This window comes from Gossypium arboreum, chromosome 2 (assembly GCF_025698485.1).
Source record: "Gossypium arboreum isolate Shixiya-1 chromosome 2, ASM2569848v2, whole genome shotgun sequence".
In the NCBI taxonomy this organism is placed as follows: domain Eukaryota; kingdom Viridiplantae; phylum Streptophyta; class Magnoliopsida; order Malvales; family Malvaceae; genus Gossypium; species Gossypium arboreum.
The window spans coordinates 1,568,586-1,637,776 of record NC_069071.1 but is presented as its reverse complement, the minus strand read 5'-3'; the positions used below and the strand labels follow the sequence as shown (position 1 = coordinate 1,637,776).

At 33.1% G+C, this 69,191-nt stretch overlaps 10 protein-coding genes, 1 long non-coding RNA gene and 2 other non-coding genes across 16 annotated transcripts; 9 read left to right on the top strand and 4 right to left on the bottom strand.

Annotated features, from left to right (window-relative positions):
* The first annotated feature begins 2,988 nt into the window (after window positions 1–2,988).
* Window positions 2,989–4,335, top strand: LOC128286735 (uncharacterized). The gene is made up of 3 exons (XR_008277392.1): window positions 2,989–3,053; window positions 3,532–3,614; window positions 4,314–4,335. It is a non-coding gene; the product is annotated as an uncharacterized LOC128286735 (long non-coding RNA).
* An 8,563-nt stretch (window positions 4,336–12,898) lies between these two features.
* On the top strand, window positions 12,899–14,754 carry LOC108479864 (putative B3 domain-containing protein Os03g0621600). The gene is made up of 6 exons (XM_017782693.2): window positions 12,899–13,004; window positions 13,105–13,471; window positions 13,564–13,664; window positions 13,741–14,131; window positions 14,217–14,311; window positions 14,396–14,754. Exons 1-6 carry the CDS (start codon window positions 12,936–12,938, stop codon window positions 14,669–14,671), a joined length of 1,299 nt encoding a protein of 432 aa, XP_017638182.2. The 5' UTR covers window positions 12,899–12,935; the 3' UTR covers window positions 14,672–14,754.
* Window positions 14,755–19,256: 4,502 nt separating this feature from the next.
* LOC108485549 (B3 domain-containing transcription factor VRN1-like) lies at window positions 19,257–20,377 on the top strand. The gene is made up of 2 exons (XM_017789406.2): window positions 19,257–19,463; window positions 19,610–20,377. The coding sequence occupies exons 1-2, from the start codon at window positions 19,356–19,358 to the stop codon at window positions 20,300–20,302; spliced, it is 801 nt and encodes a 266-aa protein (XP_017644895.2). The 5' UTR covers window positions 19,257–19,355; the 3' UTR covers window positions 20,303–20,377.
* A 1,986-nt stretch (window positions 20,378–22,363) lies between these two features.
* On the top strand, window positions 22,364–26,107 carry LOC108452895 (protein root UVB sensitive 4). 2 transcript variants are annotated; one of them, XM_017750685.2, is made up of 10 exons: window positions 22,364–22,996; window positions 23,231–23,377; window positions 23,509–23,655; window positions 23,773–23,835; window positions 23,917–23,993; window positions 24,251–24,356; window positions 24,933–25,035; window positions 25,119–25,270; window positions 25,382–25,447; window positions 25,523–26,107. In XM_017750685.2, exons 1-10 carry the CDS (start codon window positions 22,526–22,528, stop codon window positions 25,754–25,756), a joined length of 1,566 nt encoding a protein of 521 aa, XP_017606174.1. In that variant the 5' UTR covers window positions 22,364–22,525; the 3' UTR covers window positions 25,757–26,107. The 2 variants fall into 2 exon arrangements, with proteins under 2 accessions (XP_017606174.1, XP_017606180.1); XM_017750691.2 differs by having other exon boundaries at window positions 22,864–22,996; window positions 23,215–23,377.
* On the bottom strand, window positions 26,008–31,717 carry LOC108452883 (extra-large guanine nucleotide-binding protein 1). Of its 2 annotated transcripts, none has more exons than XM_017750674.2 (8): window positions 29,983–31,717; window positions 29,748–29,885; window positions 29,559–29,663; window positions 29,264–29,449; window positions 28,541–28,721; window positions 27,929–28,170; window positions 27,198–27,361; window positions 26,008–26,843 (listed from the first exon to the last, which is right to left on the bottom strand). In XM_017750674.2, exons 1-8 carry the CDS (start codon window positions 31,150–31,152, stop codon window positions 26,264–26,266), a joined length of 2,766 nt encoding a protein of 921 aa, XP_017606163.1. In that variant the 5' UTR covers window positions 31,153–31,717; the 3' UTR covers window positions 26,008–26,263. The 2 variants fall into 2 exon arrangements, with proteins under 2 accessions (XP_017606163.1, XP_017606154.1); XM_017750665.2 differs by having other exon boundaries at window positions 27,929–28,173; window positions 29,983–31,372.
* A 1,297-nt stretch (window positions 31,718–33,014) lies between these two features.
* LOC108484931 (protein JINGUBANG-like) lies at window positions 33,015–34,871 on the bottom strand. Its single transcript, XM_017788815.2, has one exon. It carries the CDS (start codon window positions 34,793–34,795, stop codon window positions 33,266–33,268), a length of 1,530 nt encoding a protein of 509 aa, XP_017644304.2. The 5' UTR covers window positions 34,796–34,871; the 3' UTR covers window positions 33,015–33,265.
* Window positions 34,872–36,578: 1,707 nt separating this feature from the next.
* Window positions 36,579–38,819, bottom strand: LOC108470296 (uncharacterized). The gene is made up of 5 exons (XM_017771598.2): window positions 38,569–38,819; window positions 38,404–38,456; window positions 37,349–37,525; window positions 37,191–37,271; window positions 36,579–37,082 (listed from the first exon to the last, which is right to left on the bottom strand). The coding sequence occupies exons 1-5, from the start codon at window positions 38,626–38,628 to the stop codon at window positions 36,896–36,898; spliced, it is 558 nt and encodes a 185-aa protein (XP_017627087.1). The 5' UTR covers window positions 38,629–38,819; the 3' UTR covers window positions 36,579–36,895.
* A 9,091-nt stretch (window positions 38,820–47,910) lies between these two features.
* Window positions 47,911–51,537, top strand: LOC108487707 (wall-associated receptor kinase-like 14). 2 transcript variants are annotated; one of them, XM_017792102.2, is made up of 4 exons: window positions 47,911–48,154; window positions 48,273–49,059; window positions 50,000–50,074; window positions 50,195–51,537. In XM_017792102.2, the coding sequence occupies exons 2-4, from the start codon at window positions 48,315–48,317 to the stop codon at window positions 51,475–51,477; spliced, it is 2,103 nt and encodes a 700-aa protein (XP_017647591.1). In that variant the 5' UTR covers window positions 47,911–48,154; window positions 48,273–48,314; the 3' UTR covers window positions 51,478–51,537. The 2 variants fall into 2 exon arrangements, with proteins under 2 accessions (XP_017647591.1, XP_017647642.1); XM_017792153.2 differs by lacking the exon at window positions 47,911–48,154 and having other exon boundaries at window positions 48,163–49,059.
* Window positions 51,538–53,172: 1,635 nt separating this feature from the next.
* LOC108485460 (uncharacterized) lies at window positions 53,173–53,817 on the bottom strand. The gene has a single exon (XM_017789303.2). It carries the CDS (start codon window positions 53,708–53,710, stop codon window positions 53,246–53,248), a length of 465 nt encoding a protein of 154 aa, XP_017644792.1. The 5' UTR covers window positions 53,711–53,817; the 3' UTR covers window positions 53,173–53,245.
* Window positions 53,818–54,356: 539 nt separating this feature from the next.
* LOC108467938 (uncharacterized) lies at window positions 54,357–57,072 on the top strand. The gene is made up of 6 exons (XM_017768805.2): window positions 54,357–54,873; window positions 55,128–55,351; window positions 55,567–55,773; window positions 55,926–56,016; window positions 56,186–56,459; window positions 56,551–57,072. The coding sequence occupies exons 1-6, from the start codon at window positions 54,557–54,559 to the stop codon at window positions 56,878–56,880; spliced, it is 1,443 nt and encodes a 480-aa protein (XP_017624294.1). The 5' UTR covers window positions 54,357–54,556; the 3' UTR covers window positions 56,881–57,072.
* Window positions 57,073–60,644: 3,572 nt separating this feature from the next.
* On the top strand, window positions 60,645–63,590 carry LOC108458940 (BTB/POZ domain-containing protein At5g66560). The gene is made up of 4 exons (XM_017758331.2): window positions 60,645–61,082; window positions 61,162–61,231; window positions 61,334–62,671; window positions 62,765–63,590. Exons 1-4 carry the CDS (start codon window positions 61,045–61,047, stop codon window positions 63,341–63,343), a joined length of 2,025 nt encoding a protein of 674 aa, XP_017613820.1. The 5' UTR covers window positions 60,645–61,044; the 3' UTR covers window positions 63,344–63,590.
* A 4,271-nt stretch (window positions 63,591–67,861) lies between these two features.
* Window positions 67,862–67,950, top strand: LOC128289572 (small nucleolar RNA SNOR75). The gene has a single exon (XR_008279218.1). It is a non-coding gene; the product is annotated as a small nucleolar RNA SNOR75 (small nucleolar RNA).
* Window positions 67,951–68,040: 90 nt separating this feature from the next.
* On the top strand, window positions 68,041–68,111 carry LOC128289564 (small nucleolar RNA Z105). Its single transcript, XR_008279210.1, has one exon. It is a non-coding gene; the product is annotated as a small nucleolar RNA Z105 (small nucleolar RNA).
* The last annotated feature ends 1,080 nt before the right edge of the window (window positions 68,112–69,191 follow it).

The window sequence follows — 69,191 nt, the reverse complement described above, 5'->3', positions numbered from 1 at the left end:
CCTATTGGTAGCTTTAATCATACTCCAAACAAATGTCAATTAATATTAGTGATTTTTTCCAACAACTAATATTAATGAATTTAAATATATTTTTTATTTTATAACATTATATTTAAGATAAATATTTTATTTTCTCAGACGTACTTCTTATTGTGTTGAACTTTAAAACTTTAAATACTAATTTGAACTTTAAATACTAATTTGAACTTTAAAACTTTAAATACTAATTTGAATTTTACATTAAATATATTTAAAACATATAAATATCAAATGTGTTGAAAAACTATTCTCATTATTTTTAATAAAATAGTTTTTTTATAATACTTAGATACAAAATTATATATAAAACAAGTACTTAAAATTAATTTAAAATCTTTACCATATTTTTAGAATGTCAGATTTAATAAACATTTTAAATTTAAAATATTCATATTAAATGAGTAATATCTTATTGAAAAATTTTGGGGTTGCTTGATATATCATTGAAAATTTTATTGGTTAAAAATTAAAATTTTATATTTTAATTTTTTAAAATTCATTTGATAATACAATATAAAAGCTACTTGATATTGAAAAGGTGATGAAAATGATGGATAAGTAAGAGATATTTATCATTTAACAAATTATTACTAAATTTATATTTTGATTATTTAATTTTAAAATTATAAATGATCATTAAATTATTTAAATTTTTTCATTCAAGTCACTTGACTTTTTTAATAAAATAGTTTTCAAAGTCACAAATTTGAGAATTAAGATTTTCTAGACACCAATTGTCAACTGGATCTAAAATATATTTTTTTACTTGTCGATTAGTGCTGATCATCTAATTATCGTTTGAAGCTTGTTGGTTGAATATTTTTAGGATAAATTACATCAATAATCACTCAATTTTGAGTAGCTGGTAAAACAGTAACTCAAGTTTTAATTCAGTCACCATTAATCATTTTTTGTTACAGAAGTAACGGAAATATCATTTTCCATTATAGAGTTTCAAATCACTTACTCAACTATCGAAAAATAACAAAACAACCATAACTAACTATTTTCTGTTTTGTCAGTTTCTTAAATAGTTTTGTAATTTAAAAAAAAAGTGACTAAATTTTTAAAATTAAGCAATAACTTACTAATAATTTGGTAGTTTATGGATGGTAAATGTTAAGATTATAGAAGAATGATGGAAAATACTGATATTACTTCAAGCGAATACAGAAAAAATTACATTCTTGAGGAGAAGCTGTGCATGCTTATATAGAACAACATGCGATCGATCGCTAACTTGATATGAAACTACTAACTAACTGTTGTTAATAACTGATATCAACAGACTTAACAGCAATAACAGAAGCCAACTATTACTCTAACATTCTCTCGGTTTCTTTGTTGTTTGCACAATTGAGAGCATCAGTCAGTGTGAGAACTCGAAGAGCTTGTCGAAACGAGCTGAACTGCTTAGGTGTAATGGGCTTGGTAAGAACATCTGCGACTTGTTCTGATGAAGGGACAAAATTCACTTGAAATGTGCCATCGAGAACCTTTTCCCAAACAAAGTGATGATCTATTTCTACATGCTTTATGCGGGCATGATGTGTGGGATTTGCAGCTATGGACACCGTAGAAGTATTGTCACACCAGATCACAGGTGGTGAACAAGTTGACAGGCCTATTTCATCTATCAGTTGTTTAACCCAAAAAAGTTCTGACACACAATTGGCGAGACTACAATACTCTGCTTCATAGGACGATCTGGACACAACATTTTGTTTCTTGGAATACCATGCAACAGGGTTTGGTCCTAGGTATACAAATACCCAGTGGTGGAACGTCGATCTTCAACAGATGAGGCCCAGTCAGTATCTGAGTAACAAACAACCTCAACTCGCCCTTTTGAGAAATACAAACCATGATCAACAGTCCCAATAAGATATCTTAGCACCCGTTTTACTACTCGCCAATGAATTTCACTCGGAAGATTCATATACTGACTTAGCTTGTTAACATAAAACGAAAACTCTGGTCATGTGATGCACAAATACTGAAGTATCCTGTAACACCCCTCGCCCGCATCCGACGCCGGGACGGGGTTCGAGGTACTACCTGACTTTTACTAACACTTCTATACTAAACAGGGCCATGAAATCTCAAATAATTAAAAACTTTTCTTTTCACATACAATTTGTCTCATATACGGGCTTACGAGGCCCAAAACATACATCTGGAGTGGTTCGGGACCCAACCGAGAACTCATGAAAAACTTAGAAAATCTCTTGCATCAAGGCTTCATACGCCCGTGTGGGTATAGAGCACACGCCCGTGTGCTAGGGACACGCCCGTGTCCCGAACCCGTGTCCAAAAACCTAGACTAATACAAGGCTATTTTCCAAGCCATTTTGTCACACTCACAACAGATGCACGCATACCTATACAATAACATACAACATGGCAAAATTAGGTACTTAAACTGTAACGACCTAATTTTCAGTGGTGTCAGAAATGGTGATTTGAGATCACTAAATACGAAAAATAAGATTGAACAAGATAGTAATTTAATATTTATGAGTCAAGTAAGAATTTAGAAGAATTTGTGAAATGGTGAAATTAGTGAATTAAAAGAATTTATTAGGTCAAACGGGTCAAAAACGAGGTATCGAGACCTCGAATTTGAAAATCAAGCTATAAAATATTTTTATAAATATTTATGAAGTTTCATTCAGCTAGTATTAAAGTTTGGTTGAGAAATTTTAACGATTAGGTAGTCAATTAAACAAAAGGACTAAATTGTAATAAAAATAAATTTTGCTAAAAGGATTAAATAGCTCAAGTGTTAAAAGAAGGAAGATTTAAAGGAAATTAAGCCTAAAAGTGAATAGGCTGGACGGCAAAGGCAAGAAAATCAGCAGAAAAATAAGGAAATAAGGGTAAAATTGGAAATTTTACAACTTTAACATATAAAATAAGAATAAAATTGAAGAATCTAGAGATCTCTTCATATTTTATCAGCAAAAACGCCATAGAAGGTCTGGAGAAAGCTGGTTTTTCATATTTTACATCATGTAAGTTTAATTCTTGCTTTTTCTTGATAATTTTTATGTTTTGTGACTTTTACAACTAGGTCCATATGTTTAATTCATTAGTTTTTGATTATATGGATAATTTTGAAAGTTTCCATGAATAAGTGCTGAAATTTTATGATGATTTATCATGTAATTGAGGTTTTAATTCTATTATATAATGATTTTATGAAGAGGTTTTCATAGAAATCATTATTTAGGACCTAATTGTAAAAGTTATAAAATTAGGGTTTTGTGATGAAACTTTGAATGTCAAAGGCTGTGAAATAGTTTATAATGTTTAAATAAAGTGTTATTTGAGAATAATTAGTTCAATTGATGAATAAATTGAGCAGGGACTAAATTGTAAAAATTGAAAAGTTTAGGGTAATTGTGTAATTTCGAAAATTTAAGGGCATAAATTGTGAAATAGAATAGAATTGAAATGGATGCTAATGAAGGAATGATTTTATAATTATAGATCAAGAAAACGAACTGAATCGTGGAAAGGAGAAAATTCAAGAATAGTCCCTGAATTTCTACGACTTTTGCAAATTAGTCCAGGTAAGTTCATGTGGCAAAGTTCAATGTTTTGATATGAAAATCTTATGATTGTTAAAGTATTTTATTGTTGATGAATACTATCAATTTGCATTAACTAATAAATAATGGGTAACTAAAAGTACAAATTAGTAGGAACAATGGATTTGACTGCTTCTATTCTGTGACCCTTATGAATTGACGAAAAATATGTGATAAGTGCGCCCGTTTAAGACCATAGCTGGGCTATGGCATTGGTGCAATGTGATAATGTGACTCCGTATAAGACCATAGTTGGGCTATGGCATCGGTATAATGTGATAATGTGATTCCGTATAAGACCATGTCTGGGATATGGCTTCGGTATGATATGTGAACCGTGTAAGGCCATGGCAAGGCTATGGCTTCGGTGTGTGATGCGTAACAATGTGAAAGTCCATAGTTTACTATGGCAATGTGATAATGAAGCACTCAATTCCCTTATTGTTCCCTAATTTGACAATGAAGTAAATGAGAAATGGGCCTAAGGGAGTTAAATTGTGAGTAGCCATATGGAAATTATTCCAATGAGTTATTAATGAAATTGTGATTTGGAGGATGAAATAGTTAAACTAATAGATATATGATTGTGTACAATACATGATATGATTTGTGTTTTTATGCCTATAAGCTTACTAAGCTTCAATAAGCTTATTTGTGTGTGTTTGATAATTTCTTTTGTAGATTGAATTAAAGAGAAGTTGGTAGATCGGATCAACACAACAAGGCACACTATTCAGATCAATCCCGGTAGTTTTTGTTTTATGTTTAAAGATTTATATGGCATGTATAGAGTTTGAATGAATTGAAGTAAAGATGTTATAAACTAGTTAACAATATTTGTACTAAAATAGTTTTTGGTAAGTAGCAGTAGTTTGACTTTGAAAATTCACCATAAATTGTGGAAATTGAGTTAAGGGCTGAGAAAAAAATGAGATTAAAGCCTAATGAGTCTAGTTTCATATAGAGGAAACGGTGCATGCAATTGGATTTTATGTTATGAGATATTTAAATTGTGGTGAGACAGAGTCTGAATGACTTCGAGTTCCCCTGTTCTGATTTGAGAAAATCATTAAAAATTGCACAAAAATAATTATGAGTCATACTGTATATGTATGGATTCCTCATTGGGTATATTTTTAATATAAACAAATGGCATGGTTATTTGAATTTTATACAGAGAGAAATTTGGTTTGTAGTGCACAGGGGTCAAAGTAGCCAAACCCTGAAACAGGGGAGGATTTAACTAATAAACTGTACTAATTGGACCAACCAAAAATTATATAAAAAAATTGGTAAGTAGATATATGAGTATAAATTCGAGGAAAATTTACGGATTTGGATTTCGAGTTTTATAACTCGAGATATGAATTATTTAGCAACTATGACGCAGTTGGACAGCTTGTCTGAAAAGTATGATATAAATTATTTGAATTTAGTTAAGTGCTCAAATAAGTTTAGTAGTGCCTTGTGCTCGACTCCGGCAACGGTCTCGGGTAAGGGGCGTTACATAAACATTCCTAACATGTCATGATTATGGCAATTTCACATGCAATAGATATTATAGATTTTACACACATCTTTACCACATTCATGCTATAATCATTATAAACTCATCACATAATACCATAGCACATGCATGCATAATTAAAATGGATTTACAACCCCATAATCAAAATAGGCCAACACATATGGCTAAAGCCATGTCACATACTCTAATATTTAAACTCCTATACATGCCATAGGCTCAAAGTACTAGAAATCACTACACCAATAACGTTAGCTTGACAGTGTGATAATATCTCCGACGAACTCTAACCCGAGCTAACCTAGAAACCCTAGGAAACATGGGAAAGAAGGGGGGGTAAGCTTTCGCTTAGTAAGTTCATATGAAAACAATAAGCAACTCATTAACTTGTTTTATCAATGTTTACAACATATTCTCAAGTTCACTACAAGTTGTCTTTCTGAGCAATAGTTACTAAATTATTTATATCTGGAGCTACAAAACTCCGAATTAAGTTCCGTTAATTTTCCATGAACCTAGACTTATTTTCCTTTCTTCCATAAAATTTCCAGAATTTTTGGTTAAGCCAAATAGTACAGTTTATTCCTCAAAGTTACCCCTGATTCACTGTCTGATAGCTCCGACCCTTCTGTACTAAAGTTCAATTATATCATAGTACAAGACTCGAATAATGTTCTCATCTATTTCTCTTGAAACTAGACTCATATTTCTACTTACTAATTTTTTTCTAGAATTTTTGGTTGGGCCAATTAGTACAGTTTATTAGTTAAAATCTCCCCTGTTTCAGGGTATGACCACTCTGACCCCTGTGCACTACGAACCGAATTTCTCCCTGTACAGAATTCCAAAGACCATGCCGTTTATTTTCCCTAAAAATAGACTCAATAAGGAATCCATGCATGTAAGGTATGACTCTTAATAATTTTTGTAAAATTTTTGGTGAATTTCTAAAGTCAGAATAGGGGATCTCGAATTTATTCAGACCCTGTTTCACAAGAATTCAAATATCACACAATATGAAATTTTTTTTCTTCCCCTGTTTCTTTCTATGTGAAAATAGACTCATTAAGCTTTAATCCCATATTTTATTCTGCCTCTAACTCATTTTCCACTATTTTTAGTGTATTTTCAAAGTTACACTACTGCAGTAACTCAAATCTGTCAAGGCTAAATTACTCATTCATGATCATTGTTCACAAAATTAATACAACATCATTTGTATAATCATCACCGAGACATTCATATCATATTTTCATTTACCATCTTACCATTTTGTTGTTATGTCGAGTTTTCAACCCAAGGGTTAAGTACATACCTGTTCAAAGTATCCATTTCACAACATTTATCAATACGTCCCTTTCATCTCGAGTATTCCTCCATTTGAGTAGAATTTTACCCATTGAACACATCGGAATATAATTCGGATACATGGAAAGTTTGCACATAAGTGCCACATATGTAGCCAAGCTACCATGTAACCCGCCCATAAGTGAACTCGGACTCAACTCAATGAGCTCGGGCGTTCGCATCCATAAGTGAACTAGGACTCAACTTAATGAGCTCGGATGCCTAGTTACATCTCACGAACTCGGACTCAACTCAACCTGTTCGAACATTCACATAAATAAGTGAACTCGGACTCAACTCAACGAGTTCGGATGCCCAAATATTCCAGTGACATGTCACTTGTATCCTAATCTATTCCTAAGGTTCAACGGGACCTTTTTTCCAATCATGTGTCTCAACCATCTTCTACGGAATGCCGATACCAATACTCGGTAGTATTTCACATTTTCCAAGTATATCATATAATTTGACATATTATCAAACAATTATCACAAGTATAATATCTCATAATAGCTATCATATCATTTAAATAACATCAAAACATTTAAAATAATAACTATGTTACCAACATTTACATATGAACTTACCTCGATACCACAAAGGTAAAAAAAAACGTAATTATCCCTTAATCGATTTCTTTCCGTTCTAGGTCCAAATCTCGATTTTCATCATCTAAAATATCACATTCAACTTATTAAAACAATGTACTGATCAAATTAGTCCATTGACACACTTGAGCAATTTTTACAATTTTGCCCCTATATTTTGCCAAAATTACCAAATTACCCCTAGGCTCGTAAAATAATTTTTATCACATTTCTTTACTCCTTGAGTCTAGATGAACCATTTTCATAACTATAGCAACTCATAATTTCAACTATTTCACACATTTACAACTCATTTTACAACTTAGCAATCTAGCCATTTTTAAGGTGTTTTCATACAATTTCTTTCACAAAAGTTGTTTATTAGACAACTAGGACTCATAATCTTCCATAAAAACACAGCAAACAACACATTTACTCTCATGGAAAAACCCTAGACTCTTCATCATTTTGCAAAATAGACCCTTCATATGAAAGCTCATGCTTTAGGGGTTCCAAAAATGTAAAAATCATCAAGAAAGACATTAAAAATCACTTACTAGCAAGGGATGTAAGTGGCTGATATTTCAAAGCTTCAAAACCCCTTTCTTTTCTACCATTTTCGGTGGAGGAGAAGAGAAAAATGATAGCTTTTTCTTTTTAATTTGTTAATAATAAAACTAGTCAAAATTGGTGACCAACTTCACCTAATTTTGACTTTTCAACAATTTTTTTTGTCTCCCATGGCCGACCATCATAATTTCAATGGCCTAATTTCACTTTAAAGACCCCCAATTTAAGATACAAGGCAATTTAACACCTTTAGGTATTAAAACACAACTTTTACCTTTTACGCGATTTAGTCCTTTTTCGAAATTGGACTAGAAATTGCTAAAATTAACTTACCAAAATTTACATACACTTATAAAATTATATTATAACACATAAAATAATACTAAAATAATTTTATCTGGCCTCGGAATAGTGATCCTGAAACCATTGTTCCGACTAGGCTCAAAAACGAGCTGTTACATATCCCCACTGTACTGCGATATAAATGAACATCAGGAAAAGGAGGGTCGCCATCAGAAGCAGACAATTTTGGAGTGTTTACCATAGGTGTAGGAGTAGCTGCTGCCCCTTCCATGCCAGTCTTGGCAAGTATCTCTAAAACATATTTTTTCTGACTAAGGAACACTCCTTGCGACATGTGCTGCACATCAATGCCTAAGAAGAAACCCAGCTGCCCCATATCCTTGAGAGCAAATTTGTGGTGAAGTTGTCAAACCACACTGTCCACCTCAGTAGGTGAACTGCCTGTTATTACGATATCATCAACATACACCATAAGGAGCAACACATTGTCAAATAAAGTACGGATAAACAAGGAGGTATCGGCCTTGGAAGCATTAAAATGGAGCTGAGTAACCAAGTATTGCTTGAGAGTAGTAAACCATGCTCGAGGTGCTTAGCGCAGACCATAAAGTGCTTTGTTCAGCTTACACACGAGCTGCTGGTCATTGACACCTGGTACCTCAAAACCAGGTGGCTATTGCATGTAGATTTCTTCTGTCAGATCGCCATTGAGAAAGGCGTTATTGACATCAACCTGTCGCAAAGACCATCATTTCATAACAGCAATAGCAAGCACAATTCGGATGGTTACTGCTCGAACCACTGGGCTAAATGTGTCGCAAAAATCAATGCCAGCATGTTGAGAAAAGCCTTTGGCCACTAATCGGGCTTTATACCGTTCGACAGTCTCATCAACCTTTTTCTTCACTTTAAACAGCCATTTGCAGCCAACAGCTCTTTGATTAGCAGGAAGAGGATAGAGACTCTATGTGTTATTTCGAAGAATAGCTTGTAGTTCATTGTGCACTGCTGCTCGCCAACACTCACTCTGCATTGCTTCATGAATGTCAACAGGAGGATCACCTGATAAACAGGCTGCCCGAGTTAGGTATACCTTAGGCTTAAATATTCCGGCTTTATTACGGGTGACCATGGCATGAGAGTTGAGTTGAGTAGTAGGTTGAGGGACAGTAGGTTGAGGAGCAGCAGATTGAGGGGATGAGGCTGGTGAACTGTTATTAGGAGTAGGTTGATGAAAAGGTTGAGCTGTACTAGACGAGCGGACTAAAGGAGTAGTAGGAGTAGAGTTTGGTGAAGGTCTAGGAACCGCATTAGATACTGACGTATTGGCAGATTGAGAATTAGGGTCTAGAACAAGTAACTTAGAACTTGACTGTAAAGAGACCACAGCGGGACCAGACTTGGATTTAACAGCTTTGTAAGGAAATGATGACTCATGGAACGTAGCATGACGAGAAATGTATATTTTGCCATTATCAGCTTGGCAACGATAACCTTTATGTAAAAGTGAATAGCCTAAAAACGTGTAAGGTGTGGAACGAAACTGAAGCTTGTGGGTGTTATATGGCCTAAGGTTTGGAAAACATAAACAACCAAAGACTCGAAGGAAAGAATAGTTTGGTTGGACCTGAAATAATTTCTCATATGGTGACACTTTGCCTATAGGTGAAGAGGGCAACCTGTTGATCAGATATACAGCACTGCTGAAGGCATCGTTCCAGTAGGACAACGGCATAGATGCATGAGCTAGCATGGACAGACCTGCTTCCACGTTCTGCTGATGTTTTCTTTCAACTAAGTCGTTTTGTTTAGAACTATATGGACATGTAACCCTCTACTGAATACCTTGCTGAGACAAATAACCCTTTAATGCTTGGAACTCTCCACCTCCATCGGTTTGTAGAGCAAGCAACTTGTAACCGAGAACTCGTTTTACTTGTTTATGAAAGAGTGGAAAAATATGAAACACATCGAATTTTTTCTTCAAAAAATAGAGCCACGTATATCTGGTACAAGCATCAGTAAAAGCAACATACTAACGAAAACCATTAGAAGAAATCGGATTAGGGCCCCAAACATCTGCAACTACAAGTTGTAATGGTTTAGTATATTCAGATACAGACTTAGAAAAAGGTAATTTGTGTTCTGTTCCTAAGTGACAAGCAACACATGGAAGAGGCTCTGTAGAATCACCAAAACTTATATTACAATGACGTAATGCCGTTTGAAGTGTAGCAGTACAAGGATGTCTGAGTCTGGAATGCCATAGACTTAGAGGAAGAGAAGTAGCAGCAGCAAAACACTGAGCTGAAGTCGTAGAGGCAGAATAGAAGACGAGTCAGGTAAGTCAAGTTTATACAGGCCATTATGTACGGAACCCCGGAGCAGAACGTCATTGGTTTGTAGATCGCAAAACTAACACTGTTTGGGAAAGAACTCAAACATTACATTGTTGTCCTTAGTGAACTTAGAGACAGACAATAAATTTTTGGTTATCCCAGGTACAAATAGTAGAGACTTCATCAATAAAGGACGAGAGCGAGTAAGAAGAGAAGATTGACCAGTTGACCGGATAGAGAGAGCATTACCATTGCCCATATACACCATACCTGAACTATTGTATGGAGTACTGTCACATAGGGAAGCAGAGGAGTTAGTGAGATGGTGTTAGGTGGCGGAGTCTGGATACCATGCATTATCACCCACAGTTTCAAGAGTAGCAATAAGAGCCTGAGGTTGAGAAGGCGATGGTCCTGGAATAGGTGCACTAACATGCTGTAGAAGATTGACAGCAAACGGACTAGTCCATGCATGAAGATGAACTGGGGGAGCAAACCAATTATGTTGTGAGTAGGGAGGCACAACGGGCATAGAAGACGATACCCAGGGATTAAGAGATGAACCATTGCCAACCATGCAGACATTGGCCTGAGAAGTGGGAGGAGGCCGATAGGCAGTACTCTTATAGGTGGAGTCGAATCGATAATAGCAACAATCAACAAGATGACCAGCCTTTCCACATAACTGACACTGAAATCGAGAGCCTGAGGAACGACCACGACTTCCTGAAGGTCGATAAGCTGGAGGGGAGACAGTATTGACTTCAGGAGCAGTAGGCTGGTGAGAGACCATGTTCGCAAACTGGGAGCATCAAGCATAGTGAGTTGTTGACGAGCTTCAGCATTAAGCAACATAATAGTAACCCTCTGGACACTATAAGGCACCGGACTTGCAGTAATGATTGTGAGTACAGACTCATAATCAGATGATAAGCCATTAAGAATGGCTGTAACATGTTCACGCTCACTGATAACCTCTCCACAACTAGCAAGACTGTCATAATAGCCCTTGATTTTCATCTAAAATTCTTTTATAGAAAGATCAGCCTTTCGCTGAGAATGTAACGCCCTTCTATAAAACATTAATTGAGAAATAGTTTTGCTGCCAAACAAACTAACTAGAGCATTCCAAATTTGAAGACTTGTATCTAGACCAATAAGATGATGAAGAACAGAAGGACTCACCGATGACAGTAACCATGATGCAAGCGCACTATCTTGCTGTTCAAATCGAGCAAACTCAGGATTTTCATGCGAGATGCCAGCATCATCAAAAATGAATTGAGAAGGAGGAACAAAGCACGAATTAATGAAGTTCTGAAGCTTATATGTCTTGATTGCAAGAAGAACCTGTTGACGCCACAATAGGTAATTATTATCATCAAGAATCACATTGATTTTCTTGGTAGAGAAAAACTGACTGTCAACAACTTCATTTGAAAGAGAGGACATTGCTAGAGTAGCCGAGTGAATATCAAAAGAATTGGGAGGAGAAGTCATGAGAGATTACGCCAAGAAAGGATGGACCTCTGATACCATGTTAAGATTATAGAAGAATGATGGAAAATATTGATATTACTTCAAGAGAATACAGAAAAAATTACATTCTTGAGGAGAAGCTGTGCATCTTATATAGAACAGCATGCAGTCAGTAACTGCTAACAGTAAGGGAAACTACTAACTAACTGTTGTTAATAACCGATATCAACCGAATTAACAGCAATAACCAACTATTACTCTAACAGTAAGCGCCAGGTATCTCCAGCTTTATGGATTTTAACCTCCCATTAACTAATCCCCAGCCCCTAAACAACGTTGATATTTGGAGGGAAAACCGGTAGAGAACCCTAAATTTAACTGTCCCCAATTTCTCATGCAATCCACGATTTATGACAAAAATTTAAGATATCATGGTTTCCAACTCCCATGGAAATTCTCAAAGCCTCCAACTTATGGTAAAAGATCCTGACTTTGACCAATTCACTAAGAACCCAAATCATGTACGAGCTTGAAGGAGGTATGATCAAACCCGGGCAAGCTCCCGGTATTGATACGGAGGTACGGAGAAGTTTCAAGGTACTTTCAGGATAGAATTCGTGTCAGGTTGCTTGCTGTTGACGGCGGAGCCGGCTGTGGGGCGTCATTTTGTTTCAATTTGGATAAGGTGGTTGAAGCTTCTAGCTTGGATGTTAGGAACCTTTTTATTGTCAAGCAAGTCAGTGAAAATATATGAGCTGTGTAAACTGTAAAGTGGAAGTTTTTAGCTCTGGTCTTCAAGTTCTTGCACTCAGGTAAATGGGATTAATGGTTACTTTTTCTTGGAGCAGTTGTCTCTAAGCTTACATCAAATCAATTGATTTTTTTAGAAAATGGAAAACAATTCAATAGTATAATAAATGAAAAAGAAAATCTTGGGGCTGATTGTATAGCATTTACGTGTGAGATCATCATCTGCATTCTGATTTGCTGACATATACATGATCTTTCCTGCTCTGGCGGCGTAAAAAAGTTAATGTGATGGAAATCATTTGACTGCTAATCTACAACTTCACGTCAAACAACTGTATAAATGGAGAGAATCCAAAGTTGCAAAGCAAATGAGAATTGTAGCAGTTAATGTAAAACTTTGAATATGACTAGGAAACCAAAACGAAGTCCTTCTTTCTTCAAGGTTTTGATAGGAGACTTTGATAACAAGCTGGTAAGTTCATATCCTATTAACAGCCATTTATGCTTCTTAATGGCTCTAGTTTATGTATATAATTATTAAATGCTGTCTTCTTTTTTTCATTTTCTTTCAGAGAATTCCACCAGCTTTTGTGAAGTACGTTTTGAAAGGAAATGTGCCCACCATGTTCACCTTGTATTCTGACTCAGGGAATTCATGGCGAGTTAGAGTCATGGTTGAAGAAGGAAGCTACTTTTTCAACAGTGGATGGTCAAAATTTGTGAAACATCATGACCTGGAAATAGGGGATTTTCTGGTTTTCTTTTTGGTTGATACTTCAACGTTTGATGTTCTCATTTATAATGGAACTGCATGTCCAAAGAACATCATTTTGGCTGCTAAGAAACGAAAGTGCCTACCACCTTTAGCTAATAGACAAATTGAAGATACCCCAAGCCAAAAATGTGCTTCAGTTTCCAAGAAACCAAAAGCAGTTTACCGTGGGATAGCCTTTTCATTTCATTTCATGTGAAGCCCTTCATACCCATCCCCTTTTTTCACTAATCATTTCAATGTTTCATGCATGGTTTAGGTGCGAGAAGTGTTAACCAAGAGGTTGAGTCTATAACAGAAGTAACCCGTAAGCATGTTTCATTTGTAATGGTGGTGAAGAAATACCATAAATACTTTGCTGTAAGAATAACTACTTTATTCAACGCAGTTCATTACTTTCTACTTTATAAATATTTAAATGTTTCTTAAATTTCAGTGTGTCCCGAGGTGTTTTGCCAAAGAAACAGGCTTGTTAAAGGAATCCATAACGTTGATTAAGGGGCCAAGAGGTGGGATGTGGCCAATGAACACCACCGAGTGTGGAAAACAGGTTCGTTTGGGTGGCGGATGGTCCCAGTTTCTGCATGAAAACGAAATAGTTGTTGGAGATACCCTTTTGTTTGAGCACATTCCAAGTACAGGCAATTTAGTCCACGTACAGATTGTTAACAAGGATAGATATAGAAACCGTGGGAGACGAAACAAACAAGCAGATGCCAGTGTGAAGAACACCAGCCCTGCTGCTAAGCGACCAAGAGTTAGGCCTTGCAAGCAAATTGAAGAACCACCAAGCACAGAACATGCTCCAAGTTCCAAAAGAACCAAAGGTCTTTTAACCTATATATATATATATATATATATATATATATTTACCTTTTCATCGTTTCATTTCAATCATCCACGGTTGTTTAGGTGTAAGCATTGGAAATGATGAGATTGTATCAGAGTTGACCCCAAAGAAGGCTTCATTTGTAATGGTTTTGAAGGAATACCAGAAGTACTCTGCTGTAAGAACAACCACTTGATTTTAATTCTCAATTCAATGATGTTTTCTTTTTCAACTTCATTAGATATGTTCTCTTAAATTTCAGGTTGTTCCAACCAGTTTTGCCAAAGAAATGGGCTTGGCAGAGAAACCGAGCACCATGATAGAGAACTCAAAGGGTAAGAAGTGGCTGTTAAACACCATAGTTGATGCAAAATCACAAGTTCGTCTAGGTGCAGGATGGTCACAGCTTGTGCAAGAAAACAAGCTAGAACTTGGAGATACTCTCTTGTTTCAGCACATTCCCAATACTGGTAATGTCATTAACTTAAAGATTATTTGCAAGGTTGGAGATGGAAATAATAGGAAAAGAAACAAGTGAGCAAATGTAAGTTAAAAAGTAGTAGCATACCATCATTTGTAATTTCTCTACCACTCTTTTGTATCAAATTGTTGAAATGGCAACCATGGCTTGTATGTATGATCATGTTTTTACCAGTCTCTCTTTTGCTTGGATGGTAAGAAAAAAAAATAGTTTGATCATGGAAGTGCAGGAACTCCTTTTTGTAAATGATCTAATCTTTCTGTTGAAATTGGAAACGATTTAAGAAAGCTTCATCATTATGTTTTTGTCTACACCTTACTTCCTGCTTTAGACTAAAGATTTGATTGCATGTCACATTGACAATAATGAAGATTCGATATTTTTAATTCAACTCTTTCCTTCTTTTTGTTTTAATCAGTACAATATTTAGCTTAATTAATAGTGCTGGACAGATAGATAAGTTGTCTATGATTGGAGACCCTAGCCTTGTTTTGAATGGCTAAAGACGAAGATGAAAGACAAATACTAACTTTGGTCATTAAATGAATCAGCCCTACAGTTTTCTCGAGCCCGTAAACAATGAATTTAACAGGGCAATGGCTAATAATGATTACATTTGTATTAATTACTCTTGAAATATAGGTTTACGAGCAGTTTATTATGAAGGTAGATATTTGAAAGGATGATGGATGAAGTACTCAGCAATCTCCTTAAGTTTATGTTTATGTTAGTCTATTATTTGTAGAAACGCTCATCGTATTGGAAACTACATCAACCTATTTTTCCAGATATTACTTCTTTTTGAGCTTGTTTTGTGTTAGTTCTAAAAGGCTCATTCTGGAGTTATTCAAGCATGGCTTCTTCTTCTCACCAGCAAGGCAATAGCCATTTAAAGTTTATAAGCAGTTCACCTTATTTCTTCAAAATAATTCTCCAAGACACTATACAGAATGGAAAACTTGTAAGCATTCTCCTAACACCTGTCTTTATCTGATATTTTGATAATCTCTGAAGTAATTAGGTCATAGCTGAAAAACAACAGTTTGTTCTTGGACATTGTATTTTGCTATATACATAAGTATTTGCATATATTGCTGAAAATTGTTCTACAGGGAATTCCCAGAAAGTTTGTGAAAAACCATGGAAATAGCATGCCAAGCCTAGCAATGCTCATTGTCCCGTCTGGTGCAGTATGGAAAGTAGAGCTAACAAAATCTGATGGTAAAATATGGCTTGAAAATGGCTGGCTAGAATTTTTAAACCATTACTCTTTGGACATTGGACACCTTTTAGTTTTTAGATATGATGGGACTAGCAATTTCCATGTAATCATCTTTGATAAGAGTGCTTCAGGGATACAATATCCCTTCACCAGAAATAATCATAGCCGGTCCAGTGAAATTCTGAAGCTGAATGTCAATGAATCCAAAGATGATGGCTCTATACAGATCCTAGAGAACACCTCTCCAAGCAGGAAAACAAGAGAGAAATACAAATCGCCATGTCCGCAGTCAATTAGGATGACGAGAAGTACTGATTCAGCTATGAAAACCGAATGTAATTTGAAGTCAGCTCAACAATTTGGACATAATGGAAAAGGTGATAAAAGCACAAGTCATCGTAGGATTCAACGATTGAAGGCTCATGCAGAGGTTAAGGCTCTTGAGAGAGCTAGTATTACTTTTAAGTCTGAAACCCCATTTTTCCTGGTTGCCATGTACCCATGTCATGATAAAAGGTGTAGACTGGTAGGCAATCAACTTAGTTCCCACTGGATCCTATGTATGACAGAAATGAGCAAAATGTTTTAAGTATTTTCTCTTCTATTACTTGCAAAGTTGAAGTTTGTTCTTTAATTTTTTTATTGCAGACCATACCAACTGAATTTGTCAGGGAACACTTGATGAAAGAGCATCGTTCTGTAACTCTTTGCAACTCTAGTGGGAAAACTTGGATTGCTAACTTCAAGCAAAGTCAAATAGGGAAAAACTAATATTCATATCTACAAACTGGTCGGGGTACTTTTGTACGGAATAACAATATCCAAGTCAATGATGTTTGCGCCTTTGAGCTAATAAATAGCACTGAAATATCCTTCAAGGTAGTCATTTACAAAGGCCAGCATGCAAATTGTCATCAAATATTAGCTTCAGAGATGCAATATCCATACACCAGGGATAACCATAGTCAATCAGACGAAATTCTGGAGCAGAATATCGAGGAATCTGAAGATGATGACACTACAGAGATCCTAGAGGTCATCTCTCCAAGCAGGAAAATAAGAGAGGAACTGCAGTCGCCATGTCCTCGGTCTCATAAGATGATGATAAGTACTAACTCAGCTATCAAAACCAAAACTGTGTGCAATGGGATAAAAGGTGATAAAAGAACAAGTCATCATACAATTCGACAGTTGAAAACACAAGAAAGTTTAAGGCTCTTGAGAGAGTTCGTAATACTTTTAAATCTGAGGACCCTTTTTTCCTTCTGGTCATTCAACCATCATATGTTGCTCTTGGTCACACCACAAACTTTAAACTGGTAAGCAATCAATTGAATTCCCACTAGATCCCATGTGTTTTCATTTCTATTGCTTGTAAATTGAAGTTTGTTTTTCAATGTTCTTTTGTGCAGGCCATACCATGCAACTTTGTCAAGGAACATCTGATGAAAGAGCATTTTTCTGTAATTCTTTGCAACTCAAGTGGGAAAACTTGGATTGCTACGTTCAAGCAAAGAAAAATAGGGAAAAAGCTAACTTCATATCTAGTAGCTGGTTGGGGTACTTTTGCAAGGGAAAACAATAACCAAGTAGGTGATGTTTGTGCCTTTGAGCTGATTAATAGCATCGATATATCCTTTAAAGTGGTCATTTACCAAGGTCAGCATGCAAACGGTCATCAGTCATTAGCTGCAACTGATGTGTTTCATCTGGTGAAACTGAAGGCTCCGACATGTGCAAGTCGAAGCTCCTCAGAACCACCTGTGAAACACAAGGCTCCATCATATGCAAGTCAGGGCTGCCCAGAACCATTGACTGCTCTCAAAAAAGCTAAAGCTTTTCAAATGGCTGGTGCTTTCAAATCCGAAAATCCATTCTTTGTTGTTGTCCTACAGCCATCGTATGTTCATGGAAATAAATTGGTGAGTTTTTCATTTGAAGCCTGCTAGCCATCCCATGTTCTTTTAACTCATGCAGATGACACAATGCAACTTGAAAAGGCTTAAAATGTTGAAGTAATTATTTAAAAACATTTTGTTTTGCTTCATCTCCTTTGAATAAATGACTGAACTGACGTGTTTGTATGAACAGAGTGTACAAATGAATTTTGCTAGGAAATATCTCACAATGATGCACAAAAAAGTCATACATCTCCTTTCAGATGGAAACTCATGGCCAGTAATATATGACCCGCGTTTTGAATGGTCCTATGTATTCCTCTGTAATGGATGGCATAGGTTTGCTGTGGATAATAATTTAGAAGTTGGTGATATTTGTGTCTTTGAACTGACTGGGGGCATTGAAACCTCAATGAAGGTAACCATTTATAAGAAGCAGGCTATTGAAGATGAAAATTTGGGCTCATCCTTGGGTAAGTAGTATCCATTCCAGTACTATATACAGTCATTGTCCATGTGATTTGTTTATATATATATATATATATATCTCATCTTTGTATTCTTATTTTCAAATGTTTTCCTTAGAAGTGTTTATTTCAGGGGGTCATCATCTGTTATATACCAGATGATTTTTAATATCACCTACAATTTACCTTGAAAGTTTTGTGTCTGATGGGTTTTTTTCCAATGTTTATGTTTCTCAGGTATTATGCAACACTGACTCATTTTTGCCATTCCTGAGACACAAAACATAAAAAATACCGATTGATGATGGGACCTGGCTTGTCATTAATGGGACCTAATTGGTAAATTAGACCTACTGGATAAAAGCTGGTGAATGTGCAAGCAAGTTAAAACCCAAGGCTCTGCATGAAACATGAAGCTGAAGGATGAGTCTCTTTTACTCTTTGACCAGCAATGAAATGCTAAAAAGCAGCATTGGAAAAAGGAAAAAAGAAGACAGTTTTGCTCCTTTTTAGAAATGGCTATGGCAATTGACAAAGCACATCATGCCTTAAACTTTTGTAATTTATCTCACACTCTTTTGTTTACTAGTTGTTGAAGATGGCCATGATAGGTTGTCTGATTGTGTTTTACCAGTCTCTCTTGTAAGGTAAGAGAAAAAATGGTGTGACCATGTAACTCCAGTAACCTCATTTTGTAAATGATGTAATCTTTCAGTTGATACTGGAAAGTCCTTTAAGAAAGCTTCGTATTAGTGCTTGACAGATATGTTATCTGCTTTTAGTTGGAGATCCTAGCCTTGTTTTCAATGACTGAAAGAGGAAGAAGACAAAACAAAACATAAGCTGTGAAAGCAAATACAAACGTTGGTCATTAATGAACCTGCTCTATAGTTTCCCAATAGCCTAGAAACACTGAATATAACAGCCTATAGCTGATAGTCATCAGTAAAATTGTATTAATTACTTCTGACAGATTGACCATTTTGTACTTTAAGTAGATATGAGAAATAATGGAGGATAACTTACTCAATTATCTCCTTTATGTTTTTAGACAATTATTTGCAGAAACTCTCATAGTATAGTAACCCATTCAGCAGTCCCTGGAAACCATCAACCCGTATTTCGAGTTATTACTTCCTTTTATCCGTTCAAGCATGGCATCTTCTTCATACCAGCAAGGCAATGACCATTTAAAGTTTATAAGCAACTCACCTCACTTTTTCAAAATAATTCTCCAAGACACTATCCAGAATGGAAAACTTGTAAGTATTTTTCCAAAACTATTCTTCTTTTATCTTATAATTTTTTATTATCTGTTAAGTAATTAGTTCATAGCAATCAGTTTGTTGTAGGACATTGTATTTTACTGTATATATATTTGCATACATTGATAAGAGTTCCTTTTCAGGGCATTCCCAGAAAGTTTGTGAAAAATCATGGAAATAGCATGTCAAGCCCAGCAATGCTGAGTGTCCCATCTGGTGAAGTATGGAAGGTGGAACTGACGAAATGTAATGGCAAAATATGGTTTGAAAATGGCTGGCTAGAATTTTCAAACCATTACTCTCTGGAGTTTGGGCATCTTTTGGTTTTTAGATATGATGGGAATAGCAATTTCCATGTAGTCATCTTTGATAGGACTGCTACAGAGATCCTATATCCATACACCAGATATAATCATATTCATAGACGATCCAATATTGACAAATCCAAAGATGATGACTCTACACAGAACCTAGAGGACATCTCTACAAGCAGAAAATTGAGAGAGAAATCACAAATGCCATGTCCACAGCCTTGTAAGATGATGCACAGTACTAATTCAGCTATCAAAACCGAAATCGAGTGCAATGGGAAGTCCGAATTCCTAGCTCAACAAATTAGGTATGAAGGATGTCCAGCTAGAAATGATGATAAAAGCACTAGACATCGTATAATTCAACAATTGAAGCCTCATGAAAAGGATGATGCTCTTGAGAGAGCTAGTAAAACTTTCAAATCCGAGAACCCATTTTTCCTGGTTGTCATGCAACCATCATATGTTGGTCTCAGTCACAGTAAAGGATATAGACTGGTAAGCAATCAATTAAGTTTCCGCTAGACCATATGCATGCTGTTTCAACCCATTACTTCACTAACATTTAAGTTTTTTCCATTTCTGTTGCTTGAAAAGTCGAAGCTTGTTTCACAATTTTGTTTTGTGCAGGCCATACCAGCTAACTTTGTGAGAAAACATTTGATGGAAGAGCTTTGTTCTATAACTCTTTGTAACTCAAGTGGGAAAACTTGGATTGTTACCTTCAAGAACAATCAAATAGGGAAAAAGCGAACTTCATATCTACTGACTGGTTGGGGTACTTTTGTACATGATAACAATATCCGAGTCGGTGATGCTTGTGCCTTCGAGCTGATAAATAGCATCGAAAAATCCTTCAATGTAGTCATTTACCAAGGCCCGCATACAAAGTGTTATCAGTCATTATCTTCAACTGATATCATTCGTCCCATGAAACGGAAGGATCAGTCATATGCAAGTCCAAGCGGCTCAGAAACATTGACTGCTCTCGAAAAAGCTAAAGCTTTTCAAGTAGCTAGTGCCTTCAAATCTGAATATCCATTTTTTATTAGTGTATTACAGCCATCATATTCACGTAGAATGGTGAGTGTTTCAGTTGAAACCTGCTAGCCATTTCAAAGTTCTTATAACTCCACCATGCGGATGATATAATGCCATGTGTGTCTTTGTATGAACAGAATATACCAGTGATATTTGCTAGGAAATATCTAGCAAAGATGCACAAAGAGGCCATACTTCTCCTTTCAAATGGAAAATCATGGCCAGTAATATATTGTCAGCACAAGATTGAAAGTACAGGGGCAAATGCAATATTCGGTAGTGGTTGGCGTAGGTTTTCTCATGATAATAAGTTAGAAGTCGGTGATAGTTGTGTCTTTGAACTGATTATGGCTGCTGAAACCTCAATGAAAGTAACCATTTATAAGAAGCAGGCTGTCAAAGACTCATCTTTGGGTAACTAGGATCTGTTTCAGTACTATATATATAATCTATATTCATTGTTCATGTGATTTGTATATATATATGTTTAATGGTTGGGTTTTGTTCTTGAAAAACAGCTGATAATAGTAGAGAGAAACAAGTTGAACTCCATGAAAGCTCGGTGATTGGAACCAAATCTGCTTTGATGAATGAGAAAGAAGATATGTTTAATCTGCTTCTTGATTATAACTGTGATGCCTCGGGAGAAACCTTGGATGACATTTTGATGTCAAATATCAGTTCTCCAGGTAAGGCCTTAGAAGAGGCAAGTCAAAGCTATCAAAGCTTTACAAGAGAATGAAGCAATCCAAGATACCAACCAGTCAGATCGATGTGTTTGATTCGCTGAATAGTTATGTTGGAATGTTTTCCTTAGTCATGACTGTATAACATGCTACTGATGCTGTCTTGATGAACATTTCACCTCAATAAGGTGCAATTTTCCTGTAAAATTAGTTTGCTATCACTCTTGGTTCTCATTTTCCATTGTAGCATTTCGTGAATTAGGGACCAATTTATTCGTTGTCGGAGAGAGCACAGCTTTGGTTGCTACTGAAATAAACACACCAATACGGATGTTTTCGGATCTAGTAGCTGATGCCTTCATTTCGGATCTAGTAGCTGATGCCTTCATTTTGTAGGCTTGATTTTCTCTGTTGCACTTGTTTGCCACTGGTTGGATTCAACCATTGCCCCTATCACCCTGATGATTACAGTCCTTTATGGCTGCTTTTGCCTCTGGGACAGGTTTTATCATCCAGCTGATGTTCTCTGCTCATTGTATTGGAGATATGCTATAGCATTTTATTACCCTTCTTTGTACATACATGTGGAGAGCGTTTTAAAGCTTCCAACCAAAGGAGGAGTGCAATATGACTTACAAACACTATGAGTTTACATTAAAGAAATTCTAATATAAATGTACTAGCGAAATTTATTTTTTAAAGATATGAAAAAATTTAAAAATTAAATTTGAAACTCAAGTAAATAATTTAACTTGGTCAAATGACACTAATAAAAAGATTAATTCTTTCTAAATTAGGAGCTGAATTCTTTCCCAAAGCACCTTGAATTGAAACGTTTCGTTTTAGTCCAAAAATAAGTATGCGGTTTATACTGTAACTACCTTTATCCTTTATCAACTCTGTTTCTTTCTTAAACCCTAAACCCTCCCCTATTCCCAGCCAATCCCCACCCCTTAAAATACACTAAGAATTGGTGGGAAAATCGTTAGAAAGCCCTAAATTTCATTGTCCCCGATTTCTCATGCAATCCACTATTTATTACAAACCTTCAACTTCTCATAATTTCCAACTCCCATGGAAATCCACAAAAAACCCTGCTTTCAAAACCTCCAGATTGTCCTCAAAAATTCCAACTTTGACCAATTCGCTAAGACCCCAAATCACGTTCGACCTTGAAGGGGGTGCAAACGATGGGTTTCGGCCATCTAACCCGGTCAAGCTCCCGGTATTGATACAGAGGCACGGAAAAGTTTCGAGGTACTTTTGGGATGGGAGTCGTGTTAGGTTGCTTAGTGTTGATGGCGACGGCGTTGAAGGCGGAGGTTCTCGGGTGCCGTTTTGTTTCGATTTGGATAAGGTGGTTGAAGCTTCAAGCTTGGCTATTAGGAACTTTTTTATTCCTAAGCAAGTCAGTGAAAATTATATAGGCTATGTGAAGTGGAAGTTTTTGCACAGGGTTTTTAGCTCTGCCCTTCAAGTTCTTGCTACTCAGGTAAATGGAATATTTTTTTTTTTTTTGAATGCAAAATTTTAAGTGGAATTTTTCGTCTTTTTTTTTTTTTGGAATTTTGATGTTAATGTTATACTGTATGGTTATATTATGCATTGGATTTTGACAGTTTAAGGAGAAAAAATTATACATTTGCATCTTCTCGTTGTTAGACATTGATTGTAATTTTCACAAAACTGTATTTAACTTATTTTTGACAGAATGTGGTGAAAACAGGCAATGTTTCGGGCTATAGGAATCGGGTATTCTCGTTCACTTACGTCAGCTGCTGCACTTAACTGGGTATTGAAGGATGGACTTGGACGATTAAGCAGGTGTATTTATACAGCTAGTTTGGCATCTGCTTTCGATACCAATTTGAAGGTAATTGGCTCGTGCTCATGTTATTATGATTCTTCTTAATCACAGTTTTGCAGTTACCAGTTATCTTACTATTTGTAGTCTTATCTCGTTTGAAGAGTATCTTACTATTTGTAGTCTTATCTCGTTTGAAGAGAGTTAGGTTTACAACCTCGATGCTGTTCACTTTTAGCATTGGAGTTGAACTGCTCACTCCGGTATTTCCTCACCAATTCTTGCTTCTCGCGTCATTGGCCAACATTGCAAAACAAATGAGTTTGGCATGCTATATGGCAACCAGCGTAAGGATTCGGTGTTCATTTAAGTGTAGCATCTTTTAACTTTCATCATCTCAGTCTTGGGATTTTTTTCACGTTATATGCTTTGGTGTTTTAATGTTTTCCACCATGAATGAGCAGCCTCCCATTCATCGAAGCTTTGCAATAGCTGATAACCTTGCTGAAGTTTCTGCAAAGTCACAGGTTACAGTTCGTCCTTCAAATTCATTGCATGGTTGATACTTTTTGTGTGGAAAATGCTCTGATCTTTGGAATTGTTTTCAGATTCAATCAGTATGTTTCGATAACCTTGGACTCATGCTTGCTGCTATCTTGAATATGTTGCTCAAGAACAATCAAAGGTTTATACTCTTTAATATCTCTACTGTTTCAATGATGTTGCTCAAGAAACAATGAATGGTTTATACCGGTTTCACTGTTTGCTATTTTGGACATGCTCATTTGTAACGGCAATTCAGTACCATTGATTAGGCTCATGCTTGTCTAAAGCCTTATATTAGATGAATTTGTTTCTACTAGTGCATAATTATGCTTGATCGTTCAACTCATTCTATTTGGAAATTAATTCCGGTTTTCTTGATTGTCCCAATTACGCTAGGCTGCAAACTGGACTACCTTTCATTCTATACCCTATTTTCTCAGCAATTGACCTGTTTGGAATATATCAAGGTCTGAAGCATGTCCATCTGCAGACCTTAACTAAGGTAGAATGTTTATTTTGAGTACATTTTCAGCTTTCTCATATTTAAGTTGTTACTCTGAAGAAATAAAAGAATCCACACGTATTTGCTCTGATACCATTAAAATGTGGCACCTCACACTTGACCCCTATGGGGGATCCAAATGTAGGATGTCACATTCTGTTCCCAGAGCAACTCAGACTATTATCATTCTTTTTCCTTGAGTTAAATGGACAAGCATGGCATAATCCATAAGTTATACATTATGCACGTATATAAGGTCAAATGGGCCCACGTAAAGTGGCCCAGGGTCTTACGAGGTCAAAACACAGAGTCAAGATACAAATCCAGTTATCCAAACTCAATCTATCAAGATGGAGGGTTGTCTCGAGACAGTGAAGCCATGTCTCGATATATGCCTCCCTGTTTCAAACTTGTTATGGGGTTCTTGTCTAGAGACAATGACCCTTATGTCTCAAGACACTTTATTCGATGTTCATTCCTTAGAGCATGCGGACAGTTGAAAAGAGAGTTTCTGTTTTCCTGTCCTAGTCTCTGGGTTTCTTAATTGGTTCTCTCTTTTTCTTTACCAACATTCAGGATAGATTGGAAATTATAATTGATTCATGGATTTCATCCGGATATGTACCTTCACCTGAAGAAGTGAGTAAAGATGAAGAAATCAATTTTATGTGGAGCAAAGGTAAAGGTTTTTTCATGGTTATGGTTTACCTTTTATTCACCATTTACCTGAGCTGGTAACCATGGATGAAACATTTGGATTAGGCAAAGAGCCATTGCGCATCAGAATAGGGTGCTTGAATCCCAAGGCCCAATTATCCAAGTTATCGGTGATGACAATGCAGTCTGTAAGTAACGAGGATCATTATTTCATATGCACGGAAATCTTCTACCGAGGATTAGCAAAAACTAGAGAGGTGCATATGCAATGCAATCTTTACTAGCTGTGTTTCACTATGGTGCTTACATGAAAAGATCTCATTTGTGCCTTTTGTTCCTTTTCATTTCGTTCTTGTACGAAACTCTAGCAAGGGATCCTTCTTTGCATACGTGAAGGAGCTCGCATGGCTGATGTTATAATGGGATTATTGCAGGTGAAAGGAATTAAGTTTCACATGTACTCACAAGCTTATGTTTATTGCTGGTGGCTAAATGTTGTGTTGTTGCAGGCTTGCAATGTTCGCAAGGCACTCCGTTCAAGCATGTGGGAAAGCACAACAAAGGCTAGTGATTCCTCGGACTTAATTCTCAAAGAATGGTTTAAACTGATCGATGATAGCAAGCGGTACGTACAGCAACAGTTCGGGCCGTTGAATGAACAAATGATGGTACGAGGTTGGGCACTTAAAAACATTTTATTGAACACAGAAGAGCAGACACGGTACAGTTACATGGATGACTGAAACATAAACATTCCCTTGAATCAAGTTGCTCTTCACAAATCATCGAAGAGTATTTGGGTTCGCATTGGTTCAATTCTTTTTCATTCAAGAAAAGCCAACAATACAACCATTTTTCACAAAATGCTTTGTTGTAATATTGGACATTTGTTCTCATTTAATTGTAAGTAGAAAAGGTGACCCTTAGCAGTCATAATAAGGTACTCTTAAGTGATTGCTGCAATTAGCGCATCTTTAACATACTTGAAGAGCCATTAGCAAATCACTGAACCATGCATTTCCATCATATATTACAAATGAATGTAATGAATTGTGTACAGAGGAAGAAACTAGACAAAGCATTTTACAAAAATACATCTGGTCTCACTGTATAAGAAATGGAGATTCACTATATATTCCATTATAATTTGTATTCTAATACCCTAATAAAGCACAATAGCATGAGTCATGACACTGTACACTGGCATTGATGACCAAAAAAGAGACCTTTTCTGACCCGGAAATTAGACATCAATGAGAGAAGGAACTTGCTTCGGTGCTGTAAAATGAGTGTTCACTTAAGCTGAAGTTGATTCTCTCTTCATCCCATTTTAGAATCTCCCTTGCAAATTTAAGTGCGGCATCAACGCTGTTGGGTTCCAGTCCCTTCACGTGTGAAACATACAACTTCCGGCCAGTGAGTGAAGAATAAAGTCTCTTGAACTTGACAGCAACATAATGGAAAGCTAACTGTCCCAGGGTAGGGTTATTATTAATGCTGTTGCTATTTGTATTTGTACGATGACGACTGATCAGGGGATGAAAATCATCAAACCACTCGCATCGAGTCAATGGTACCCGTTCTACCTTTTCCTCGAATATATCAAACTTGTTTAGTATTAAAAGGAAGTCCATCTGCTCAAATGTTGGATGAGTAACAATGGTTTCAAAGAATTTCTTGCTCAGTAGCATCTTATTAGTCCCATCAGCCGAGTACTGGTCATAGTCACTCAATGAAACACAGAAGATGACCATCCCAACATCTTCAAACATCTCTAGCCACTTGCAATTTTCTCCAAAGCCTCTTGCTTGCACTCTAATTAATTGGTACCTGAGATCCAAAACAGACTTTTAAGGATAAAAGACACTCCACAATAGCCTAATGAGTTTTTAAAATTCAATAGGCACTGTAGATCAGCACAGAAGACACTGGTTTAACAAAATAAGAAGTGATTTTTAAGTACCAATTGGTTGATAGCAATCAACAAGAACTACAGCCTCATCACATGCAGAAAACTTCATTGGAAAAAGCACGTGATTAAGACTTTGCTTGGTAAGAAAGAGAGAATTTGTTAATCTAATGGTCATTAATGTTGGCCATTAGATTAACATGCATTTCATCCTTACCTCTTTCCATTATTCCTACCAAGCAAAGCGTAAATGTGCACTCAATATTGGCACCAACCTGAGCAATGAGTCATGCTGTTCAGCAGTGTCGATATTTTCATCGGGTGAAGATTGGGGAAAAGAAAAGTCGACACAGGCAAGACCATTGGAAGAAGTAACACCTTCAGCATAGAGGATATCTAAATCTGAAGGTTCATAGTCCGTTTTCAATATCTCATCAACCTGGAGAGTAGCAAAAAAAAGGTATTAGAAAATAATTAAAAAAGACAAGCACTGATCATAGAGACAATCTGGCATAAAAGCTCAATACAAAATGTAGTGCCATACAAGTGCAACTGTGCAACTATTAGTGCAAATTGAGATTGCTTGACAGATCTGTGTTAAGAATGATAGACCAGTTTAAGAGGTCACTATAACTTTAGGGATTAGCCTAGATAGAAGGCAAGTGTATTGCTAAATAAACCAAATCTACGGACCATACACTTCAAAATGAAACACAAAGAAGTCAGCAACTTCTCCTTTTGTGTCAATTAAATGTTTGTCTCTAACCACATTCTGAGGGTACATTTCGTCATGGAAGCTAGTGGAACGTTAAATTTACATCAAGGACTAATTTAGTTATAGGCAACAAGTTGGAAAGATAAAAGGAGTATTATTCTTGAAACTAGTAATATGTTCAAGTAACCTTCATTATTCTGATACATAAACCTAGCTATATATATAAATCAATGCTCTCTGAGAAGTTACAACAAATTTAAACAATAACTTCTGCATCAACCATAATCTTACCCGCTCGAGGTAATAACTAGCAACACTGGGTAACATTTCCAATTCATTTCTCCTGTTGTAAGTTTCCTGAATGGCTGCATGTTTCCACAGCTCCTCAACTAATGGAGCATATTCACGAGTAGCAGCTGGAAAAATGGCTTCTAAATTGCCAGACACCATAGTCTTCAGAAGCCAGTCAGAGAATGATTTGAGCCTCGGGCCAATGGAATAGATAGTTTTGCTGTCAGCACCATCACTACTACCTGCTAATAAACACGAAAAAAGAAATAATTAGATGGTTCAAATAGAAATGCTATTAATCAATTCATTATGCTCATGCTGGATATGAAATGCAAACCTGCCTTGCAAAATTTCGAGAAAATCTAGACTTAAATCCATAATTATCCATATATAGAGAAGTTACTCATAAAGAAGTTGTCTATCAAAAACATAAACATTGTCATATTTGAACATCCAACAAGGGATATGAACTAATTTCTAGGTGTAATAAGCTTGTTCCTTCCAAAGTAATTGTCCTTTAATGACGGCAGAAACATGCATATACATTCACAAATCGATGCATATGTAGGTAAGAAGGATGATTTCGAGAATAAAATCAACACACAGCCTCACCTTCAGGTTCAGTTTCCTTGGAACTTATCCTTTCCCTCATTTCAGCCAAACTCTCTTCCTCAAAACGTTCACGGCCCTCAAGAAGGATGCCAAGATAACCATACACATTGGTTTGGATAGTCAACTTAATATTTTCTCGCTCATCCTCTGAGAATGGTACATCTTTATAAAGAATCTTTGCCTGAAACAATCCATTTCATTTAAAAGATCAATAATGAGTTGGATGCAGGCACAATGGTAAACAAAAGCACTGAAATCAAAGATGCATAAAAATTCAGGGACAATTTCCTATGCTCACAATTAAGTATATAAAATTTCCCTACACCATGAACTTGAGAATCATAAATGTTGTAACAGACTATCCCTGAGAGTCTATTCGCACTATTATCTCCGTAAAACTATGGTGTATCAACTACAGAAATATATAAATTCTATAGAACCTTTAGAGGATTATACCCCAAACATAAAGAGACCCATACGCTGGTTAAATAAATTTGATTGATGCACTTAAATATCTCTTTGTGTGCAGAGGATTATACCCCAAACATAAAGAGACCCATACGCTGGTTAAATAAATTTGATTGATGCACTTAAATATCTTTTTGTGTGCACATAAAGAATGTGAGGTTCTTATACAAGCGGTTTTAGCGATGAAAAGCTCTCTGCACAAGTACAACTACAAATCAATGAAAGTTAAGATGTGATTCCCAATAATTTATTTACCTGCTTAAATATGGTACTTGACCCAGATCCAGTAGATCCAACCAACAGAATTTTCTGTAATGTGCGCTGCTCAAGATAGTCAGGAACAGATCTGCTGGTCATGCTTTTCAGTTGCTCCTCACAAGAATTTGAAGATTTAGAAGGAACAGGCAGTGATAATACAGCACAGACAAGCTTTGTTCCAGCCTAAATTAAATTTGAATGATAAACGAATGCTTAATAGAACTATCTTCATCCAAAAAAAGGAAAACATATAAATGCAAAGTGCATATTGATATATGCATATATTATATACCTTTCCCCATATATATCCTTTCGTATTTTTTTGTCCCTCTTCTTGGTATGACCCGTCCTCATTCACCCAAAAATGTGGGTTGCCTGCAACTTGAACCCCTGCCAACTGCAATGTTTCACCAAAATTGTCATTGATAATCTAGCACAATAGTGACCATCTAAACAACATTAGGTGTTTAGAAATTTAAACCTGCAACATCCGAAGTTCAACTTTTGTGATTTCTCGTCCATTTATAAAAACTTGTGTGTTTCCGTTGCTAGCATCTGGCCTGATAGAACCACCAACATTCAGATGGGGACTAATTATCTTCGAAGGTTTCTGTCCCTCCTGTGAATTGCAGAAGAATCATCAGTTTCCTAATAATACAAATGAATTCTAGCAAAGAAACCAATGAACAAAGTCATTAGAAAGATCCCATATTCACCTTTCCCCAAAGACCAGATACTTTATCATACCAATAGTTTCCGGGCTTTAGCTTCTTGGGTGGGTTAGGGCAGCTCTGCAATATAGCTAGCTCCTCATACGAAAGAGCTTGACCATTCACACAAATATACTCAGGGGGCAGCTGATTTGCTTCACACAACTTTTCAGCCTTCATTATCTGTCTTACCTCCAAATCATTAAGCAAACGTTTAAGCATTCGAGAACACTTTCCCAAGCCTCCACGTTTCAACTCATCAATCGGAAATCCAATACAAGTAACACATTTCCTTCCTTCAGGCATAGACCCCATAGCTCTAAGCACACAATTACTACAATATTTAGCATCACAAACAATACAAACCTCCTTCTCAGTAAACCTATTCCCTTTAAAACATCGATAACATGACCCTTTCTTCCCTTTTGTTTGCGGCTCTCTTTTAACTCTAACAACCTGAGCTTGCACCTCATCTTGACTAAAGTCCTCGTCGAGTCCATCGTCCGATTCAATATCTCGAAAAGTAACAACCTGAGGCCTCCTAACATCACCATTTGACTCATTATTACAATCCCCTGTCTTAAGCGATGAAACACGCGAAGACGGGTAATCCAAACTCAAAACAGACTCGTTAGAACCCCAATCAGCTTGATTCAAATCATCATCATTTGATATCCTAGCTCGTGAAGAACTTCCCCTTGATTTATCAAAGCTATCACAAGAATCAAGCTTACTCGAATGTTCATTACTAACAGAACAAACCGCTGCTAATCCCCTCGAAGAACTATCATTATTAATAATCAATTCAGCTAACTCCCCAGACTCATAGCTACTCAACTCCCCAGATAACAAACAATTATTCGTATCCTCAGAAACCCTTTCTTCAAAAGCAATAACCGAAGTTGGTGAAACAGTTGGTTGAAGAAGCAATTCCTTAGAAAACTTGTTACGATCCGGTGCTAAAATTGGAGGCACAACCGGTATATGTAGTTCAGTATTCGAAAGGGGTACCTTAGAAACAACAGCCGCAACTGGGATTTTCTCGACGTTGATTGGAACAGCCCGTGGAATATCGTACGTCACCGGAGGACCGGTATACTCCACCGCAAAAGAATACTGTTGGTCTTCATCATTTTCTTCGCTTGGAAAACCAGCAACCTCCTTGGGTGGTGGCATTTTTTTCTGGGTTTTCACTGATTAAACAAAAGGGAGTAGAAGAGTTGTTCAAATTTGGGGAAAAAAGAAGCAAAATGAAGGTAAAGGGTAAAGGGTAAGGGAGGGAGGGAGGGAGGGAGGGTGAGGGAAAATGACAGCAAAAAAAAAAAAAAAAGGGAAAACAAAAAATTGGGTAATTTACTGGGATTGGCTTAGAATTGGAATCTAATTGTATAATTTAATAAATTGTTTTTCAAGATTTGTAAAAAGAGAGAGCATGTGGGGTATGAGCTGTGGAAGAACTTTTGTCTTTTTAGGTAAGAGGAGGGACCAACTTGTTCAGCTTATGTGAAAAACTTTGAGTGGTGGTGTATTGGAATTGGAGCTATCAAAGGCCAAAAAAAAAATTAAAGTATTGGAGAAAGCAGCCATGGCGGAATTTTGGATTTGGCTGTGGATTTTTCTTTTCGTTTTTTGATGGTAACTTTTGATTTATTTTGGTTTTAAATGATTGAATTGATGAATCTCTTTTTTGAATTTTGAACTGAAATAATAAGTACAAAATTTTGGGTTGAAATCATATGATAAAAACATCAATATTGAAGGATGTTAGATAAAGAAAAATAAGTAGACTTAAGTGGGGTTTGAATAGTCGATTGGTTACGGTACGATAGGTTTAATTTATTTTTGTTTTATATTAAATATTTTTATAGTATTTCGTAGATAAATGTATTATCATCCAAACTAAACTTTATTACAAAACATCTTTTAATAATAAATTTATTTGTGATTTAACTTTTAATTCGATTGATATGAATATGTGATTCGAATACTATTGAAATATATTATCTTTTATTTATGAATTAAGAAAAGATTAAGCATTATGTTAAAAATATATATAATCGAATTTATAATAAAATTATTCTAAAATATAAATAATACAAAGGAATTAAAATTTAAAACACCCACAAAATTGTTTGTTGGCATATCAAATTTGATTAAAGTTGCTTTTATCAAACTTTCATGCTTTGATATCAAGCAAGCACAATTGTAGTTTGTGCTAAAGATTAGGGCAATTAGGCCCCAATTTAATTGCAAATTAAAAAAAGTATATATATATAGAGAGAGATTCTTCTGTGGCTTCATTGGACTAAAATAATAATTTAAAATTACTTTGAAAAATTTTAAATTATAAATAATAAAATTTTTCAAATGATAAAAATAATAATTTATTATTTTCGAGAGGGTCAAGGCATCATTCCTGCGTTGAGATAAAATTAACTATCACTGAAAATGATTAACGAAAGTTTAAATTGACATCTTTATTTTCGTCTTACTAAAATTTTGATAAAATTTCTTATAAAAAAGCATTTGTGGTATGACAATGAAATGGAGAAAGATTGTTTATTTACAAATATTAGATGGTGGATTTGAAACTGCAAAAACAAATCTTTATCCTTAGACAATTCTTATTGTTCGAAGAACATGTTAGGAAATGCAAGCTTCTAAATAGAGAAAAAGGTTGAATTAATTTATTACTATAGAGATCATGTGTAGGATGAAAACTCTTTCTTGCTAACAACGATATCTTACTAATGATGGAACATGCCAATATTATACAGGGACTCAGATTAAGATATGTTGTTAATGGAGGAGATGAGAAGATGGATAAAATATGCATCAAAAGTTAGAATATGTTAACGATAAATTTAGTTTTTAATGTTTATATTTTTTTATTAATTTGGCCTTTTTTTATTTTTTGAGTTAAATTAAATTATTAATCTTTCAAAAAGAGTAACAATACTCACGTGCTTTATGTTAGCATGATATTATTTATCTTATATATCACCACGTCAATAAATAATTTAATAATTATAAAAAAATTCAAAATTTTGAAAAATATATAAAATTTAAAAGAAAATAACATGAACTACACGTAGATTGTAGATTGGCCTAACATTGAATCGAAATAAAATTCGGATGTTTGTATGAGGAGAAAAAAAATGAAAAAACGGCAATTCGTTACATTTCCTTCTATCTTTGAATCTGGGCATGACATAACATCAATTAGGCCATGGAGATCGAGTCGAGCCCCGAAATTACGTTTAAGCTCTTCAATATCGTTTCCCCAAAGTTAAGTCGATGATGATGATGAGGTCGGCGTACGTTTGTCGTCCGATGAATCAATCTCATTCGAGCTTTGAATCGACTGTTCTTCCTCTGATACCCGCCAAATCTTCACCGACTTATCTAGGCTACCACTGTAAAGAATCCACTCATTTTCAGTCGATTCTTGATCCTTTTCGATCGCCAAACACTTAATTGGACCCTTGTGACCTTTCAACGTCGACAACCAACGATGCTCGTTCCCCGCCGTTCTTTTCCATATCGATATCGATTTATCTGCCGATCCGCTAATCACGAGATTCCCCGCCGTTACCAAACAAAGAACGGCCAATTTATGTCCTCTAAAAGCACCACCATGAGAAAAATGATTCTCACATTCCCAGTAATTAACCAACCCATCGGAAGAACCACAATAAACAAACTTAGAATCAGGGCTTACAGCCAATGCTGTAGTAGCACAATCCTGTTTCAACAATGTTTGAGACAATAAATGCCTTGTCCCTTTCCCTTCCAATTCTCGTCGCCAAACCTTCACCGTCCCATCCGCCGAACCGGTAAACACCAAACCATCACACCCGACAACGATCGAGTTCACCGCATCGTCATGTGCTTGAACCGATTCCAAACATTTCCAATCCGAAACACGCCACACTTTAAACGTTTTATCCCAAGAAGCAGAGTACAACAATGTTTTATCTTCGTTAAAACTCAAACACGACACTGCATCCGTATGTCTTAACCAAACATCACGACGACAAGGCTCCGTTTCGAAGTACCGTCTCGGTTGAATCGCGGCTTTTATATAATCTCTAATCGTCGGTAACGACCCAACTCGTTTATGTACTCCATTATTATCCATCTTACTCGAAACTTTCCAGACTCGAATTTTCCCGTCTCGATGACCCGTAAATATCTTATTTCCGACGACGACAATCGCTTTAACCAATCCACCACGTGATTTAAACCATGAAAATTCCTTTTGTTTCATCCAAACACGTATGTTTTTACTATCAGAACCTGTATATAACAAGTCCCCTATAACAGCCAATGAATAAACATGTCCTTCTTCACGTACTAATGACCCAATCATCTCCTTAGAACAGATCGATTCATCATCTATCGACGAATCGTAGACCACCAAAGCCGTCATTGACCACGGCGAATTCACATACGAAGATGGCGTTGAATTACCCGAAGGAGAACTCCCCAATGAAGAACAATCATTACAATTCGTTAAACGCGAACCACCACCATTATCATCACACGACGTCGTTGGTGAACTACCCTTTGAATCTTTAACCTCCTCTATGCCGGCGATGGAACATTTTATTTTCGCCAGTTTCCGGCTGACGACGGAGCCTGTTTCTTCAAATAAAACGTTGAAAGCACCCCTTTTTTTAACCCTAATGGATTCCATGCAAAACAAGGAGGTAACGAAACCAAGGTAGATGATCCAACGAAAGGGTAAACCATAAAATAAAGTTACACCTAAATGAAGGAGAATAAAAAACGAGGGGAGGCAGTGGAAACGCAGCATTTGCAATGCCTTCCCCCCCTTTTCTTTTTCCCCAGAAGAGAAAATGATCGAACAACAAAGAATTTTGTGCCATTTTGTTCTTGTTCTTTAGAAGGTAGCTTGGATTATTGATTGTTGCTGTTTTGGGATTGTTTTTATCTTTATCCAATTGGGTTATGACACGTAAGATAGACTTGTCTTTTTCTTAAAACTATTTTTGGCCATCTTATTCAACGGCTTGTAAAAAGGAAATTTTATTTATGATCATATTTGGTTTTAGTCCCTTTATTATGCTTAAATTTGAAATTTATCCTCTATATTTTAATTCAACATAATTTCATCTTTCTATTTTTATAATTTCATTAAACAATCTAAACAGATAGCACCATCAACTATTACAATGAAAATGCTTACATTAAATCGAGTTTCTATTAGAGAATTTCACATCAAGATATAAACAGAGTATTAACAGTGCTAATTATTTAGACTAACCAATAATATTATAAAATTAGAAAGACCAAATTATGTCAATTTTAAAGTATATAAACTAATTCACAAATTCAAATATGGTAGACGACCCAAATTATGACATTTTACTATGCTAAAATTTTAGAATTTAATCATTGTACTTCAACTCAAAATAATTCGATCTCTTCAAATATTTACAATATTAACTATTTCAACTAGCTAATGGTATTATAAGAATAAAGTGACCAAATTAAACTATATGGACCAAATTGAAATTTTGAGTAAAGTAAAGGGACAAAAACCATAATTTAATCTTTAGTTTTTTGTTTCCTTTAGGTTTAAGATTGTGGCTAAGAATGTTTGTAGGGAACAAGTTTTTTTAAGGTTGTTTTTGGTTGCATGTAGTGAAGTTAGGATTATATCAAATATTTTTTAAGTCAAAAATAACTCCCGAAATTTAAGGTGACTGTTTATTTTCATAATAATAATAATAAAGGATAATTTAGACAATGGATTAATTTGGTTGTTTTTTTTAATACATAATTAGTTGTTGGTAACATACCTAACATAGATTTGGTTCTGTTTTTTTTATTGGATAATTTCATATTCAAATAGGACCAAATCCAGGTTTAGTAACTTATACAAATGGTTAAACTTGATTTGAAATCTATTACATAAATAATTTTAAAATATTTCTCCAATATTTTAACAATCGGAGTGATAATGAACATGTATTTTAGTACCATTAAACACGCGTACAACCTCCAAGTTTGTAATTTTTAATTGTTTTTTTTATAATCATCAAAATAATATTAATATTAATTATAATTTAAAAAAATGGATCCCTGCTATATGCCACATCAATTACTGCGACCAATTACATTTGACCACTTATTTACCGATAACTAATCACAGAACAACATGTAATTCTATGAGATCAAAGAAGATCCCAAAATATATAAATCGAGAACTTAATGAGAGGGGCGAGTAACCAAATACCTAATCTTCCTACCTAACAAAAGTGAAAGTGAGTTTGGAGAAAAATACGTTTACCTATGATTAGTGTAAAAATAGCGATGATCGTGAGATTAGATACTGTAACAATACTATAGCGTGAAACAAAAAGTAAAATAAACATACTGCACCGCACCCAACCGCCCATCTAAACCCACCCTAAGCCTCCACTATTCCTACACCTTTCTACTACCCATCTCCAACCACAACTCTCCGCTTAACAGGGTGAACCGTCTGGAGACACAGCCACCTCATCTTTGTATCAACATATACATGTATATATATTCATAAGATATAACTTTTGCATTAAGAAAAGTTAGTATTTAGTATATGAAGTAATTTCCATCTCATTAAAGGATAAAATGATACCAAAAAGAAAAGTATTTTTCCTATCTAAATAGCTTGAGTATGCGATATTAAATTTGCTCAAATAATAAAACATGATCAAAACCACAAAGGGCACAAATTGTTGGAATCCCCTATGAGCAAATTAACAACCCAGAGGAGGCTTACAAATAAGAGGCAGCTCATTTTTCAGCTTCATTTCGTTCAGAACCCGCAATAGGAATAGGCTGCATTGAACCCTCTTTTAGAAATATTGACGCAATGTCCGGTTCAGAACGACACTAGCAAACTTCATTACAGTCTTTTACAACTTTCACGTAACCCAGAAGTCGAAATGGCACAACTAAGGCGGAGTACTTGGTTAGAGTTCTTTAAAACCAAAGATGATCTTGGAACCTGCATTTTCCTTTTCTTCAAGAACTCCAAGGAGCTTTGTAAGCATTGAGGAGGTGGCATGTCGTTCAAAATAACGGGTTCAACCCTGCATGTAACAAAGGAAAAAGCTTAATTTCAATTCGAAATGCTTCTTTTGTTATCTCAAAGAGAAAAAGACCGCTTTTTTACGATAACGAGAAGAGTAACCCCTCACCCTGAGTTTTTCTTCTTTTTCTTTCTCGGAATTGGATTTACCTCAGCCTTCTCATCCTCGGAGTCGGATAAGAAAACTTGTCTGCAAAAAAGAACATGTCATCTTAACTTTAAACTACGCACACAAATTGTATAGATGAGTAGATAGATATGTCATACTTTTCACGAGATGCAAGCATTTCAACGATGTTGGTAGGAAGCATCCCCTTCTTAGCCTGAGATTCCTCATCAGTTTCAGTTTCTACATCTTCTTGGACCTTTTCAACCTTTGTAGATTGACGGGGTGTTTTCCTCTGAGCCCAAAGCCTTCGACGTTCTTTTCCCTCACGACGAACCCTATAAAGAAAAAAAAACAGATTAAGCTCCATTAAAAGTAAAACTTAATGCAATCAAAAGGTCAACAAGACAATTATGAAGCAGAACAGCATAAGCATTCAATATGATCCAAAATTTTCTTCTCGAATCCGTAAAGTTAATCACTACCAATTCTTTCTCACTGTATTCGAAAATACCAGTCACCGTCTTTCTCACAAATCGCAGCAAAGCAAACAACTACTGCATTTTTGAGACAATCCCATGAACCGAAGGGAGCTAGATAAAAATCATAAACCACGGGTAACTCAAAACCAGCATGGCGGCATATCTAAACTCTAAAGTCCCATACTTCATATTTAAAAGAATGAACTTTAGTATCACAACATTAAATCAAGCTCGATACTAACCCCTGAATATAGTAATACTTAACCACTAATCACAGCAAGCGCACAACTACTGCACTTTCAAAACAACCCCATGAACCATGGGGAGCTCAATAAAAACACAGACGGCATATCTAATCTCTAAACTCAAAATTCCCATACTTCAAATATATATATATACATGTTTCCGGTCAAGGATGAACTTTAGCATCACCGCATTACCACAAAACCGGCCAATTAATCAACCTTTTCTTGCTCTGATGTTAAGTTCAATAAAATTAAATCAATAAAACTTTTACATTTAACCAAGTATTCATTTAAACCTGGTAGTAACATATCAATGTCTTAAGCAGCTAAAACATACCCAAACCTACAAATTATTCTCCAATTTGATTTAAGCCAATCAAATAAGCAAATTGATTTTACACAAAATAAACACAAAAAAAATTACCTAAACAATTTTCTCCAATAATAACAATATATATTAAAAAGAATAGTAAATAATAAATTAACTACCTGGCCTTGTTTTCTTTCTGGATTTTTCTTATGTTCTCATCTTGCTTTATTCCCTGCAATCCAAACAATTTTTTAAAAAAAGAGAAATTTTGAAACTCTCTTCTTCTTTTTTCCCTGTAAATTTTCGATTACAAAAAGTATATATATGATTTTTTTTTCAAATACCTGCTGATTTGAAAACTCTTCGGGTGCATCAGAATCGTAATCTTCTTCTCTTTCCGACATGTTTAGCTGCGTCGTCGACTGTTTCCGGTTCAAGCTGTTTTTAAGACTGCTACTGTCTCTGCTTCTCTAGGGTTTAAATTTTTAAGTTAACGCCATTGAAACCAGAACTTGAGAAAATATAAAATAAATTCACCAAAAAGTGACCCAAAAATGTAATGGCCCAAAACTTTTATATGATTGGATTGTGAGGCAATGGGCTACTTTCGATGTTGTTTGTTTTTTATATTCTGTTGAGCCCAGATATTTTATAATGGGGATGATTATTTGAATTATAAAATTTTTCAAGGGTTGAAATATAATTTACTATTTTCTTAGCTAACAATAACTACTATTTTTTAGTGTTTGAAAGAACAGATAATATAATTATTCGACTTTGAATTTGGCATTGACTTTGATATCTATATTTTTTCGGCTTATTTTAACACTTAAACTTGACAATTAAGTTTATTTTGACTTTCGAACTTGAAAATATAAAAGTTTAATAATATAGCACTTTGAAATTGTACCACAATTTTTAATTTTCAAGTAATGATGTGGCACAATCTCATAATGTCACATTCAATGTATTAGTAATCGGATCGGTAATTGAATAGGTCAAACCATTGATTATTGATTCAATCAGTTGGGATAATTAAACAAATAATTGAAAATTCATAAAAGCTAAAAATAAAATAAAATAGTTAATCTGTAGTTTACCCTCTGAATTTGTCCAAAAGCACCTAATTGGTACATGGGCTTGTATTCTGTCATACACATTGCCCTAATTTATTAATTGTGTTAATTTTTTAAGGGTTAACATGTAGTTTGTGCCCTGAACTTGTCCAGAAGTACCTAATCGGTACATGAACTTGTCTAAAAAATTAGACTTTTTAAAATTAATTTATATTTTTCAAAAGATTTTTAATTTTTTTAATTAGTGTACATCATGTGTCACTATAGTATTGGCCATCAATGCCACACCAACACAAATTAATGGTGTTAGTGCAAAGGTACCAATTTGGGTGGAAATACAAGTTCAAGTACCAACAAGGTACAAAAAAAAGTTTAAGTACCAACTAAGTTTTTTTGGGATAAGTTCAGGGGACAAATTATATATTAACCCAAAATAAAAAATAAACCATTACAATATGTTTCACTGTCTATTTTTGTTATGATTTTTTTTTACCAAATTTAAATAGATTTTGAGTAAATCGATTCAAGCACTTTGTTCAGACCGTTATATCAATTAGTTCTCCATTTGTCTGATCTAAGTTTATTTCAATAATACTGTCACATCATCAAATGTTGACATAATCCAAGTTCATGGGCCAAATTGAAACTAATCACCACGTTTAAATATCAAAATGAAAAAAAATACAAGTACCAAAGTAAACTTAATTGCCAAGTTTAGAAATCAGAATTTATATTGTACATTGAAAGAACAAGGGAGGCTCTTGTCTCCCTATTTTCGAAATACTCAAGTATTATTTAAATTATCTGTTAAACGATTGCCCCTAGAGTTACATACGGAAAATATATGGAATAAAACAAATAAACAAAAGTTCGAAACTCATGCAACAAATGGCCAAATAAACATGAGTCGTGAAACGGATTAGGATATTAATTGAAAAAAATACATTAAAATGATTAGTTTATAAATTAGTATAGATCGTTGAATTGAATTGTTAAATTAATTTTTTTTATAATTCTTTTGATAATTTATTTAAGTAAGTTAATTTTAATTTAAAAAATAAATCGACTATTTAACTGATTTAATCACTAATTTAATTTTAAAAATGTTGATCGAAATTGAAAGAGGGAGAGAGTAATATGGCTTTGTAAGGGTAAGGTTTGTTCATGGTTTATCACATTTTGATAATGATTGGAGGAGGTGCATTCGGATGATAAGGTAATGAATGTATGCTCAATAAAGTTTGATTATTCCACGTAGACCATGACGTGTCAAGTAAAAGACATCTTAATGAACGAGATTGAAACATATGTCTTGAACTTTTTCTTTTGTTTATTGTTCTCTTCTGCAAAATAAGATGCCACGAAATTTAATATTTTTTTCGGATTTTAAAATTTATGTTTATTTTATTAAATTTATTGATATAATATTTTAAAATAAAAATATTCTAATTAAATATATATATTTTAATAAATTTAAATTTTAAAATCTAAAAATTAGAAAAATTAAATTTTAAATTTACAAAAATATAAGGATTAATGATATATTTTAATTATTTTTCCTCTAAGCACTTAAAATTTGAAATCATCACCAATGAAAAACCTTGCTCGAAGGATTCAAAGATTAATGCGTTCTAGAGGATAATGGGAGGTCAAATACGTACACAAGGATTACAATTTAATTGCAAATCAACTAGCAAAAATTAGCCTTACTTGGCAGGTAAACATACAAATCTTTGAAGTACCTCTTGATACTATATTTATGACTCTTCAACAAGACAAAGTATTTAATGTTTCTCGGTGGTTAATTTGATATAATTCTATTTTATTTTTCAGAAAAAAAAACCTACTTTATCTCAAATTATAAAACAAACAGAGACATGTAAGATTATAAAACAAACAACAATCCATTTCACAAATTTTATTTGGACATGGAAAAATGAGAAGAATCAATCTCACACATCACTTTCTAATTGCTCCATGTTTTGAAAAATCACCTTTTTTTTTTTTTTTTTTAGCACAAATCAAGTTGTAAAAGGCATAGAATTACAACTGGCCATGTGCAATTCCTTGACTTACTTAAATCCAAGCTAATTTCAAGTCCCCACCCCTTTTCCTACCTTTTTTATGTTTCTTCCACACCCTTCCAAATGTTATTATTTTCCACAAATTAGACGTTGGCTTTGACTATGTCAATAAAACCCAAACCATTTGTACATCCTTTCTACACCCCAACTTGCACGTTATGAATACAAGGGATAACGTAATTTTTTTTTCTCCTCTATTCGGTAATTAGGTCTATTTTAGCTCTATTTTAATATTTGAACTTAGATTTTGTTAATATTTGATAATATAACCAGTGTTATTAAAACATTATTGAATCAGATGGATCAAGAACTGATCAATATAACGGTCTAAATAAAGAGTTGAATCGATTGACTCGAAAATTACTTAAAATTGGTAAAAATTGAAATTTGAGTTTTTTTTAAATTGTTTTTTAGATTTTTATATTTTTTTAATTATTGTTGGTCGAACTAATCAAATTAGTTGAATAGAAAACTAGTGGCCTAACTTGTTCAATCATTACTTTGATTATTAAAACACTAAATGTGACACTTTGAGATTGTATTACATCATCACTTAAAATTATATATATTTTAATTTTAAGTGATGATGTGGCACAATCTCAAAGTGCAATGTCATCCCACTTTTATAATTTTCAAGTTTAGGGATGAAAAAATATAAGTGTTAAAGTGAACCTAATTATCAAATTCAGGGCCACAAATTATATTATCCCTAACAATAATTACAAATAAGAATAATAGAGGATTATCTAAAATTGAATTAATAAATTTGTTTAAAATTTTAAATCTATTTATTATTTATAAATTATCCATATTTATGTTTATATGTAAATCTAAATTCAAATTAAATATTATTATTGATCGAATATTCAAAATTTAAAAGAAATTATTTCAAAATTTTCCAATAATTTTTGAATATCCAAATATGCAAAATTTGAATTAAAATATGTCAAGATTCTTTATATATATAAATAAAATTATAAGACAGATTAAATATTCAAATTCACAATCCAAGTTGCCATCGCTAATTATAAACAACACATATACGAATTAAGTATAATTAGAATAAAGTATTACAAAGCATAATTAGATTCATAATCAAAATATATCTCGAGTCAAACCAAAATAATTCTAGAAAAAAGTATATAAATTATATATTGTGAGACTCGAATATGAGACATCAATGTCTCAAAGCTCAACCTTACCAACTCTGTCTAAGCTCCATTGTAGGATCGTTACAATGTCATTTTTGCTTACATTGTTACCAAGTGGATGCTTTTTAAGGTTAAAATATGTCACATGTCATTGTACTATTCGCAAATTTAAATTTTAGTCTCTATACTTATTACTTTCAGGAATTTAGTTTCTCTACTTTTTAAATTTTAAAATTCAGGTCTCATTGTTAACATTGTTAACTTTTTTGTTAAATTTGTTGGTGCGACATTTTAAAATAATAATAATAAACTCAATTGGTTGCAATGTAATTTAAAAATGACCTTATAATGAACATGATTTTAATAAATTATTTTTAATAATATTAATAATTAGATTTAAATTTAAAAATCTAAAAATATAACAACTAAATTCCTAAAAATAAAATATATGGAATAAATATGAAATTTAGCAATGTGAAATTATTGTGTGATTATCTTTTCTCTTCTTTTTATACAATGAAGTCAACCACATGTTGCGACCATGATTAAATCCTATGGTTAGGTCGTGCTGTTTACTCAATTACACTTTATCTACTTAACAATTAGTGAAGTTAGAAAAAAAAATTTGGAAGGCTGAAATTAATTTTTTCTAGAAACTTAAAAATGTAATTTTTTTTATAATTTTTAGAAATATTAAATTGTAATTTTATCATTTTAAGAAATAAAAATGTAATTCTATCGTGTATTAATTTTTATTTTTTTAAATTCTAGAAGGGTTAAAACACATTTTTATTTTATTTTAAGGGAGCTCAAGTCACTTGCTTGTCCCTTTTAGTGTCGTTCCTCTAACTAGCTTATAATTTACTCAAGGTTCTTCTTAATAAGATAGTCGAATCTTAATATCTATCTCAGGAGCGGATCGTGATAGACTGTCTAAATTTATAAAAAATTTAATTATACCTCTAATATTTATGAAAAAAATTCTCATTAAAATTTTAAAATCTTTTAAATATTTGAATTAAAATCCAGAAAACTTAATTCCAATATTGGTACTATTATTCGATTGGTCATATAAATGCATTGGCCTACTAAATCTACTTGGTGATCAATTGGTTGACCCTGTAACTTTAATTGCTCAAAGGTACTTTCTGATAATATTATCATATTATTCTATGGCTTAGTTTATAGTATGATGAGACAATATTAATATCATCAAACAATATTTTAAAATGAATAATTTATTAACATATTTTAAATACAATATCTACTTGTTATTTGTAATGTTGTTAGGTCAATTTTCCACACAAGTTGTCCCAAGCTACATGCACACAAAAAATACGAAATAAAAAATAAATATATTTGTTGAAATATTTTTGGCCATGCATGGGCAGTCGTCATGCATGCAAATTTCCAAAGGGTTTTTTAATTGTGTGTCTAAAAAGTCATTTTCAATGAGTTAGGCACCATGGTGTACTTCACTGGTCAATATTTGCTGCTCTTTTTACATCTTCCTACGTTCAAAATTAATGTGGAAAATTCACTTACATTGCATACTGTTTTACGAACCGGCCAAGATGGAAAATTTCAATACGATTTGAACTTTTAAGTTAGAATTTTGAGTTTTATTTACGAAAATCGAGAAATTAATTTAAGAATAATAAAGTAATTAATAGTTCAACGATTTATACGTCATTAAATAGTAAAAAAATCAATATTTTAAGTTTATGTGTATCGATAATTGGATTAATATCATTAAAGTAGAGGATTATTAATTTTGTAGTTTTCATAAAGTAGACATGATTAGACTGAAGTTTTACCATATAGGACAAACTAAATCAACTTTTTCTTAATAATTTGGTCTAATTATGGTTTAGTCCTTTAATTATATTGGTATTTGGGATTTGATGTTTCACTTTATTTTGGTATGATTTGGCCATGTTTTTTATAATATTATTGGTAAGTCCAAATTAATAACATTGTTAATTGTTTTCATCAATTTGATTATGTGAATTTTTTAATTGTTACTTGATTACATTGCCAATGGTACATAGAAACAGGGGCGAAGTCAGATATTTTTTAGGGGGATTAGGATTAAATTGTAATTTTTACGATAGTAAAAATATAATTTAACTATTTTAATACCTATATCTTTATAATTTTTAAAGGACTAAATCAAATTTTTATTAATTTTAAGGGGGAAAAATGTTATTTTACCTTCAAAAGCATGGAAAATTTTCTATTTTAGAGGGGGCTAGCCCCTACCAACTCCTCTAACTATGCCCCTACATGGAAATTCAATTTACCTTATTCAACTAATACTAAATTTACATATCAACTGAATGTTTAATATTTTTAAAGGGACAAAATGTTATTTTACCTTTAAAACGTAAATGGAAAATTTTCTATTTTAAAGGAGACTAACCCCTACCAACTCTCCTAACTATGCCTTTACATGGGAATTTAATTTACTTTATTCAACTAATATTAAATTTACATATAAGCTAAATGTTTAATATTATTTAAAATTTCATACTATCACTTTAACAATTAACAATGTTATCGATTTGGACCTTCCAAAATAGGATGAACAAATTATGTCAAATTATAAAGATTCGATTCGTTATTATTTACTTATTTTCTTTTTCTCCTTTTAATCCAAACATAAAATTAAGTATATAAACACTTTGGGAATTAAATTTCAAACCATGAAAATTTTTATTTTTATTTTCTCAGCAATTCATCTTCTTCAAGCAACTCTTCTTCATCACTAGCTTCTTCTTTTTTTTTTTTTTCCTTAAAATAAGTTAATTGTTTAGGTAAAAAGAAAATCCATGTACATGTAACATGTTAGTGTGTTAGGTTATCCACCATGTACTAACACTCCAAGGGACAATTTAGCTTTCCTGTCATAGCCACCTTATGCCATGGATTCATTAGTAATTTTTATTTAAACAATAAAAAAGAAAACAAATTACGGTGATGTGTGTCAATTCCGTGTTATACATAATTAAATTGTGATATTTGTGAATAAAAAAATTATAATATATTTTAAAAATTAATATAAAATTAAACATAACTTTAATTAAAATGTTCAGCATAATTAGAGTAAATTTAGATGGACACTGCACTGCCATGCACTGTGAATTACCCATTCAACCCATTAACCTATTAAAGTAAACAATAAGACTGTGTCAGTCAACTATTTTGTCTGCATGGGCAATATAGTCCAATCACTCAATGTCACCTTATTCTATACGGCAATAAATTGCCCACATCAAGGAAATGTGCTTTATATGCATTAGTATTTGATACAAGTTTAAATTATCATTGTATATATATATATAATTAAAAAAGATCTACAAGCAATTTTTAAATAATATGACATGTTTAATTAAAAAATATTTTTATTATCTTAGTACATAGGATATGAGTTACATATTTAATTCTGTTTGCAGGTGGGAGGAAACCAATAATTCATTATTAGAGGCTAAAAATAATTTTTTTAAAAGAAGTTTAAATTAAATACTTTATAATTAAAAGGGTTTTAAATGGATATTATATCTTTTAATTAAGTGGTTTGGGTCATTATTTATTGCTCTTAAACTACGCCTCTATTCGTAGAGTTTAAAAACTCTATTGACAATATATAAAAATAAATTTTCATCAAATATATAAATTAAAATAAAATTCGATTGAAAAATTACGAATTGTTGGACCTCGAATACTAAATATAGGAGAAATTAATTTTATAGACCATTCTTACCATATCATCTATGATCCATTTCTAATTATTTAATGTCATTTTAATAATATTTTTTATGTCATTCACACGTAATTTTGGTAATTTTTTTTATTTTGAACCCTAAACCTCAAATTTAGAATCATAAACCTTGAACCATAAATATTAAATCTTGAACCTCAGACTTTAAACCCTGAACCCAAAACTTAACCTTTGAACTACGAATCTCAAACCTCTAATTTAGGATTTGAAACTCAAGTTTAGGTTTGAGATATATAATTTAGAATTCTTCGTTTAAAATTTATACTTCAAAATTTGACGTTCAAGATAAAAAATTATTAAAATTATATATCAATAATTCTTAAAAAATTACTAAAAATTATTAAATAATTAAAAATTAACTATAATAATATAATTAAAAGGCTCGATAAAATAATTTCTCCCCTTCAACCCCTTAATCATCTACTCCTTTCGGTTGTTGAAAGAGTTGTTTATTCGTTTAATTTATTAAAAGGCGTGAAAGCATGTTTGTGACAATTTCAATGATTTTACATTGTTTTATATTTTTTTTTTTCACATAATGCAAACAAGTCCACCACAACCAAATCTGGGCTGTAATTTATCATTTAACCGTACATTAAGAATAAAAAATAATAATTGGTCCCAAATCTAATGGCACTCATTGTTTCATCACTTGGTCATCTAATATTAAATATATTATTATCTTAGATCAAGCTTTAACTCGGTAGACACTGATATTATTATAGTAATAAAAATAATATAAATTTGAAACACTTAAATTCATATTATATTTGGTTTAAGGATTGAGATAAAATTATGAGTAGAAACAAATTTTATACTACCATATTTGAATTAAAAATTTAATTTAATATGATATAATTTCTTTTCATTTTTATAATGTTATTAGTAGGTTCAATTACAATTTTAATTATTCAACTAACTTATATATTTATTATTGATTGAACACGATTTATGAAATTTTAAATTGGTTTGTAATCGCCTAATTTAATAATAAAAATAATCATGTTTCCACTATATCAATAACTAAATATAAAAGTAAAATAATTAAATTATGTCAAGTTAAAGTCAAATAATTAAATATCAAATTTAACATAATAATGGATATTAAAACCATAAGCGGGTCGAAAATATTTAGAAGTTACAACTATAATTATGATTACAATTTAAACCAATATACTTGAATACTTGTAACCATTGATTGAATCACGAGCAAAGTGGTAAATTTTTTTACATCAAATCATCTATTGATATCAATCTATCAATCTCAAATTCGATCTTAAAGCTTAAATTAGAATAAAATTTAAACTACAACATGAAACCTCAAAATAAATTTTAGAAATTAAAAAAAAAAGAAAGAAAAAGAGAGGAATATTTACGGTAGGCCAACAATGTGATCATCATTTTTATTTGTCAAAACCTTTTTCTTAATTGCGTGCTGACCACAAACATTATTCCTGTCAGGGGTGGGCCCTTTTGTAATTTAGCCATACTTTTTCAATGGAATTTTCGTCTAAATTACTCCCACTTGATCCCACAACATAAGGGTATATCAGTCATTTCACATAAAAATACACGTAAGCTTTTTTAGCTTTTTTTAACGCATGGAGTAGTTTGCTAACATCTCTTTTTCTTCTTCATTTCCTGTAAAAAATCTCATTACTTTCCCTCGAAATTTTCCTTTTTTATTTGATTTTAAGTAAGAAAAAATCAAAAAACCCAAATTAAAGAACTTCAAAAAAATGAAAAAGGGTTAAAGATTCAAAGCAATTCGTTTCTTTTTGAAGCTAAAAAAAAAAATGTGTTATTAATTGCATGGCGGCCATTGAAGAAGTTTAAAGGTGAGCTCATGAGTACCCATTTAACTTTCTATTAAGCTTTTTAAGTACCCGTTATTTATTTTATTGCTCTGTTTCTCATAATGAAGCTCTGTTTTTTGTTTTATCTTATTGTTTTCAGGTAGCTAATGATTGCTCTGTTTTGTTATTTGAGGATTCGAAGATGATAAGGATAAAGCTATGCTTCTCAATAACCATAACAGTTCTTTTCGTTTTCTCCCGAGTGAACTCAGTTAAGTCGGAGAACAACAACATCAAGTGCAATGGCTCCTACGTTATAGGCAACACCCGGAGATTCCTACCGTTTCCATTCGGATTCTCATCGGGTTGCCCGATTCGACTCAATTGCAGCTCGACCGGGGTTAAGATCGGAGACTTCCACGTTTTAAACGTTACTCCAACCAACATCATCGTCGACCTTCCCGCCAAATGCAACCGGCGGCTGGATTCAATCGCCGTTCTTTTCGGCGAAAACTACAGCGTTTGGGCCGCTAATAATCTCCTCCTCGAAAACTGCTCCAAGGCCGTACCAACTCCTTGTGATTTAAGTCCGACGTTTCTAGAACGTTCGTTTAAACTCAAGCCTTGCGTCGCTAAGAGCGACGATATAAGTTGTTTAAACGGCGGTTACGATGGTGGGTTGATGAATTACAACGAAGTTAACAATACCCAGTGCCGTTTCCTTCTTTCGTCGACTACAATTTTAACCGAACCGGAAAGGGGTTCGGCAGTTTCATTGGTCATGGGCCGAATTAACTTGAAGTGGTGGGTTAAAGGGGAGTGTAATTGTGATGAAAATGCTAATTGTACCAAAGTTAAAAATGGGAACAGAACAGTGGGGTTTACGTGCCTTTGCCGTGAAGGGTTTGAAGGTGATGGGTTCAAACAAGGCGGTGGCTGCCGGCGAGGTGAGTCAAGTCCTTTCCATATCGATAATTATGTATTTTTGTTGTTTATGGGGGTGACCTTTAGAAGAGGGAAGTGGGTAAACTAGACGTTAAAGTGAGGAGCTCGTTTCCCAATGAAAATGTTGACGCCCCATTTTTATGACTGGTATTGGTATATAGGGATTAATTATGGCTTTTGGTTGTTTGTTTTTGACTTGGAATTTAGATTATTTTGGAGCGAAATTTATGGGATTCTTGATTAGTGTCTAGAAATTGAAGCTTTTATCATTGCAAATGAGGTGCAACATTAGCTTTTGAGAATTTAAGTTGGAGTTAAGCTCATTAAGTTTAGTGTTAATAATATTATTTTAGGTTTATAATGATTAATAGAGAAAGTAAAAATATTATAGAAGCATTTATAGTAAGAGTCATATTATATTTTTGTTTATTAAAAATTGAAAAAATAATTATTGTATATAACATCAAGGGTAAACTGATTTTTTTTGGTAATATTTCATCAGTTTTATTGTTAAAAAGTGGTATGATTAATGAAATATCTTGACCATTACATTGGTGTACTGCATGTACTAACATACATAGATTATATTTTAACAGTAAAATAGATAAAATTATTATAAAAAGATCAGCTTGCACTTTGATTTAATATACATGAATTAATTTATCCAATCTTTTATCAAAATTATAAGAAGGTAGGTACCAATAACTAGAATCATCTGACTGAACATGAAGAGTTTTTATATAACAGGCTGTTTTTTTTTCAATGCATTTCTTATTTGAGTTGATGAATTGTGGCAAAATGGAGGAGCTTTTTGCTGAAAATTCGAAACAAATTTTAATTTTGGTCCTCTATGTTTAAATTTCAGATTTTATTTTTATACTTCATATGCATAATTTGTAATTGGATAATTTACTAACTCCCCTTTTCATATATGGTTATCAGTTTCTAGCTGCAATTTTTCGAAATTCTTGTCTGGAAAATGTGGTAGAGCGACAAGAGTCGGTGTTCTCATTGGAGGTAATCATGCAAGAACTGACTCTAATTGTGTATAGACTGTTGTTTTTTTCATCATTCGTCTCGTAGTTTCCGAATTGTCTTCTTCGAGTAACCGACGAACCATGTTGCTTTTCATCTTAGGACTCATCGTCGGATCTTTGCTAACGGGTGGTCTGGTTCTTTTATGTTGCTATGTTCGCCGGTGTTGTAATTCCTCGAACAAACGAGCAAGGGCAAAGCGCCGTTTATGTGAAGCCGCTGGCAGCTCGAGTGTTCCTTTCTACGCATTTCGGGAGATCGAAAGAGCTACTAATGGTTTCTCTGATAAAAATAGGTTGGGTACTGGAGCTTATGGTACAGTATATGCTGGGAAACTCCATAATGATGAATTGGTTGCTATAAAAAGGTTTAGATATAGAGACCCTGATAGTATTGATCAAGTGATGAATGAGATTAAGCTCCTTTCCTCGGTTAGCCACCCGAACCATGTTCGTCTTTTAGGTTGCTGTATCGAGGAAGGTGAACCGATCCTCGTTTATGAATTCATGCCTAACGGAACTTTATCCCAACATCTACAACGAGAAAGGGGTGAAGCACTCCCATGGATGGCAAGGCTCACTATCGCTGCCGAAACTGCCAAGGCTATCGCATATCTTCACTCGGTGAATCCGCCGATTTTTCATCGAGATATAAAGTCTAGCAATATACTCTTGGATTACAACTATCGATCCAAGGTAGCCGATTTTGGTCTTTCCCGGCTTGGGATGACTGAATCATCCCATATCTCGACTGCACCTCAAGGAACACCAGGGTATCTCGATCCTCAATACCATCAATACTTCCATCTTTCCGATAAAAGTGATGTTTACAGTTTCGGGGTTGTTCTCGTTGAGATAATAACCGCATTGAAAGTAGTCGACTTCTCCCGTCCTCACTCCGAAGTAAACTTGGCCGCGCTTGCTACCGATCGGATAGGAAAAGGCTGCGTGGATGAAATAATCGATCCATACCTCGACCTAGACGGGGATGCTTGGACATTGTCATCGATTCACAAAGTGGCTGAACTTGCCTTTAGATGCCTTGCTTTTCATCCGGACATGAGACCGACAATGCTCGAAGTAGCAGAAGAGCTCGAACGTATCCGACTCAGCGCTTGGGTTCCATGTATGTGCATTGAATCACCTTCAGCTTCCTCTTGTCCAACATCTGACAATGAAAGCGACACGTCATTGAGTACCAAAACAGTGATCGAGAAGGCACTGATCATCGGGAATCGGAGGTTGATTACGAAGCAGAATTGTTTAACTTCATTGAATGATGTTAAAACAAATTCCCCTGTTTCAGTCCAAGATGACTGGTTAAGTGAGCAAAGCTCACCTTCAACAAATAGCTTGTTGGGTAATAATGCATCTCAACGAGAATGATTTTTGAGACCTTTGTAAAAAATCAAACATTAATGTTATAAAAGTTAAAAGTTATTTGAATTTTGATCCAAGTGTTAGATATACAATATATTCGTATTCATATATCACACCCAAATGTCATACAAGAATAAGAATGACAAAAAAATAAAAAATAAACTTGACGAGTTTTGATTTGACTCGACTTGATAGGCTAATTTTTGTATTGAATAAATAGGTTTAATTTTAAAATTTATTTCGTTGGGATCGACTTCAGAGAAAACCCACCGTCCTAATATTTTAGTATATAATATATAATATAATATTTTTATATAAAATTATATTATAATTTAAAATATATGATAATAAAATTTATATTAATATTTATTATAGTATAAAAATATAAAAATAAAATTATAATCTATCGAATCGAGTCTATTTGAAATTAGATATAACTTTAATATTTTATATCAAATTTGGGATAAATAAAATAATATTTAATTTAAAATCGATTAAAAAATATATTAATTCTGAGTTACACCAAGAAGGCGGTTGACAAAAAATCAACCAACCCCCATTACACTTTTTCTTTTTAAGAAAAAAAGCATGAGAACATGGTAGTCAGTATAGTATTAGAAAGTACGTATCGTTTCTGTTCTCACTCGATATTTAGTAATTTAAATTTTGTTTCGATCAAAATTTTGATATATATTAATAAATATCAATTTGTATTTGTACATATCAACCCGGATCAGTTGGTAAAAATTTAATATTTTAATACTAACTTTTTTTATCTTATACATTTTAATTTTTCTAATTACATTTAAAATTAAAATTAAATTACAATTATTAAATTAGGTTATTAAACTTAATTAATAATTTTAAAACTTATATCCACTTATAAATATATTTATATAGATGTAATTGAAAAATTAAAAATTAAATTATATATACTAGAATTTCTATCAAATGTGTATACGTATGAAACTCACAAATTTTAAATTGAAATATATGTTCAAAAAAACAAACAATAAATAATAAAATGTATAACTTAAAACTAATTATAATAATCACACATGAAATATGTATGATATTTAAAATTTTAAAAATATATTTAATTATTTATCGTGTTGCAATCAATCTTAAGTTGATATCAAGTTAACTCGTAACACCAATTCAATCGAATACATTATCAATATATGCACAATTGATGGAAGTAATAAAAGTATACATAATTGAAATTAAAATGTATAAAAGTATTAAAATAAAATTTTAGTTAATAGTAAATTAAATATTTTACTAATGTAATTAGTTCATGTTCAAATCCTCTATAAATTTTTTTTACTTTTTTAAATATAAAAAACTAAATTACGTTTAAATAATATAATTTATTTTAATTATGAAATATATTTTCGTAATTTAACAATTGAGTTGGTGATTTAGTTAATAGTAAGACTAACTTAATAGTAATTAATCATTTACATATCAAAATGAAGCTTTAGTTGATTGTTAAATTGAAGGTTTTACTAATGTAATTAGTGTGAGTTTGAATCTCAAAAGTAAACTATCTCGAATAATATTACTTATTTTAATTATAGAGATTTACTCGTAATTTTTTAGCCGAATTGATAATTAATTAACTCGTGACAGATTAGAAATTTAAATAATAATATACATAACCACAACCGACTCATCCGTACGAATTATATAATAACACAATGAACAAGAAAAAAAATTGTAATTACTTCAATTAATAACATTACTTTAAACCAAATTAAACATCCAAAAAATTTTAAGATTTTTGAGGATCAGCCCCTAAAATTCCATTAACAATAGAAGTAGCCACCACAACCCCGACTAATTCGGCTCCCGCCACGGCACCCGCCTGAACCAACGCGCCATAATCAACGCTACTTTCTATTTCCTTTTCCGCCGTTTTAATCTCAATCTCCGCCGTCTCCAGCCCATTCTCAGCTGTCCGGATCCCTTCCTTTACTATCTCCGTCGCTTCCTCTTCCGCTTTCTTCAACTTCTTCCTCAAACCGAACAATGGAATGTCCTCCGCTTTCGACGGCGGGTCTTTAACTGTCAATGCCGTCGTTGCCGTCAGAAAGAACAGAAGCTGCCTCCGGTTAGGGAGAGAAACCGTCGGCGCAGGTTTACTGACCTGCGCCTTGATGGATCGTCCGGGGAGCGCGTCGCGAACACGGCGGACTGAGAGAGAGTGGAGTACAGGTGGCGAAATTGTGAAAGCCATTTTGCTTTCTTTTCTTCTCTGCCTTATCTTTCGAATCAGATGCTTGAGACACTAATAAATTTAAAATAGAATGAAAGGACAATTCCCCCCGAACTAAGTTTACTTATTTAATTTTAAAACAAATAATTACTAAACTTTTCAAAAAAAAATTATTTAATTTATCCAACTATTCTAAAATTTTATTTTTCTCATTAAATTATTATATTTTTTAAAAAGTTTAATTAACAAACTCTAAATAACGGATCGATAATCGATATGATAAATTAGTATTTTTTGACAAGTAGAAAAATATATACTAGATCAAAGTTAATCTGACGATTGGCATCTAAGATCGAAGAAGAAAGTTATTTAATTTTGATTCGTAAATTTGTAACGTTCAAAGCTGTTTTGTAAAAAAAATAAAAATATAGAAGGACAAAAAGGAATTAGAGTTTTCGATTGATACAGGCGGTACGAATAGATAATGTCATATAATAATTATTTTAACAGTTAAGTGACTTAAATTAAAACAATCGAAAAGTTTACTAATTATTTTATAACTTTTTGAAGTCGAGTACTTAAAACATAAACTTACTAATAGTTTAGTGATACAGAGTATAGTTTACCCATAAAAAGAAAACAATTTTCTCTCAATTACGAAAATATCCTTCATCGAGCTACCTACTAGAAACGCTGTCGTTTAGAATGTTGGTCTTTCCCTCCTGAATCTCCAATTTTATGTATCTTTTCCGCCAGAAAGGGCTTTTCGAAAGGAAGCGCAAAAGAGAAACCCCCAGAAGCCAAAACCCTCTTTCCATTTTTTTTTTTCTTTTGCATATTTCGGGAATTCAGTAAATCAAAAGACCGATGGCCGAAGAAGAAGTTACGACCGCGGAATCAGAGGTGACGGTGGCTGTGACGGAGCAAACACCAGGGAAGGAAACAGATGGAACCCTAGAGACGCAAGGTTCAATCGAAGCCACTGTGGAATCGGCGGTTCAAGGTGGCACCGAGTCTACATGCAACAATAACAACAATGCCAACGGTTCTGAACCGGCTTCCGATGTTGATCGAGAAAAGACGCTGGAGTTCGCAGACGAGTTAACGGAGAACGGATCTAAAGCTTTTAAAGAAAATGATTTCGCCGAAGCTGCTGATTGCTTTAGCCGCGCCCTTGAAATCAGGTTCAAAACCTTTGGCTTATCAGCTTATGTTTCATTTCATCTCATTTTAGGGTTACAAGAAGAAATGGAAACGAATTTTTACTAGTTTAACAAATAATTTCATGATTTAGGGTTTAGGATTTAATTAAAAAGTGGTTGGAAATCTATGAGGAGGTAATTTAAACTACCTTTAGGAAAAGGCAGGTTTCGAGAATTTCCATTAGTATCTTAATTTACTTGTTATGTATCAAGATTGTTATTTTTGTTCGCTCTAGGGTTGGACATCACGGTGAACTTGCAGTGGAATGTCTCAAGGCCTACTATCTCTACGGCCGTGCATTGCTGTACAAAGCTCAAGAGGAGGCTGATCCTTTGGTTTCTGTACCGAAGAAAGAGGGCGAAACTCAACAAGAATTGAACAAAGACAAGTCGAGTAAAACCATTGCAACTCGTGAATCTTCGGTTGCTTCTGTATCAAGTACTACAGTTGCAGATGGCAGTACGTATTCTATTCATAAAAGGGGTTATATAACTCTAGTGAATTGAGCACAGATAACTAGTAGAGCCATTTTTTACTGCCTTGGTAGGTTTGACATTGTTACCAATTGTAGATAGCTGCTCCACGAGCAATGTCATCATTGCATATGTTATCTATAAACCAAATTGTCAACCTTTCCTTGCCCGAATTTTAGTTAATATCATTATGTGCTTCAGGTGGAAAAGATGAGGAGGAAAGTGATGATAGCGACAGTGACACTGATGAAGTGGCCGAAGCAGATGAGGATGCGGATGAGTCCGACCTGGATTTGGCATGGAAAATGCTGGATGTTGCCAGGGCGATTTCTGAAAAACAGCAGGTGGGTGACACCATGGAGAAAGTTGATATTTTATCATCATTAGCTGAGGTTGCACTCGAAAGAGGTCAGTACATGATGGCTCATTATTATTAGTTGCATGTGATTTGTTGGGTGACTGGGTGGAGGAACCTTCTTTATGAATTTTCCGTGGATTTTTCTTGAAGCATGTCATTTCACCTAAAATCATCGATTTTTGTTTCTGTCATGCTTCTTTAGAGGATATTGAATCTTCGCTTGGCGACTACCAGAAAGCTCTATCCATTTTGCAACGGCTGGTTGAACCAGATAATCGACAAATAGCTGAATTGTATCCTTGATATGGCTGAAATATCTTTATTATCAATTTCTAGTTCAATTAAATGGTGCTGTGTCTTGGTTAGTCAATGCATGCTAGTTAAAATTGAAATGGGGATTCCCGAATTACACCCTTTAATTCCATTCGGGTTCTATTTTTGCCACTTAACCCCATAATTTAGAAATTTTCGAATATGTATGTGTTTGGAAATTGGCTCAAAGCCTGAAGAAGCAATTCCGTACTGTCAGAAGGCCATCTCCGTTTGCAAGTCTCGGCTGCAGCGACTCACAAATGAAGTAAAGACTTCCTCAGACCTGGCATCTTCTTCAGCTACCTCTGAATTGGATGATGGTGTTCAACAGTCCTCCACTGGCTCTCAAACTGTCATATCTGTCAAAGATAAAGAAGCAGAAATTGAAACACTTGCCGGACTTGCTGAAGACCTTGAAAAGAAGGCAAGTGCAATTTTGATTTATCTAATTTGAACTAAAACGGTAAAACCTCAAGTTTATAACTTCATTATTCCATCCCTTTCGGCATTTGCAGCTCGAAGATCTACAACAGCTGGTAGCCAACCCAAAGTCCATTATTGCCGAAATCCTGGGCATGGCATCTGCCAAGGCAAAGGCTGATGAGAAGAGTGCATCTCCTGCTGTGGGGAGTTCATCGCGGATGGGTACTGTTAACAGTAATGGAGGTTTTGATTCTCCAACTGTTTCCACTGCTCATACAAATGGGGCTGCAGCGGTCACGCATCTTGGTGTTGTAGGACGAGGTGTGAAGCGTGTTTTGATGAGTCCGGTAGAATCGGGACCAGCAAAGAAACCAGTCACCGAGCCATCGTCAGACAAAGCAGATGGAAGCAGTGCCCCTTGACAGATTTTGGTTTTGGATTCTGATAATGCATGCTTAGTAATTGCTAGTGAAAATTAGCCATTGAGGATATTATGCTCTTTGAACCCATACCATACTAATGCTTGATTTTAATGGATTGTTGTAAAATTCAGATGAGGAATTTGTGATGCAATGGACTTATTGTTGCTATATATGATCTATTGAACAGTTAAACTATTATTTATATTTTTTAATTGGGAAAACTACACCTAAATTCAGTAATAATAATTTATGTTTTAGTCACTCATTTTTAAAAAACTTATAAAATGGTTATTAAAGTATTCAAAATTTTCATTTAAGTCCTTGTATTATTATTGTATAGTTTTTTTGTTTGACTTGGATTTAAGGTATCTTTTACTCGTTAATAAGTATTGATTCTTTGCATCACTTGTCGAATTATTATTTGGAGTTTGGTAGTTGAACTTTAAAAAAGATTAACAATCAAATAACTTAAAAGAAATTTTTGAATAATTCAATGATTATTTTACAAGTTTTTGAAGTTGAGTGAACTAATAAAACTTATTAATAATTTAGTAACATTGTAGTTGTTTACCTTAAAATTTAAGATAAATTATACCAATAGTCACCTAAATTATAAGTATTTTTATTTTGATCATTTAATTATAAAAAATTCAATTTCATTAATAATGGTATCAATTTGATTTTGATTTTAAAATTTTAATAAAATATTAAAATACATAAATTATAAAATATTTTTATAAAATATTTAAAAAAAAAACAGATGTAACGATTTGGTACCTTCTAATTAGAAAAATTAAGTAAAAAAAAAAAAAGGCAAAACATCAAAGTAGAGAGAAGGAAAAATAGAAATTAACCTGCCCCATAGTCATGCCTGCATATCATGTACAGACATAAAAAGAAAACATTATATTATCCATTTCCCTAACGATTAGCTACCTAACCTAACCTAACCACGTGAAAAATAGCTAAATTAAACAAAAGTTCTTCCATTACACCTTAGTCTACCTCTTCAATCATTTTTCTCTATCTTCCAATTTCCATTCCAAACACAATTATTATCAGAAGATTCAGCTTTGAATAACAAAAGCTTTGTGTTTTTTTTTTTTTACTTCGACATCATCATCACCACCACCATTTTAACTGAATATGACAACAACACTCTTTAATAAGTTTAAAGAAAGAATCAAGGAGAGTAATAATTGTAATTCATGTCTAATCACAAATCCTTTGCCTTGTCTTCTTCCTTTGATTTTGATTCACATTTTATAAATCTTTCCAACTCTTCATAATGATCCTATTGATCTTCGATTTTTTTATATTACTTTTCAGAGTTTTTAAATTTATTTTTACAAATGTTTATGACCTTTTGGACATTATTTGGTATACTTCCAAAGTCTTACCTATAATATTTATATAAAAAAAAGAAAACAGTTTTTCAGTTAAATATAACATAATTAATAACTTTTCAAAATATTTGAGTTAAATAACGTTAAAATTATGAAAATTGTTCTCGTATTGAAAGTTATCACTGAACTTGACAATTGTTTCAACATTTGGTCTAAACTCTAGGGTTTTTAAGGACTAACTTGAACAAAAAAAACTTCAAGCATAAATTTGAGAACAATTGTCAAGTTCAAAGCCTAATTTAGACAAAAAAAATTAAGCCCCAATGTGAGAATAATTACTAAGTTTAGTGCCTAACTTGGACAAAAAAAAAGTTGATACTTCAATGTTTGAAGAGTTGCCAAATTCAAGCCCCAAAAAGTAATTTAACCAAAATATTTTTATAAAGATATTTTATTTTTTTACTATTTTAAATAGGGATAAATATCATAATTATATATAAACTTTGATACAATGTCTAATGTCATACGTGAACTCTGATTTTGTGCAATTTTATACATGAAATTTTAATTTGGTTCACTTTTCAAAACGCACTAATAGCATTATCAAATTGACACTATTTTACATTGATATATTGCATATATAAACAAATATATTAATCCAATATGAAACTAAATATATATATTTATTTTTTAAGGGTGTACAATTGAATTAAAATCAAAATTTCATATATAAATATGAACCACAATTCAAGTTTCATGTGTATAATTACACAAAATTAAAGTTCATAAATAAATGACACATTAGACAAAAGTTTGATAAAAATACCATGGAGACCATTTTTATATTTGATATTTATCCCTAATTTTATATAAAAAATTAACTTATTATCGTTATTTTAAATATAAAATAATTTATTTTTATATAAAAAATAAAAATAACTAGAAATTAAATAAAATATATATTTCCATTCAATTCAAGTAACAACAAATTTTAATTTATACTGCAAAAATATTCAAATCAATTTTCCATTTTTCCTACACACCCTATTTTCCTTAACTCCATTTACACACATCCTTAATGGAAAATTGTACAAAATATTCTTTAGTAGTTGTCTCATTAATGAATTCATAAATGCAATGCAACGAAGAGGGTGGAAGAACTTACAAGGGTGGAGGCCATGTTGCTATTAATGAAAGCCAGCGCCACGTTTTCAGACCTGAAAATTTCAAAAAGAAAAGCTTCAAATTAGAACTTCAAAACACAACAAAAAACCAATCATTTTTAAAGCTGTGGGGTTTTCTTTTATGTGGGTCATGTGCTTTAGAATATGGCCAGTACCCCCATTTATTTTCATATGACTATATTAAATAACAATGGCTTTTTTTTACTTGCAGTGTTGGACACCCAAAGTTTCAATTCTTTCCTTTTGCCCCTCAATGGAAAAAAGTTTGAAGAAAAAGCTTATCAATTTCCTTCTCAATTAGTTGTTGCATCTAAAAGCATTTTTAACAAGACTCTTAAAATTATCATGGTAGACAATTTTGTCATCTTGCTTTGGGATTTTGGTTTTCTTGTAGATATCTGGTACCAACTTTGATAATGCCCCCACATGAGAAAAGCTAGTAAAACCCAATAATCTCTTGTTCTCTTAGCCATGGAAGCAAAAAAAATAAAATAAAAATAAAAATCCAAATAAGAGTATTTATCACTGGCCAAAAAAAGTGAAGAGTACATACTACTCACTCTCTCTGTAGTTGTTGTTGATGATTCTATTAAGCATGCTTAGCTTTTGAGTCAACTATATATCAAACTTCCCAAGAACTCGATTTGAATATTGTGAATAAAAATAAATAAATTACAGTAGAGGGCATCTAATTTTTTTTTAGTTACAAGATAATAGTTCAATTATGATTTTTTTTTCCTTTTTACTGTCAACCATGAAAAGTTATAAAATTATTATAAAATTATTAAAGTTTGTCATTTTTTATCACAATATAACTAATGTAAAAATGAACATATTCAAGATAGTTGAGTGACAAAAATGACAAAATTTAATAATTAAATGATCATTTTATAAGTTTTCATAATTAGTAATCACTCTAAACCGGATCCAAACTTGTGACTATAGCATACTAGGGTCAAAACTCAGACCAAAAAGGAACTATAACTAACCTAATAGAAAGAAATTTAAAGGTCATTATTGAATAAAGTAGGAAGTACTGTGTACTAATATCATGGTATAATTACATTATAATAAGTTATACCACTTTAATTATTTATTGTTTTTGGCACAATTGTGTTTTTATTATTAAATTTAAAAGAATAAGGAATTATAAAATATGCATTATATACTCAAATGGGAAACAATATAATGCCAACCAAGATGGGATTAATTGCTACTTTTGGTCTTTTTCTTCTAAACGTTACCCTTTTTCAGTCCCATTTTTCCCTCTCTTTGACATTTTTAGACAGAGTTGGAGTAGTTGAGACTTGAGATTCTGATGTGATTCAAACGAAGGACCCAAAAATAAAAAATTTAAAAAAAAAACTTTTTTTGGGGGGTAAAAGAATATAATAAAAAAAATTTGATCTTCCTTCTTTGAAATTTGTCCAAGTTTCATTTGTCCCTCCTTGAGTTTTCCAGGATTCCAATTTCCCACCCTTTTTTTATTTTACCAATTGCTTCTTCTTCCTAAACCCAACCCCTTCTCTCTTCTCTAAACTAGGGGGGGAAACCCTAAATTAATCTGCTTTAGGTTTTTCCAGAACTGTTTCTAAATACCCAAAGCATTTTCAACTTAATCTGAAAGAAAAAAAATGGCAGCTGATAAACCTAGCTCTAAAGGCCAAGCATGGTTAGCCTTTCATTTTCGTTTCCTTCATTTTTTTTCATACTGCAAAAATATGTTAACTTTTTTTTTTTAATTTTTACAGGTTTTGTGCTACTGGGTTACCTAGTGACATTATTATTGAAGTTGATGATATGACTTTTCATCTTCATAAGGTTAGCTAAGTTTTGAATTTTCTTTTTCATGGTGTTTTTTTTTTTGTTGGTGAAGCAAACATTTATTTGTCTTTTTTGTTGTTGTTGTTGTTGTTGTTGAAGTTTCCATTGATATCCAAAAGCAGAAAGATTGATCAGTTAATAGAAGAACAAGGTAAGAAATCATCTACTGTAACCGTTACTAAGCAAAAGCAACGTGAAACCGGGAATGAAATCGAAGAAGAAGAAGAAGAAACCCAAGACCAACAAGATGATGAAGAAGAAGATCGGTACCAGATATCTCTGCAGGATTTTCCGGGTGGTTCTGACGCTTTCGAAACCGCCGCCAAATTCTGTTACGGCGTCAAAATCGATCTCTCCTCCTCCACCGTTGTTCCTCTCCGTTGCGCGGCCGAGTTTCTCGAAATGACCGATGAGTACTCCGAAGATAACCTGATTTCTAAAACCGAAAGGTTCCTTTCTCAATCCGTTTTTAAAAATCTTAAAGCATCGATCAAAGCGTTGAAATCATGCGAATCGGTGATGACCTTAGCGGAGTCTTTAGGCATTGTTGAGAGATTGATCGATTCGATCGCTTTGAGAGCTTCTTCTACAGATCCGACTCTGTTTGGCTGGCCAGTGAATGACGGAATCGTTGAAGCGAAAGGCACTTCGGCTCAAGCTTTGTGGAACGGAATCGAAACTGGTTTGAGAAGAAAAGCTTTAGCTCGAACAAGCAATGTGGAGTCGTGGTTTGAAGATCTGGCATTGCTGAGTTTACCGTTGTTCAAACGCTTAATTTCAACATTGAAAAGGCGAGATCTGAGTCCTGAGGTCATCGAAAGCTGCCTTATGAGTTACGCAAAGAAGTACATTCCAGGAACGTCGCGGTCAAATCGGAAACCGTCGTCGTCATTGGCCGCCGCTATTACAGAGAGTGAACAGAGAGAGCTTTTGGAAACGATAATCTCTAACCTTCCGTTAGAAAAGACACGTTCAAGTTCATCAACCGCAACGCGGCTCTTATTCGGTTTATTACGATCCGCTAACATTTTAAACTCATCGGAATCTAGCAAAGCCGCGTTGGAGAAGAAGATCGGTTTCCAACTCGAGCAGGCTACGTTAGACGATCTGTTAATCCCGAGTTATTCCTATCTCAACGAGACGCTCTATGACGTCGATTGCATTGAGAGGATTTTAGGTTATTTTCTGGATGGATTAGAAGAGAGAAACGCTGCAGGAATCGAAGCCGAAAACGAAGGTAACAACGATAACATTATTAATAGCAGTAGGCTGCCTGCATTGATGCTCGTCGGAAAATTAATCGACGGTTACCTTTCTGAGATCGCATCCGACGCCAATTTGAAACCGGAAAAGTTCTATAACCTCGCGATTTTGCTTCCCGATCAAGCTAGAAATTTCGACGATGGACTTTACAGAGCTGTCGACGTATACCTCAAGGTACAATTAACAAAAACAAGCGGTTTAAATTTTGAAAAAAAAATATGATTTAAATTAGTTAATTAAGCTTTTTTATAAACTTTTTTTTTGAAGGCGCATCCATGGATACCGGAATCGGAGCGGGAAAAGATATGTGGAGTATTAGACTGTCAAAAGCTTACACTCGAAGCATGCACTCACGCGGCACAAAATGAGCGTTTACCATTACGTGCGGTGGTCCAAGTCTTGTTCTTCGAGCAGTTGCAGCTACGTCACGCGATCGCCGGTACATTGTTAGCGGCGGAAACGGCGCCGATGAATGCGGGGAGATTGTCGGGGACGAGAAGAGATGACGACGAAGAAGAAGAACAACAACAAGATGAGGAGGAGGAAAGGGTGGCGATGTCACGTGGTGAACAAGGAAGCACCACGTGGAGAGCAGCCGTGAGGGAAAATCAAGTGTTACGACTAGACATGGATTCAATGAGGACGCGGGTACATCAACTAGAAAGGGAATGTTCCACAATGAAGAAAGTAATCCAAAAAATCGAAAAGGAAAATCCACGTGGCAGCGGATGGAGAGGGTCATTGAATAAACGGTTTGGATGTAAGTTCAAGACACAAGTTTGTGATTCTCATGAATCAACGGTTACGGAGACACGAAGACGAAGACATCATCATCATCAAGAATAGAGGTTGGTACATTAGAACATTAATAATTAACGAACAATAAAATTGCTTTTTTATTTTATTTTTTTTATGGGGGTCTGGTTATTTTGTTTATTAAAAAAAAAGGAAAAACTCATCTTTTGAGGCAAATGGCCAACGCAATGGAATATGTAAATAATGAAAGGGGCAGGTCATGATGGGGCCATGGAGTTAGTGGAGAATTGTAAGGCGGATGGTGAATGCCCTAATTTTTTAGTTAAAGTTTTTTAAATTCTTGTGCTTTATTGTTCTCATTTTTTAATATATATTTTTGTGTTGTTTACAAGTGGGATCCGTGGGGGCGTTTGCTTTGGAAGCATGCTCTAGGGGTGAAATTTCTAAATCCGGACGGTATTTTTTTTAATGTAAAAAGTTGTCAATTTTTTTAAATATTCTTTTATCAAATAAATTAATTTAATATTTTTTAAAAATATGAACCATTTAATTGTAAAAGATATAAAAAAGCACACTATATTAAAATTTTCATAAATATCATTTTAATTCTAAAATTAAATTAAAAATCTAGCCTTAGTCTTATTTTTTAATACTAGGCATCTTAAATTGCACTTTATGCGTTTTCGTAAGATTAAACTCATCAATAATAGAATTTGTTAAAAATTATTGAGTTATCTTTTTTTAAATGTATTCTACTAAGTAAGTTGAAAGAAAATCATATTTCATTATGTTGTGAAGTTTTATCTTTACAATTTTCATAGTTGAAAATGTTTGTTAGGTTGTTACAGTAGACACAGGAAGAGTTAACAGAAGATGAATAATTTTATCTATAAGAGGATAATACTTTACTTTTTTGTCTTAACTAGCACTTGACAGAATTCGACAACTGTAAAAGCTTTTTGCAACTCCGTGCTTTCATGAACATCAAGTTGAAAATGCTCTAATTGAATTTTAATGTGTAGCTTTTCTTGCTTCGTAAAATTGTGCGGATAAAAATTATTCATAAGCTTGCAGATATCTTTCACTCGAAAAGCTTTGTAATTATTGTGTAGATCCAAAGCGAAGCTAAGAACAAGTAACTCCATTACCTCATCATTAAAGTGATAATTCATTTCTGTTAGCAATAAATATATCAAATTGATTGTGATGCTTAATTGTGAGGTTATCTCTTTGGATGCGAGACCGACCTCAATCAGCTTGTACGAAGCACTTAAATTAGGGACTTCTATCTTATGATCTTTACAAAATAACTTCACTTTCTTAAATAAAGAATCTCATCCATGTTCTTTGAATTTTTGGAGAAGTGTTTTAGTTGATGACATCAGCTGCATCGCGTTTAGTATATTCTGCGATTTATACTGCAACGTTTGACAGAGATCATTAGTGATTCCAAGTATCTCAATCATGAAATACAAGATGAAAACAAATTAAACGAATTTCAATGCATCATATATTCCATCAGCTTCACTTCTTTAAGTAAGGTTGCCGGACGTGATGGTATATTGTAATATGACAGACAAAATCGAGCATCCTCATCAAGCTATTGAGAGAAGCTAAATGAGATCCCTATTAGGTATTGCATGGACATTGGAGAGTATTGATTTCATTTTTTCGTTTGCCAATTTCAAGCTCACCATTGTCAATCAACTCTGCGATATGAGATGCCTCAATGTATCTTAATTGATCATGCCGCTTGCTCCAAAAAAGCAACCAAATTGATTATACCAGTCAAGTATTGGTCCTCTAAGCTTAGTCTTTTTAAGGGCCCATCATGCATTAGTATTTGATTGTTATTATTATTAAAATTAACTTTATGGGTCAAGGGGGCGAATCTTATATAACGTGGATGCCAAATCTAAAATATATGATAATATATATATAAAATTCAAAAATCTAAAAATTCTAAGGGGGTGGCCGCCCCTCCTGGATCCATCCCTGAGTCGGGATTTTCTCGGTAAAAGTATTGTAAATGATTTTTTCTTTTCATACTCAAAGATTAAATTGATTTTATCTTTTTTATTATTGTAAATTCATCTTTGTACGTATAAGGATTAGTTTATCCATTTTATGTAGAAATAGATGAAATTTTTAATGAAAATATCAACTTACTATTTAATTTAATGTATATATATCAAATTATCTAACTTTTTAAATAAAATAAGTAAAATACAATCTACTTTCTAAAACAAAAATTTTCATAATATTTTTACAGGCTTTCCCTTAATTTAACTATTAATTTAGATTTGATAGGTAATATATTTAAAATATGTGAATTAAATTATAAATATTAATTTATTAATAGTTTGAATTTATCAAAAAAAAATTGTGATGTTGAAATTCAGGACAATTTTTTTACTTTTTTACTTTATATACAACTATGTAAAATTACATACAAACTTGTAATTTGATTTATGTGATTTAATATACATTGAAGAGAAAAATTAGGATAAGTTATTTTGTTAATCACTATGATCCTTTTTATTTTAGTCACTTTAAATTTATGTTAGTCACTTTAAAATTAAGATAAACGATCCATTAGTAATTCCAAATAGGAGTGATTCTTATTTTGATCACTCAAAACAATTCGTGAAAATGTACTGTTAGTTTTTTATTACCATTTAATGTGAAGTAAATAATTTAGTTATTTTTGTTTTGAAATGATTAAATTAACAAAAAATAAATAATTTGAGCGACCAAAATAAAAACAATCACTATTTAAAATGCACAACAAAATAATTTACCCAAAAATTTATTGATACAACATTAATATTTTCAAATTTGAAACCAATTTAAAATTTAGAACATGATTTTGGGGTTGTCTGTGAAGTAACAAACCCACATTTCAACCCCCTAAATTCTCTTTAAACAAAATTAAAATGGTAGTTTGAAATCAATAAATGCTGGGTTCTGTCAAAATAAATAGTCATTAAGCCATTCACAGAACAAATCAAATGTTGTTTGTCTCCAACTAATGAATCTCTTAATACATTCAACATTATTTTCAGTCAGAATTTGATTAACGTGCGTCAAGCATAATTATCTATTCAAAATATGTGGACATTTGTGTTTAGTAGAATTTAAGCTCACTCCTTTGTATGACTTTTATCCGACATTTATATTATTATTTGATTGTTTTGAAGTGTCATCCACTCAAAACGGACATGCTCTCCAATGATTTTATATTAATATTTAGGTTATTAATTTTAATTTAAGAAGAAAATACTTCCGTCATTGAATTTAAGAGTAAATATTAAAATTATACATGAATTTTGGTTCAATATGTAATGTTGTACTTGAACTTTGATTTTGTACAATGTCATACATGAAATTATAATTTGCTTCAAAATTTTACAAATCATTGACAACTTTACGAAATTAGCATCATTTTATGTTAATATATTATATATGCAGACAATTATATTAATTTAATATCAAAATAGATGTATGTATTAAAGTTTTTAAATATGTACAGTTGAATCAAAATCAATGTTTTATATATACATATGGTTCGTAATTCAAGTTTACGATATAATTATATCAAATCAAAATTTACATATAAAATTACATATTAAATCATAATTCATATATAAATTTAATATTTACCCATTAAATTTATGTCATTCCCCCCAAAAAAAAATTATTCAAGTTGAACTACCTGCGGGCTCCGCCTGGCCCATGGGTTGGACCAGGCAAAATGGCGTATATATCTACCTAATTATAATTAGGTCATTGGGCCCAAACCTAAGGACATGTTAATTAGTTGGCCTTTTGGGTAGTCTACGTGTTAATTATTATTGCAATTCAAAAATTTTACATCAACAAATATATTGAAATGTCATTTTAAAAAAAGATAACTTGAATAAGTAACTTAAAATGACCTAAATTGATCGATAGAATTTTAACTAGATTAGTATGAATATTATTGTCGATGCTAGAGGATGTGGGTTCGAGTGTGCTGAAGTACATTATCTTCCTATTTATGGGTTGGGAGAAAGACTATAAGTAGAGCAAATAAAAAAATCCAAATTGATTTTATGTTTGATGTGCCTGAATTTGAAATAATTTGAATAAATATTTTAAAATGATTTAATTTTAAAGTGATTTAATTTCTCATAAAAACCTAAACCTCAAGTATGATTTAAACTCTAAATTATATAAATTCAAAATAACCTAAACTCGAAATAATTTGAATTCAAAAATGAAACAAACATTGTGAAATAAAAAGAATAAAAATAAAAATTGTTTTGTTTCCAAATCAACTTCACCCACAAACCAAAGCCCAATATCAAAGTAGGAACCAAACCCAATGGCTGTTTAGGTAAATTTAAAAAACATAGAGGGTAAATATTTAATCAAACAAACCCTAAACCCTAAATCATTTCGCCTATAAAAAAGAAAGCTCGCTATTTTTCATTCCAAGCTTCCTCTCTTTCATTCTGAAATCCCATAAACCTTTCTATTTTTTTGTCTCATCAATTCTTAGCTTAAATTGTTAATTTCTTCTTTTTAGTCTTATTTTTTTATGTTTTTAATGATGATTCAAGGGTTTCTCAATGATGATTCAACAAAGATGACGAGTCTGATCCATTCCATTCTTTCAAATCGTGACGACAAATCGAGGCATTTGTCTGAGAGAAATCCATCCCTTTTTTTCTCTAATTTTGCTTCTTTTTTCATTTAATAATGAATTTATTTTTTAATTTGCTTTTGCATGTTAGGATCTCTCAAAGGCATAATGATGAATTTCTTTTAAAAAATCTGATTATTTTGATGATCAATTACCTCCTACTCATTCTGAATGCCTGAACCAACATCAATTTTTTTTCCCATTATAAGCATAATTTATAAGCATCTTTTATAAATAGAGTATTATTTGTCGTAAAGCGCAGCGATGATTTAAAATGATGTCTAGGGTTAATGAGCAATGGGATTTAACCTTTCGCTTTGATTACATTTCATAAATTTCAAGCACTTATGAGCTGCCGTCATTTCTTCGCTACAATTTTTTAGGACTGAAATTTATTGAAAGTTTTATCTATTATCAATTTTGGATTATTTTGAAATAATAGAAAAACAACATTTATTTACAAAATATTTATCGTAAACGCCTATTAGCTCAGTTTATTGGTGATTTATTAGAGAAATTTGAATGTGAAATTATTTATTAAATGAGGAAATTAATTAGATGAATAAGCTTAACTTGGTTAAATACATATCATTAATTTTCCTTAGTCATGAAAGCTTAATTCTAAATCGAATTAGGTTACTTAAATTTTTTAGGATTGTAATTATCTGATCAAATCTAAAGGTTCGTTTGGGCAAAAATTAGATTTATTTAAAATATAAATTGGTTTTGGATTTAATGCTTAGGAGTTTGAATATTTAGGGTTTGATTTAGATTGATTTATTTTTAAATTTATAATGTTTTATTTTATAATATTTTGTATATAATTTAATTTAGAACACAAAAGATCTATCTTAAATTATATAATATATAAAAATAATATAATATAAAGTATAAAAATGGTGGGTTTAAAATAGATTTAATTTAATTTTTGTAAAAATAGAAAGATTTTGACAAAATTTTAAGAGCTTCTATAAACATAAAAGATGTTATATTAGATTTACTTTTGATTTGAATTTGACTTGATTTGATTTGACCCACGAAGTGATTTGATATTTGTTGTTCATTCAATACCTTAATACATAATGATTTATCAATAAGTTAATTTTACAATTGCTTATTTGTAAGATTGGAGAAAATATAAAAGTATAAAATGAATTTGAGAAAAAATTAGATCATTTTTATATATTATATAACTTATTACACATAAATTTATGTTGATTGAGATCTCTTTTGGTTGGCATTAGATTCATT

Excerpts from the sequence above, each read along its gene's own strand:
- LOC108479864 (XM_017782693.2), top strand. The coding sequence starts at position 12,936 with ATGACTAGGAAACCAAAACGAAGTCCTTCTTTCTTCAAGGTTTTGATA. Across the intron at positions 13,472-13,563 it reads GAAACCAAAAGCAGTTTACC|GTGCGAGAAGTGTTAACCAA; the intron begins GTGGGATAGCCT and ends TGCATGGTTTAG. Across the intron at positions 14,312-14,395 it reads AATACCAGAAGTACTCTGCT|GTTGTTCCAACCAGTTTTGC; the intron begins GTAAGAACAACC and ends CTTAAATTTCAG.
- LOC108485549 (XM_017789406.2), top strand. The coding sequence starts at position 19,356 with ATGGCATCTTCTTCATACCAGCAAGGCAATGACCATTTAAAGTTTATA. Across the intron at positions 19,464-19,609 it reads CTATCCAGAATGGAAAACTT|GGCATTCCCAGAAAGTTTGT; the intron begins GTAAGTATTTTT and ends GTTCCTTTTCAG.
- LOC108452895 (XM_017750685.2), top strand. The coding sequence starts at position 22,526 with ATGCAATCCACTATTTATTACAAACCTTCAACTTCTCATAATTTCCAA. Across the intron at positions 25,036-25,118 it reads CAATTTTATGTGGAGCAAAG|GCAAAGAGCCATTGCGCATC; the intron begins GTAAAGGTTTTT and ends CATTTGGATTAG. Across the intron at positions 25,271-25,381 it reads GATTAGCAAAAACTAGAGAG|CAAGGGATCCTTCTTTGCAT; the intron begins GTGCATATGCAA and ends ACGAAACTCTAG.
- LOC108452883 (XM_017750665.2), bottom strand. The coding sequence starts at position 31,152 with ATGCCACCACCCAAGGAGGTTGCTGGTTTTCCAAGCGAAGAAAATGAT. Across the intron at positions 28,174-28,540 it reads CAAGGAAACTGAACCTGAAG|CAGGTAGTAGTGATGGTGCT; the intron begins GTGAGGCTGTGT and ends CGTGTTTATTAG. Across the intron at positions 26,844-27,197 it reads CAGCATGACTCATTGCTCAG|GTACCAATTAATTAGAGTGC; the intron begins GTTGGTGCCAAT and ends TTTGGATCTCAG.
- LOC108484931 (XM_017788815.2), bottom strand. The coding sequence starts at position 34,795 with ATGCTGCGTTTCCACTGCCTCCCCTCGTTTTTTATTCTCCTTCATTTA.
- LOC108470296 (XM_017771598.2), bottom strand. The coding sequence starts at position 38,628 with ATGTCGGAAAGAGAAGAAGATTACGATTCTGATGCACCCGAAGAGTTT. Across the intron at positions 37,272-37,348 it reads ATGCTTGCATCTCGTGAAAA|ACAAGTTTTCTTATCCGACT; the intron begins GTATGACATATC and ends TCTTTTTTGCAG. Across the intron at positions 37,083-37,190 it reads AAAAAGAAGAAAAACTCAGG|GGTTGAACCCGTTATTTTGA; the intron begins GTGAGGGGTTAC and ends TGTTACATGCAG.
- LOC108487707 (XM_017792102.2), top strand. The coding sequence starts at position 48,315 with ATGATAAGGATAAAGCTATGCTTCTCAATAACCATAACAGTTCTTTTC. Across the intron at positions 49,060-49,999 it reads AGGCGGTGGCTGCCGGCGAG|TTTCTAGCTGCAATTTTTCG; the intron begins GTGAGTCAAGTC and ends TATGGTTATCAG. Across the intron at positions 50,075-50,194 it reads AGTCGGTGTTCTCATTGGAG|GACTCATCGTCGGATCTTTG; the intron begins GTAATCATGCAA and ends TTTTCATCTTAG.
- LOC108485460 (XM_017789303.2), bottom strand. The coding sequence starts at position 53,710 with ATGGCTTTCACAATTTCGCCACCTGTACTCCACTCTCTCTCAGTCCGC.
- LOC108467938 (XM_017768805.2), top strand. The coding sequence starts at position 54,557 with ATGGCCGAAGAAGAAGTTACGACCGCGGAATCAGAGGTGACGGTGGCT. Across the intron at positions 54,874-55,127 it reads AGCCGCGCCCTTGAAATCAG|GGTTGGACATCACGGTGAAC; the intron begins GTTCAAAACCTT and ends TGTTCGCTCTAG. Across the intron at positions 56,460-56,550 it reads CTGAAGACCTTGAAAAGAAG|CTCGAAGATCTACAACAGCT; the intron begins GCAAGTGCAATT and ends CGGCATTTGCAG.
- LOC108458940 (XM_017758331.2), top strand. The coding sequence starts at position 61,045 with ATGGCAGCTGATAAACCTAGCTCTAAAGGCCAAGCATG. Across the intron at positions 61,083-61,161 it reads AGCTCTAAAGGCCAAGCATG|GTTTTGTGCTACTGGGTTAC; the intron begins GTTAGCCTTTCA and ends TAATTTTTACAG. Across the intron at positions 62,672-62,764 it reads CTGTCGACGTATACCTCAAG|GCGCATCCATGGATACCGGA; the intron begins GTACAATTAACA and ends TTTTTTTTGAAG.